At 39.1% G+C, this 56,206-nt stretch overlaps 3 protein-coding genes across 4 annotated transcripts; 2 read left to right on the top strand and 1 right to left on the bottom strand.

Annotated features, from left to right (window-relative positions):
- The first annotated feature begins 1,235 nt into the window (after window positions 1–1,235).
- Window positions 1,236–10,793, top strand: itih2 (inter-alpha-trypsin inhibitor heavy chain 2). The gene is made up of 21 exons (XM_062443305.1): window positions 1,236–1,472; window positions 1,998–2,030; window positions 2,442–2,480; window positions 3,595–3,767; window positions 3,846–3,950; window positions 4,032–4,194; window positions 4,277–4,384; window positions 5,127–5,255; window positions 5,347–5,463; window positions 5,615–5,783; window positions 5,881–6,006; window positions 6,263–6,444; window positions 6,731–6,916; window positions 7,163–7,302; window positions 7,505–7,677; window positions 8,017–8,178; window positions 8,363–8,476; window positions 9,126–9,324; window positions 9,408–9,580; window positions 10,125–10,236; window positions 10,317–10,793. Exons 1-21 carry the CDS (start codon window positions 1,377–1,379, stop codon window positions 10,462–10,464), a joined length of 2,847 nt encoding a protein of 948 aa, XP_062299289.1. The 5' UTR covers window positions 1,236–1,376; the 3' UTR covers window positions 10,465–10,793.
- kin (Kin17 DNA and RNA binding protein) lies at window positions 10,713–15,381 on the bottom strand. Its single transcript, XM_062443310.1, has 12 exons — window positions 15,188–15,381; window positions 15,001–15,095; window positions 14,659–14,702; window positions 14,433–14,555; window positions 13,299–13,483; window positions 13,161–13,209; window positions 12,928–12,979; window positions 12,703–12,829; window positions 12,489–12,614; window positions 12,294–12,393; window positions 12,100–12,200; window positions 10,713–10,996 (listed from the first exon to the last, which is right to left on the bottom strand). The coding sequence occupies exons 1-12, from the start codon at window positions 15,299–15,301 to the stop codon at window positions 10,937–10,939; spliced, it is 1,176 nt and encodes a 391-aa protein (XP_062299294.1). The 5' UTR covers window positions 15,302–15,381; the 3' UTR covers window positions 10,713–10,936.
- Window positions 15,382–16,309: 928 nt separating this feature from the next.
- atp5f1c (ATP synthase F1 subunit gamma) lies at window positions 16,310–21,795 on the top strand. Of its 2 annotated transcripts, XM_062444018.1 has the most exons (9): window positions 16,310–16,404; window positions 16,939–16,973; window positions 18,021–18,152; window positions 18,247–18,454; window positions 19,492–19,635; window positions 19,736–19,800; window positions 19,989–20,144; window positions 21,027–21,123; window positions 21,662–21,795. In XM_062444018.1, the coding sequence occupies exons 1-9, from the start codon at window positions 16,325–16,327 to the stop codon at window positions 21,663–21,665; spliced, it is 921 nt and encodes a 306-aa protein (XP_062300002.1). In that variant the 5' UTR covers window positions 16,310–16,324; the 3' UTR covers window positions 21,666–21,795. The 2 variants fall into 2 exon arrangements, with proteins under 2 accessions (XP_062300002.1, XP_062300003.1); XM_062444019.1 differs by lacking the exon at window positions 21,662–21,795 and having other exon boundaries at window positions 21,027–21,127.
- Window positions 21,796–56,206: the final 34,411 nt, after the last annotated feature.

The following is a 56,206-nucleotide window of genomic DNA, read 5'->3' as shown; positions in this document are numbered from 1 at the left end:
GTGTTGATGCACAGTTGTAGAAATGCTTTTGGTCTGTTTTCTCCTGCATGTGTCAAAGTCAATGGCCAGTATTTTTTGATAATCTTGACTTCCAAAAGTGCCATAACAGCTCAGGAAAATCAGTTTTTAATAGTCACATACTGTCATACACACAGTATAGCATAGTGAAATCTGATCTCTGCATTTATCCCATCCCTGAGGATGAGAATAGTGCAATTTGACATACAGAAAATGGTTATGGTTACCAAAAGAAAAAGACTAGACATTAAAAAACAGATTCGACTGATAAATAAAATAATGAAGATAGTTAGCCTGCATCTTTAAAACAACACGGAAGGTAGAGTTTACAAGGAGTACTTGAAGGCAGCATGTCACTGTCATTTAGCATTGTGTTTCCATCAGCTGCCTGAAGTCTTAACCTCTGTTTCCAATTCAGTATACTTGGCTAAGTTTAGCACAGCTGTTATCGTGGAGTACGTGTAACAAAACACAATAAACAAAGGGAATATCTTTCTTTTTTTTTACCAAGGGTTTTTTTAATTTATTTTTTATCAAATTAAAAGTACAAAAAAGACTCTTCTAAATAGCTTTTTGTATATTGCTTCTGACTTTTTTATAACCTTACTTAAAAAGGGTAAATGTTTCTACCTATGTGTATTCAGACAGTAATAACTATGATACTGCTTGACAACAGTTTTTGTTTCTTTTATTTCCCACCACTTTACATTTATATAATTATTTCAGTGTAAAAACTTATAATGTGACACCTATTTTTTGTCCTAAAACTCAAACATGTAATTGTAGTAAAACAGATCCCTTAACTGTTTGTTTGTTTAGTTTTTTTAAAACTATTTTATTAAGACAGAGGTAATATATATACTTCAACAGTTCAGGCCTACGTTGACACCATCTTGTGGACATAATGCAACATTACATCTTCCTCATGTAAACTGGGGATATGTGTCAGATAAGCTCTGTACCTTTCTGTTGTAACTGCCTTTTTTTTTTTTAAATCTGCAATTTCTGTTTCAGAAACACCTCAGAATCATATTTGGCTAAATATGCATCATGCAGGTCAGTTTTTTGACAAGTCAGTCTGTCTGAAACCTGTTTAATCTATGAATGACTCAAATCTGTCCTATTTACCCAGTCCACACTGCAGGCCAAGTTTCAAAGTTTCCTTCTCCTCACCAGGTTACATGAAACACAACAAATATTGACTGGGGCTGGGAGTCGATCAGTTCAGTGGATTTTAACCTTCAGTTTCAGTGTGCTGTGTTTTCGAGAGGCTCCCCCACAGAAGGACCGACTATCTCCTTCGTGCTGTGTTTTGTGTGTGTGAGGGTATGTGTGTTTGAGCCCACAGGCTTCCAAACATGAGGCGTCCGCTATTGCTGCTCCTGGGGCTCCTGCTCCTCCAACAGACCTGCTGCTTTGAGTTTGTGATAGATGGAGAATGGGAGGAAGGGACGGTGAGTTGGACTCTGAAAAAAATCTGTTTACACCAACTTATTATTTACAGAAAAGAGTCTGACCAGCTGTTGAAGTTGATATTGATCTTAAATCAAAGTAAGGGTCAAATTGGTTGCTCTTTAAGAATGGAAAAAAGGAGAATATATACATTTAAGGTATATTCTGATGTATACAAATATTTATTGATTTTTGCATCTATTGGTGGTTGTTGGCCTTATGGTGAACACTGCCAAGAAGTGATGTCTTCCCCTCTTTAACACCATTGGTTCCTAGTATGTGAATACTGAAATTGAGAATACTCGCTTTTTATGGGTTTTTCATCTAACCTGACCATTACTGCATGTACAACAGTGGATTATTTATCATTCAATAGTTTTATTGTCTGAATGTTTCTCCTTGAATTGTTAAAGAAAATATTAGAAATGTGCATATTGGTCAGCTTTTCTGTTTAAATTAAATTAATGGTTATATCTCTGGTGGTTTTTTATAATCAACACTTACAAAAACTCTCTTTCTTCTACCAGTCAGATCTCCAGGATCATCATGAAAGACACAAGGTGAGATCTTCCTGTTCTATTGAGTCCAAAACACTTTATATACATGTCTAATTGTAAGATAAAAAAGTTTGCTAGATTGTAGGTTTTCTTTTCTCACTGATGTTGCAACAGCTACAACCATCGACCTGTGGAATGCATTGTACCGATTAAATATACAAGACAATCCCCAAACAAACCCACTCTGTACCAGAGTATCTGAAATCCTGCATCATATCTGACTTAATAACAACACTTTGTGATTCATGATCTTCTCTCAGACACTAGATTAAGACCATGTGAGGCTCATGACTTGTGTGTGTGTGTCTGTGTCTGTGTGTGTGTGTGTGTGTGTTGTGTGTGTGTGTGTGTGTGTGTGTGTGTGTGTGTGTGTGTGTGTGTGTGTGTGTGTGTGTGTGTGTGTGTGTCTTTCAGAGAGCGATATTGACCAGCGAGGAGCAAGAAGACTTTGAGGTATGACTCTCCGCTTGTTGTTTGAGCCCTCTCCACTGTGACAGAGTTTAACCTTATCTAACAATCAATATGCTGCTGTTTGAAGAGATTCCCATGACTGACAGGTTATTGACTTTGCTCTACCCTAATCCTGCTCTGCTTTCCTTTACTCAACCTTTCTCTACATATGAAATTAAATCAGTGGGACAGATGTGTTAAGTAGGATACATCATGTTGTGGTTTCATTATTATTATTATTAATATTATTATTAATATTATTTTTGCTTTCCTATCATTTCAAACTTGGAAATATCATTTAAGTGACTTTACTTTGGCTTTTGGCTCATTGATTATGGAGACTTTGTGGAGCAATTTAAACCACAGCAACATACAAGTGAAGCTGGTCCAATAAGGGTCATAATCATCTCAAGACCAGAACAAACTGACTTATAATGTTGGGTTCATAATTTTACAAGTCTCTTCTAAAACAATAGTCAGGAGCCCAAATGAACATTGAAACCTGTTTTTCTGGCAATAATCATTTGTCCCGTTCATTCTGACCATTAGAAGCTCTGTTCAAAATGTGTTAAGAATGTAAGTGGAGGACAAAATCTACAGTGCTCCTTGTGTGCATAAATGTATTTAATTTTTTATTTGAGGCTAACATGATGCTTCAGCTGTCTAAAGTTATTATTATAGTTATTCAGCTGTACAAAGTTATTATGGACCAAGACAGTGAAGTTGTAAAACCAAAACAATGAGCTGAAAGACTCTAAAATGTCCAGAAGGAACTGCAGAGTTGGGTAAAAATATGCATATACCTTTCACAGTACACATAGTCATTTGGTCCTTTGATACTAAAAAAATATTGATTAGTGCATCTTTGTGTACTGAGTTTTAAGGGAAGCATCAGCAGTCTCTAAAGTTAAAGAGAGAGAGCTGATATTCCTGTGAAAAACTAGTGGGACGGGTGTGAAAAAAGTCAAGAAAAGATACAAAGGCTAAAACCAAGAAAAGTTATAGTTTCTAAAAGGGGAATAAAATTATCTGGAAAGTTCATCCTCTGAACTACTGAGCTCTTGACATCCAGATGCACTTTCTTTGTGCTTAAGCCTTGTTCACATTTTTTGCACAGGCCATCCGCGGAGATGACATCACTGTCAAGAGCTACAAGGTGGAGAGTCGCATCACATCGCGATTTGCCCACACCACCGTCAGGAGCTCAGTGGTCAACTCAGGCTCCAAAGCCCAGAGCATCGGCTTCAACGTCCAGATCCCCAAACGAGCTTTCATCACCAACTTCACTATGTGAGCCACATCACAGTTTCATGACTGAGCCATCCAAACATACTGCACAATTCTAAATGTTCACATTTTATGTTGCAGGAATGTGAATGGAATAACATTTGTGGGCTCAGTGAAAGAGAAGACGGTGGCCAGGAACCTGTACGCCCAGGCCAGAGCCAGGGGCAAAGCAGCAGGCATCGTCAGGTACCCGGACCAGCTTCTTGGATTTAAACCATGAGTAGAGTTCAACAACTTTATCAAGACTGCATTGATTCTTCTCCACAGGGCTAATTCTCAGGAGATGGAGACCTTTAAGACAGAAGTCCACGTCCCTTCTGGCAGTAACATTGAGTTTGAGCTCCACTACCAGGAGATGATGCACAGGAGGTTGGGTTTCTACGAGCACTCACTGTACCTGCAGCCTGGGAGGTTGGTGCCACAGTTCCAGGTAAGAATATTATAATATATATATTTGTCTATGTGTGTCTTTATGTCATCTAGCAACGACCACTGACCAAATCTCTCTCTAGGCGGATGTATACATCTATGAGCCAAAGGGAATGTCCACGGTAGAAACACCAAACACCCTTGGTGCGCACTTTACAGAGATGATCCGAGTTACTCACTCCGACAAGAAGGTAACACCTCCGCCAAAGCTGGTTTTGAATAGTTTTGAAATCAGAATTAAGAAATCTAAATTGCTGTTTGGCTGATGGTTAATATCTAAATCTTTCATGGGAATAATACAGTTTTGTACAAAGATTTTAAGTGAAGAATGTCCATGAATTGTAGACATTTGAAATGATCATGTTTCTGTATCATTATGTATAGATAAAGTAGTAATCTCAATGATTTTCATTTAAATAAATGTCTGTTGAGCCACTATCTATTGTGGTATTAGGTTAACACAATGGTGATTAAACCTATGACCCGCATTCGCAGTATTACAAAGGAGGTGTTGGTTGCGACATTCCCAGTAAAAATAGCTCTTGAACTGTTATGACAGTTCATGTCAATTTGGCCACTCATACCAGAATATTAGCAATATCAACAAGAATATAAACAATCAATAACAACCAAATTTCAAAATGTTATAAAATATTAGTAGGAAAAAATGGAAATGAGTGAAATCGTCAGTATTTACCCAAAACAAAATTCAGGGGTAATTGCTGCCAACGCTCAAGATTCATGAATTATAGCCAAAATTGAAAGTGCTTCATAAATGGCCACATAGATGCACTATTCACATCTAAATGAATCAGGTCTTCCTTGGTTCATGATGTAATTTCCCACCTAATTTCAGTGTCATATGTTTAAAGGGTTTTGAAAACAAATAATCAAAGAACAAACAAATAAAACCAACTGTGTCTGTGTCCTCAGGCTCATATCGTCTTCAAGCCCAATATACAGCAGCAGAGAAAGTGTGAGAACTGCACTGAGAGCGCTATAGATGGTGTCTTTACTGTCAGATATGATGTGAAAAGGGACAGCAATGCCGGAGAGCTACAGGTATCACACATTCAACTCAATAAATACTCAATAAAACTTATTGTTCAACTTGTTTCATACAGCTAAAAACATTTTCCACGGTTCCCTCCAGGTCTCTGATGGCCACTTTGTCCAATTCTTCGCTCCATCCAACCTCTCCCCTCTTCCTAAAAACATTGTGTTTGTCATTGATGTCAGCGGGTCCATGTGGGGCGTCAAGATGAAGCAAGTAAGTGATAGTTGCTCACACTTGGATGGGACTCTTGTGTACTTTGACCCCTCCAACAGTGCACATGCTCCCTATTCACGTATTATTTGTAAAACACTGCCACTGTGTGGCCATTCTCCAGAATGCATTCAATTCCAAATTTCTCTAACAGACAGTGGAGGCCATGCAGGCTATTTTGGATGACTTGACCATTGACGATCACTTCAGCATTATAGACTTCAATCACAATGTACGATGCTGGAGCGAAGAGCTGGTCCCCGGCTCCTCTATTCAGATTGCAGATGCCAAGAAATACATTCAGCGCATCAAACCCAACGGAGGTATGATAAATATTATTCTTTGGATGATTTGATAAATGCAAAAAACATAAAAATCTTTCTTTGTTCATGACTATATATTATTGACATTTGACCCCAGGCACCAATATCAATGAGGCACTGATGAGAGCGACGCAGATGCTGGTGAGGGCGTCCAATCAGGGGCTAATTGACCCTCGCTCCGTCTCCATGATCATTCTGGTGTCTGATGGAGACCCCACTGTAGGTAAGAAAAACTCAGCGGCTATTAAAAAGCTCCTACACTAGCATTGACAATTTTCTGTATTTTCTTATTGTCAAAAAATCTCATGTGCTGAGCCAAACCAACAATGAACTGAGTATTGTGTTTGTATGCAACGTCCGATAAGTCTTATTCCTTTGTGCTGTAGACCTCTCTTGTTGTCCAAAAGCTACTTTCTATGAGATTTATTAAGAAAAATAAGAAAATATCCTTTCAATCAGCTCACTTGCATGATTTGCAGGGGAGATCAAGCTCAGCACCATCCAGAAGAATGTGAAGAGGGTGATGAGGGAGGAGTTTTCTCTCTTCTCCCTGGGCATCGGTTTTGATGTGGACTACGACTTCCTGGAACGTATCGCCATGGAGAACAGGGGCATGGCCCAGCGGATATACGCTAACCATGATGCAGCAGAGCAGCTACGGGTATGACAGACATCAAGGAAAACCTCCTTTTCAGCAGAAAAACTCATCATTACTCAGCACTACTTAGCTGGCAAAAGCAATCATTCTTTGATGGTTTAAGAACTCAGACTCATTATTTGTGGTGCTCATCTAGTAATAATGTCTTTTCAATTGTTAGAATCTCTTTTAGTCCCATGAAACTTAGTTTTTTGTCAGATGTAGGCACTTTTGGTCCATAAATCAACACTTTCCTGATGCTCTTTAGTCCCTTGTAACTCACCTTAGTGTCCTTTATCTTCTACCACAGACCTTTTACAGCCAGGTCTCCTCTCCACTGCTGAGGAGGATCACCGTTCAGTTCCCAGAGGACTCAGTTTCCAACATCACCCAGAACCGCTTCGATAAATTCTTCAGTGGCTCAGAGCTGGTGGTGGCCGGGAAGGTGCTGCCGTCTGACACCGACACGCTGACCAGCTTCACCACCGCATCCGCTGTGAGTAAATACTGGACTTTAAAATTAAGCAATCAGAGAGATTCAGATTTAGAGGCAGACATCTCTCTTTAGTTGAACTGCTTCCCACCTTTATCTTTTCCTTCATTTTGGAGTTTGAATGGCCTTCAATTTAGCTATTTTCTTAAGTTATTTTAACTTATAAGTCATAATTGGTAACGTCTATTTGGTAAGGAGAGCTAAACAGTCACTTCACAGAGTTTTTAAATTGCGATTCTCATTCTCCAGGCCAGTCTGGACATCACCCTTGAGACAGAGGCCGATGGTTCAGAGCTGGACATGGAGCTCGCCAAGCAGCAGCATTCATTCACGGGCTTCGCAAAACAGATGTGGGCTTACATCACCATCAAACAGCTAATTGGTGAAAGGTGAGAGGCAGGAAAGAGTACAGAAAGATCAATGGTTGTCTATATATCTGGACACTGTACATCATGACAGGTTGAAAATTACACCCAGGGCCCTCTATGAAGTCAAACATCTACTTAGAAAACCCTGTGAAATGTAGATATACGAGAGTTGTTCACATAGATATATATAGAAAAGTGAATTAGAGGTGTGATTCTCCTGCAGGTCTATGGCTCCAACAGCTGCCAAGAAGAGGAAGATCACCCAGCGGATCCTGGCACTGGCCGTGGAGCATCAGTTCGTCACTCCGTTCACCGCCATGCTGGTGGAGAGCGAGGACGCCAGTGAAAGGCTGCTGGCCGACTCCCCGAAGGACCCCAAGCATGGCTGTTGCTCAGGTTAATGGTGGTTTATGTCACTGTCAAAAACTGATTTTATGGTATTTCTTTGAATTCAGAGTGGCGTTTAGATGGTCTCTCTTTTTTGAGAGTCCTGGAGCAAATGGACAGTACAATTACAGTATGTTACATTTACCATATAAATGAATTAAAAACATACAAAATAGAAAAAGTGAAAAAACATTAAAGGCAGAAATATCCAACTACTTTATTTATCAGAGACTTTCAGTTTTACAAAAAATAAATAATAAAGCATTCAACATGATATCACGATCCATTTAAATCAAACTGATGAAGCAACACCTGGTTTACTTTTATACTGTGTCACTTGTGTTAAAGGAGGAGGAGTAGGAGGAGGAAGCTCTGCGTACTCTGGTCCGAATCCGGTGCGTGTTGTCTACCAGCCTCCACCTTGGGTCCAGATGACAACTCCAGCCCCACCGAGCCATGCTGTGAAGGGACCACAGGATCAGTTAATCCTGCCGTCACAGGTCAATTTAGGTAATACACACACACACACACACACACACACACACACACACACACACACACACACACACACACACACACACACACACACACACACTTCTGGTGACTCTCACATCATCATCATGAAAACTCTCCTAGCTGCAGTGTTAAATGTGAACAGTTCTCGTGTGTAACGAGTTCAGTGTTTCTCATCCAGTGGATAACGACCCTCACTTCATCGTCCACCTGCCAAGAAGCAACATGGACGTCTGCTTCAACATCGACTCCAAACCCGGACACATTCTCAACCTGGTGTCTGACAGTGGAACAGGTACAAAACTGGGATTTAAATCAGCTCTATGTACTAGATTCAAGTTTATTTATATATACTTATTTGTTAATTTAGATTTTATATTGTACTGTACACAAGAAAGAAAATCATTAAGGTTAACGTTAAAGGAGCAGTTTGATTTGACTATTGAAAAGTGGGTGCGTTTTAATTAATTTTAGCTCTGTGACACTAAAAGTTGAAGATTGATTGATGGGTGTTTGCTATGATATTATTGGTTGAAATTGGTTGTTTCAAGCCTACGTAAACACACGTCATATTTTAGAGGCAAACATTATTGGATGTTGATATAAGAATACAAATAAATAGATTTATTTGGCATATATTAAGCATATTATGTTAAATAGGTGCACAATACCACTGGTGATATGATCTGTAAGAGTTTCATCTCTACTTTAAAATTAGTGTAGTTTTATTAGATCTGCAATATAGGCTTGGATAAATTACCAATCACTACCATTAAAAAACATCTTAAAATCGATTCTAAAAGTAATTGGCAACCAGTGTAGAGGAGCTAAAGTATACATTATTATCACTTGATACTCAGGACTGGACTGTCCAAATAAAGTATGAGCTTGTATTTCACCTGTGGGATGAGTCCTCCTCTCTAACCATCTCTCCTGTCCTGAAGGTCTGGTGGTGAATGGGCAGTTAATCGGCTCCAAGCAAGTGCACAAAAGCAAACTGAAGACCTACTTTGGTACCATCTCACTCTACTACCAGCCTGATGGAGTCAGTGTGACCATCAACACCGACAGCATCGTCATGACCGATGGCAGAAGCAACCACTCCTTCACCTGGGCGGCCACAGCTGAAATCACACAGGATGGGTAAGAGTTGCACCCTTACATATAGCTTCCACCTTCCTGCTGTGGCGTCAGGATAATTATAATCATGTTTTCATCTATTTCAGGGTGAGGATTTCCATCGTGAAGGACTCTCATGTTTCAGTCACAATCAATAACAACATCCAGGTGATGGTTTTGCTTCACCGCGTATGGAAGAAACACCCGATTAACGTTGACTTCCTCGGTATCTACCTTCCAAATCAAAACCAGTACTCCCCTCTGGTCCACGGGCTCATAGGTACGTCTCATTATCCTAACAGGGTCTGAAGAGTAAAACAGCTGTATGAGGTGCTAATCTGATGTTGGGTGTAAATCAGTGAGTCAAATCAAGGTCTCAGACCGTTAAAAAAAACACATGGATGTAGTTTCAGTGATGTTATTTTAGGTTTCCGAACAAACACCATCTTTTACTGGAACCAAAAAATCTTATTTTTATTTCAGTTAACTAAATTATCTTTTTACCGCTAGTTTTAGTTTAAGTTAACTATAATAACCCTGGTGTGTAGATGTTCATTTCACTCTGGATGTAACTTTTATTCCTGCTGAAGTAAGAAAAGCCTCTAAAAGAGCTTTTAAATGATCACAGGACAATTCACAAGAGGAGTGAATGGCTTCATGTGGCAGAATGATGCATGATCATTTAAGGAATTAGTGAAACCTTGGAAAACACTGACTCTGCAACACTTGATTTTTAAGAAAACACAAAATTTAACCCCAAATTCACCTGTTAACTGTTAGATTTGAAGCTGATAATGTATGTGTGTGTGTGTGTGATCTTCTAGGTCAGTTTTCCAGAGAGCCTGAGGTGAGTGTGTATGCCGTCCACCAAGGAGCCGACCCTCTGAAGAAGGAAGCCACGATGGAGGTGAAGGGCAACAAGCTGTCCGTCACCAGGTACGTCTCAACTCATTTAAACTCTGTTACTGACTGATACAACTGATTATTAAAACCAAAATCTTGTCTGTGTTAAACAGGGGCTGGCAGAAGGACTACAGAAGCGATACGAAGCATGGCTCAAACGTCTACTGCTGGTTTATACACAACAGCGGGAAGGGCTTCATCGACGGACAGTACACCGACTACATCGTCCCAAATCTTGACAGTTTTCTGCAGACGCTCTGAGCGGAGAAACTTTTTTTTACAAGTACCCTGTGCTGCTATTAGTCTCCTGAGTCAGTAAAGTTAGACAGGAAATTAAAACCACTGGAAGGAGTGGAAGATAAAACACACTGAGGAACATAATGTGTCTTTTTTCCCCCCATTGATGTCCCATTTGTAACATTTCATTATTTTAATCATTCTTCATTTCAATCTGTGAATGTCTCTTCCCTAATTGTTTTTTCTCCTCCTCCAAAGAACACCTCTCAGTCTCTTTTATTAACATTTATTAACATCTGCAATGTTCGGATCAACCTGAGAATCAATACAAAATAAAAACCAAATTGAACACATTGCTCTATGTTTGTCTTTTCGTGACACCTCGCTGGAAATGCATTGTGGGATGTGTGTATGTACAGGTGAAAGGCGGATCTCGAGGAATTAACTCTGACACAGTAGAGTCCTGAGGTTATAACAACAGAAGGAGAGTCATGGTTCAGGCCAGTTTGGAGAAGTCTTCGTAGGCGATTTTCACTGTCTTCCCTTTCTGATGACCCTGAAGACGAGAAAAGACAAACCTTTCATTAATGTCTATAACAAATTACTAATAAATAATAGATAAGAGATAAATGTAAATACAGAAAATAGGAAGAATTTAACCTAATGGAGGTTATTATGGCAGCTTTTAAAATCTCAAATTTTGCACATTTTTCCACATTGAATGTATATATTGTTGCTTATGTACAGAAACATGCTCCAAATCAAGACAAGTATTTGAAGCACATGTTCTTAATGTTTATGCTTTCACTATTGTGTATGTTTTGTCCTTATGAGCCACACTACTTACAAATATGGGCATGTAAATGTTGCAAAGGTGCTCTATGTAATCAAATATTTTAGTGTATTTTCTACTTCAGGACACTTTAAAGTGGATTATATAAGCCAGATCCCAAAACATTAGAAAGGTTTTTAAAAAATGAATTGAACAAATGTACATTACATTATGTAAACTGGCACTAGAACAGTGTTTAAAGGATTCGTTCACACTAATTAGATCTTTTAAAAAAAATAACCAGCAATATCTTGTTCCTGAAGTAGTGCCCTCTTCACACTGGATAATAATCAAACCTCAATGTAGAAAGTTGTAAGTTATTTCAGTGAAAACTGTTGACTATGCACTCTGTGTACCCAGACTAATAGAGCCAGTTTATTTAATGACAAGTATCATTTGAGTGTCTTTTTAGATGCAAGTTTTCACTGCTTTTAGCAAAACAAATGACTCTCCATTCACCTCCAGACAGATGTCTCCAAACCTAAACATGCAAAACTATCTGCCTGACTAGTGTTCAAAAGGTAAGAGAGAATATATACTTTTTGTAATTTGGGTGAATTGACCCTTTAACCTGTTGTAGCAGCATGTTGATTAGCAGTTTCAGAAAAAAAGGATTTCCTGCGGCCATGCAGGCTTTTAAATGATGATGTTATGATGGTAGAGGCTCAGTGATTTGTCATGTTTTTTATCATCACATGATATATTTCATCATATTACACTGCCCTAAGTCAGGGTATAAATTCAATAATATGTAGATAATCAGCAACTAATACAATGACACCTTTTTTTCCAATAGAGAAAACAACCTAAAGTGTAGAAATACGTACAGAACTGAGTGTGAGCATGCCGCAGAAATTCTTTTCATCAATCCCCTCCAACACGGCCTCTGTCTCTCTGTAGGGGCCGTTCAAGATCAAAACCGGTTTACCTGCAGAAAGTTGAGGTACATAAAGTCATAAATCACTTTGGAAGTATTTTAATAATGTGTGGAAAGTTTTTTATCAGGTTTTAAGTGGTCTACCTGGTGCAGGTATGACCGTTTCCACGTGATTCTGGTCCAGTTTCAGTTTGTCTCCGGAGTCGATCAACTTCACCACTGCTGCGTATTTGTCTCGCACCTCCTGCAGCATAACCAACCACAACTATTAGCATCAAAATATTCCTTCTTGTGTGCACTTAAACACGCATTCACACACACACAAATGTGCATCCTTACCATGATGACCGCCTTCTTCTTGTGATACTTCTCTCCGAGCCTCTTAGTGATGACTTTCACCACAATGTTCGGCTGCAGCCAGTTATCCACTCTGGCTGACTGTTGTTGCTTCTTCTTTTCTTCCATCTGAACAAACAAAAAAAATATATAAGATAAGATACTTTTACTTTATAAACTCAAACATAAACATCAGCTAGAAAATCCTCTCCTCTACCTCCATGATCTCCTCCAGAGCAGACTTCCTCTTCTTCTCCCTGGAGTCTGAACTGGACGATGTGTCTTTCCTCTTGGTTGAGGATGTTGATGCTGCTGTTTTGAGAGCGCTAGCACCCAGACCAGAACTACAGGGAGACAAAAACAGTTTCAGACCAAATAATTAAACTATAGCTGCTTGGTAAGTATGCAGTACAATTTACAAACTGCACAGAAGCTACTGTACCTTGATGTGGAAGGACGGGCTACCGATGAAGAAGCACCCAAGTTGAAAGCAACTGAAAGAGGAAAATATATATGAGAAGTTTGAATTAATTAACATTTAACTTTCAGTGATGGAAACATTGAAAAACATTTGAAATAACTGATCTTTTACATAGAAATTATAGTGTTTTTTTCTACAGTTAAACATCTGAGTTCAATGTGACAAACATTCACTGATCCTCAACAAAGACAAACCTTTTTCTTCTTCACTCTCTCGTTTCAGCTCTGTGAAAACTGGAGTTTCCTGCAGAATAACAAAGAAAAACACTTTTATTTTAATTGTGGAAGTCTTTTTCCATTTGGAAGCTGAAGTCGGTACCCGGCGGTTCTCACCTCCTCCTCTCTGCCGTCGCGGCCTCTGCGGACCTGATCCTCAATGAACTTGGCGCTCCTCTCCTCGTCGTCCAGGTCCTGCTTCTTCTTCTTGGCCTGCTCTTCTTGGCGGCGGATGGTCTCCGGGTCGCGGTCGATGTACTGGACGTACCAGCCTTTCGGAGTCTCATCCACCTTACAAAAACCTGGCAGTGACAGAGTTGATCAATTCATCAGATGTCATCTTTGCTGCTCAGTTTGGGCTGTAAATGCTGTTCCTGACTGTTCTGACTTTTCTTTTGGGTGAAGTCATGCCTAATCAAAAAAGGACAACTTTACACATACAGACAGGTATTAAGATCTTAAGTGGGCTGTTAATATTTGTTTTGTTTTTTTACACCTTTATGGGAACATGTATGTCATGGATATCTTGAGTTTCTAATAATTTCTACAACTCTTATTATTCTGTGATGAAATGACTGAAACATTTTAATTTTCATCGTTTGGTACTTTTGTGAATTTATTGTGCATCTTCTGAAAATGTGACCAAAAGCTGGGTGGGAAAAAATATACATTCAGCAATTCTAATACTTAGTTAAATATTCCTTGGCAATTTTGACCTCATTTTGGTGCTTTTGGTAGCCGTCCACAAGCTTTTTTAAAGCAAGCTTCTGGTTTTATCTTTGACAAAATTATTGCAGTTCAATTAAATTCATTGGCTTTCTGACAGAGACTTGTTTCTTTAGCACAGTCCACATGTTCTCGATGGGATTTAAGTAAGCAAGAAACATGTAACCCAGTGCAGTGGTGTGACTCACTAACGTGTTTTTAATAGTTGGACAACAACAGAGGTCTACGGCACAGAGGAATAAGATATATCATGTATTAGATACACACACAAATCAATCGCTGGCTCCTGAATCAAATCAAGTTGAAACAAAATCGTTTCATGAACAAACTTGTGATTTAGACCCCTAATAACAAGAAGGTTACAGTGGTCTCATTAAAAAGGTAAGTCTTTAAAGTCATAATGACTGTACGTGATCCTGAAAATATGCTTAACTGTCCCACGGATGGGTCAGTGTCAATTAACAGGTTAAAGGGTCATTTACTTGTTGTGAATGAGTCTAATTTACCAAAAAAACACCAACCCACCTTCTCTGCCGAGCCACTTGGTGAAGTCAGTGAGGGTCTCCCACTGTGTGGAGTTCATGTGGACGTGCTCCCGGTCACTGATGTACTCATTGTAGACGATGTTGTTGTGAACTCGCTTGGTCCCTGCAGATTTAAATTAAGAGATGACAGAGACAGTCATTACAGCTGCTGTGGTGACAACATCTGGATAATGTGTGAGTGTGAGTGGGAGGGGGTTCAGACTTACCAAAACGTCTACTGAGCAGCTCCAGGAACTCGTTTTTGAACTCACTAGGACAAAAAGAGACCACAGTAAACTCAAAAAGCTCATTTATAACAACATGTATGTTTCTGTGTTTTAAAACTAAAGACAGGGTTCCCATTTTTACCAATGAATTTTAAAAACTTTTCCCCATTTCCATGACTTAATTTTAGTAGTTTTAATTAACCCTAACCCATCCACCTAATTCCAAACCATTCACATAATTCTAAACCATTTCCCGGCCTGGAAAACAGTTTTTCTAATTTCATAACTTTTCCAGGAATTTCCTGCCTGTGGGAACTCTGCTACAGAAACATCAGGTCTTACTTAGAGAAGAAGTCCATGAACTTGTTGGGGTCCTCTGAGGCCAGCAGCAGCTGCCTCTGGTGGGACTCAGACATGCAATGACATTTGAAGCCATTCTGACAACAAACAGAGAAGAGACATAGATTTTAAAACACACTTATTAACTAAAATGTAACCATATTTAGTGATATTTAAGCTACATGCTCACCTCGTCTCTGCATTGTTTCTGACACATCTGACAATACCATCTCAGTTTCTGGAGACCTTTGGATTTAATCCGATTTGCTATCGCCTTAGGGGAGAGAAAGTCAGCTTTCCCCATCGCGACCAATACGTACAATCAACAAACAGACTCGATATAATGTCAGAAATTAGATTAAAGAGAGAGGGGATATGTAGCTTAGCCTGCTGCTAACGTGAATAGCTTCCGCTTCAAAAAATCGCGAGAAAGCTTAACATATGCTGCGTTCACGGACCGCCCTCAAACTGCGTATTTTATTCAACTCGTTACATTTATCAAGTAACTGTGGAAGCTCATTTCTGCCAATGTGATGGGAAAAAAGAAACATTATGGAAGTCACAATAATGAGTAACAAAAATAATAATATTGTATCTTAAAATAATGATTTATCTTATGGCTTATTAGATAATATTGACTTACAAGATCTTTTTTTTCTCATCACATTGGCAGAAAAGGGCTTTGATAAATTATAAATTGCTTGAAACAAAGTTACTTATGTGAGTTAAGTTAATACAAGCTCAAGTCAGGGGTAAAAAAAAACACACACACAAAAAATAGGAACTGAAAATTATTGTCTGTGCAAAACAGTTTTAATAGAAATGAACAAAAGAGCCTTTAAGGGTTCTCACAATGAGTGGGGGGAAAAGTAAGTGGTGGTTAATTAGAGTCTATCAAGCCTGTTCAAATATACAGAAATTAATTAAATGTAGATGTATTATTGCACATTTTATATTTTAAACAAAATTACATATTTATAATTTGTAGGTACAGTGGTTATAATGGTTGTGAGTCATCAACAACTGATTTAGAGGCAAACCAGGTCAATATGCAACTTAGTCTTGAAAGTAGACTTTATAACAAAGAAGAAGATGTAATTTTTTTTAACCATATTATTATATTAACATAATATTATTTAAAGCAGACTATTTTATATATATCTTACAACATATCTGGAGGGGGATCTTTAAGTATTGGAGGATTGGTTGCGTTTTCAGTCACGTGTCGCACCTTTCTTATATACAGTCTATGGTTTGCACCGCCTTTCATTGATTCTTCTGCCAGTCCCTGAACGCAGCTTTCGTCCATTTTGCCTGTCACTTGCGCATGCGCAGTCCTGCCACTCTGACCTTCATAGGACTAACCATGTTCTCCAGGAGCAGCGCGTTGATCTTCCACCCACAATGGTAAGGTTTAAAACACTAAAAACACCCTCACATTGACATTTAACCGTGTTATATATGTTGCATCATCATATAGCTTCGTGATTTAAATTAAACTTGTTGGTTTCAGTCAGTAATACAGCACAGTTATTGAATGCAAGGACGTGCTAACGTGGAGGCCGCAGCTAATGAATGACAGCACAGTGAAGTTCAACCTGCTAAACAAAGCTAACTTAGCCAAAAGTCATTCATTTATAACATGCTCTAAGGACATGCTTTTAAATACTTTCACTGCAATGACTAACAATAACACTAGCCAATGTTGAATATCAAAGCTTTTACTGTCTTCTATCTTACTAAGCTATGTGACTTTAGCTTATTTGCAGCTCTGGCACTAGCAGCAAGCAGCTACTGTATGTTAATGTCCTTTTTAAAGTTTTTAATAAATCCACTCACATTATGCTTATATCATGTTGGAAAAAGTGTTTAAATGTGCAGGATGCTGCTTCTTCATGTTTGCAGCTGAAGCTCAAATGCTCTGTGTTTTGTGTTTTACAGTGGGCAGGTCAGGAACATGGCTACCCTGAAGGACAGTAAGTACTTTTGCACAGTGCACACACTTTATAAATGCAAAGACAACAATGTAACATCACTTTAAATACAGGCAATGTTAAATTGATAGCACCTCTGAAGGGACATTTGGACAATTGGTGTCAATTTGTGGCACATCCTTGAAGGTTATGTGTGACCCAAAGTCAGAAGGAGTCATTAATTAGCAGCATGACAGCAGAAAATGTGCTTTAAAAGTAGATAAAATTAGTGATAAGTCATGACATGCAATTAATTCTCCCTGCATGATTATCTTAAAAGAATTACAACTAGCTCATATCCATTGTGATCTATTTTTGGGGGGATTATGTTATTATGCAAGTAGATGGAGATGGTTTTAAAAAAGACTATTGCATAAATTGTAACGAATAATGCTGAATTGGACAACCTACAACATTTTATTAATTCACAAAAGTATCGATAGGATGATTGTGCATGTTTGCTGGCACTGAATGGATCATCAGGTTGCTAGATTTGTGATTAAAGTTTGGTGTGATGTAGAGTTGAAATTGTTTATCATAAAATAAGATAAAATATTCCTTTATTAGTCTCACAGTGGGGAAATTTACATTTATTGCAGCAGCAAAGTGGATAGTAAAAATAGAACAGCATCAATAAAAAAATAATAAAGAACAATAAAAACAATAGAATAATGTTATATCAATATGTTGTCCTTTATATACTTGCAATACATCTTATTCAAATTCAATTGCCAAACTGTTTAATTATAAACTATAACTAAAAAGAAATGTCTGTTTTGGGCTAATCAATGTATTGCACACCTGGAATAATAATAATAATAATAATATTTCATCATCATGATTTAAAAGTTTAGTTATTTAATGAAGTCCTTCTAATCTAATTACCTACTATTAATGATGATAATAATAATAAGGGAAAGATACCTTGAGGGATTATATTTATTACATCTCATCGTTCTATCACCTGAATTTAAGAAGAGTATATATGGTTGCAGTAGCTTTTGCACCATCATGCTTGTAACTGAGTGATTTTTCCTCTTTTCTTTCTAGTCACCATTCGGTTGAAGTCCATCAAGAACATCCAGAAAATCACAAAGTCCATGAAGATGGTGGCCGCTGCTAAGTATGCTCGTGCTGAGAGGCAGCTGAAGCCGGCCCGCGTCTACGGCACCGGTGCTTTGGGTATGTTTGTGTTTAATCTCTCAACAGGAGTAAATCACTCATTAAAGTATATGAACTTCCATCTGATTCCATTTGTCGTCTTCTGTATCTTCAGCTCTGTACGAGAAGGCCGAGATCAAGGCGCCCGAGGACAAGACCGCCAAGCATTTGATCGTTGGTGTGACTTCCGACCGTGGTCTCTGCGGCGCCATCCACTCCGGTATTGCCAAGGCCATCAAGCTCGAGATCGGCAACCTGACCGCCGCCGGCAAGGAAGTGATGGTGGTCAATGTGGGAGACAAGCTGAGAGGCATTCTGCACAGGTACACGTGGAAATGATGCTTCTTAATCCTCCTCTTCATGACACTTATTCAATGTTGGGCTTTACTGAGGGGTTTGTTCAGTTCATGTCAGATATATTCGTGATGATATTTTCTTAAATTTCCTCCAGGAAATCGATGCATTTGGTCGTGTGTGTGTGTGTGTCCGCGTGCTACCATTAAATCTAAAAATAAAAATGGTGGACTGTTGTACCTTGATTCTCTGTATGGTGATACAACATTTAGGTAGATTTTATCGACACAATGTTGATCAATTAATTGAAACAATATTTGACAGTTTGATAGATAATGAAAGTAAATGTTATTTGAAGCTGTAGATATAAAACAGAGTAGTTGACACAGTCAAACAACTATATACAGATACTTTAACAAGGCTTTTACAGGCTCTTTGAAGTGGTCAAAAATGATTCCCTCCAGCAGTTAGCATTTATAAGACTGCATGTTTTTTTTCATCTGTGACAGAGATTTTTGGCAGCTTAGGCGTATTCTGTTTCTGCAGTAGAGGCGTTAGAAGACACTTTGAACTCATTCTTCACTCTTCATTCATGAATTTATTTCCTCTTTGGCAGAAAATCATGTACAGAACAAGTTAAACTAGACTAACAAAACACTTTTAGTGCTGACCGGCTCTACACAGTCACTATAAACAGACTTTTAAGACACTTGCTAGCCTACCAACACGTAATTGTCTAGAACCCGGGGAAATAAACCTCTTATATCTTATATTCGATATAATACGATAAACTGTTCGAAATACATTTATTCCTGTAGTAGTCTGTAAATGTCTCTTAATTTTAGTGTTGTCATTAAGAGGCTGATGTAATTCTTCATGTCAAGACTAAGAGAATAAATAATATCCTATCACTTGAGCCGCCTATGAGCTGATGTGATTGCGTTACTGTGGTAACCGAGGCAGCTCTACAACTCGCACTTGTATCAAAAATGCAGTAGAAGAAGAAGAAGAAGAATTATAGGTGTGTGGTGTTAATGATCTTTTTGTTTTAACTATTCCTCATCAGAACTCATGGCAAGCACATCATGCTGAACTGCAAGGAAATCGGCCGCAAGCCCCCCAGCTTTGGTGATGCCTCCATCATCGCCAGCGAGCTGCTCAACTCTGGATACGAGTTTGACCAGGGAGCTGTCTACTTCAACAGATTCAGGTAAGACACGTCTTTTCTTTTAGTTGCATTTGTGTAAAACTTGTTGCTTGTTTTTTAAAATATTGATCTCAAATTAAACATTTCTCTCCTCTTGATGCAGGTCTGTTATCTCATACAAGGCGGACCATAAGCCCCTGTTCTCCAATGAAACTGTTGCTAATGCAGGTACTGCTGTTATCTCTGAGGACAGTTTCTCTCATACACACACACACACACACACACACACACACACACACACACACACACACACACACACACACACACACACACACACACACACACACAGAGCATCAGGTGAGCCAGTCAGAGATACTGATCATCTTCTCCCTCTCTCCCTTCTTTCCCCACAACAGAGAGCATGGGTATCTATGATGACATTGATGCCGACGTGCTGAGGAACTACCAGGAGTTCGCCATGGTCAACATCATCTACTTGGCTATGAGGGAAGGCTCCACCGCTGAGCAGAGTGCCAGGATGACTGCCATGGACAGCGCCAGCAAGAACGCCTGTAAGGACGTCAAAGCTGCCCTCAATCCTGTCTTTAATGTTTCCACTTGTCTATTTGTAGAAACAGTCACTTAATTCATTAGTTAGACTAACAGCAGAGAAACAATCTGTCACAATAAGTTCAAAATAGTTCATTATTTAAGGTATGTTTTAAAGCAATAGGCAAAAAGTTCACTGATTCAAGTTTTCTAAAGATGCATATTTTAGTTTTTTATATTTTTAAGATGCTAAACTTTATCTTTTTTGAGGACAACAATTAATTGACTGGCATTTTAAAATATTTCCTGACATTTTATCAATCAATAATGACACTATTTGTCAGTTGCAGCCCTAACAAGATACTGGTAACAAGTTTCTTAAATAGTATAGATATATATTTTTTGTAATAGAAGATAGAATAGTGTCTTTTTTTCCCTTTTCCTTTTTATTATGTTATTATGTTAAGTTCATAAAGTCGTTTTTTTTTCTTCTTTAACTTAACTCTCTTGAATTCAGCTTTGTAGAAACAGTGATCAACATTTTTTCCCCACATTTTATAAACTAAACGACCAATTGCGAAGTTTTGTTAATTTAAACGTAGTTGCTATAGTAACTAATAAAGGAAAAGCAGTCAATCTCCTTAATTCAAATTAATGCATGGGAAAGCTTCTGATAGACATGCAGTTTCTTACTGATCAGTATTATTGAAACAAAATGTATTATAAAGTAAATCAATGACACAGTGGCGGATAATTGGAAACATTTTGTTCCTTTCACATAACTTTAACATGACTTTCCACATTTTAAGGTTTAGTTTGCAACAAGTGTTCATTATTAGACAATTTTCGGTAAAGATTTACATTTGGCATTGATTGATTGATTGACGTCTCTCCTTTCCCTTCAGCTGAGATGATTGACAAGCTGACCCTCACCTTCAACCGTACCAGACAGGCCGTCATCACCAAGGAGCTCATTGAGATCATCTCTGGAGCTGCTGCTCTGTAAGTCTTTTCACCTTTTCGTCTCCTAACATTTCCTTTTCCTCTGTCCCTCACCATCACCATCTTTCTTTTTGAATTGAGTCTCTCCATTTTTTTTTGCTGCTGTTCATTTAAGGATTTTCTTCCCTTTTCCATTATACTCCTCTTTCACTCTGCTGACTCTTCTGACCTCTTGTTTTTTTTCCTCTTCCTTCTCCTAAAAGATTCCCTCTCGTCTATGCATGTCTTTTTTAAATTTCCCAAAGCGTTCATTCTTTCATGACTAATTCTCCTCTGACATAATCTGCTCCTCCTCACCCTCTGCTGAACTCAGGCAGTGAAGCTTGTCTTTACAAAGAAGGTAACATTGTAGAGTGTAATGTTAGGATCCCACCTGGGCTAGTTTGACGAGTATCTTTAGGTAGAAGTGTGGAAGCGCTGTAGTTCTTTGATATAATAGACTAAACGTCCTTTAGGTTTAGAGTCTCCAGCTTGTTAGACTTAGTCAAGTCTTTTTTTATTGTGTTCTTATCCTTTTTTATTCTTCTCTCTTTTCCAGATAAACGGAGCGAGACCATAGTTTCCAACGACTATAACTCTTCAAAGTACTTCAGACAGTTGTTGTCAAGAGTCTATGAACATTTGTGCTTCTATTTGTAAAATATATGGAGAAAATAAACCTCTTACAGAGAATCCAGTCACCCTTTCATCTGTTCCTGTATCTTATCTTGACTCACAATAAATACTAATGAATGATTAAAGATGAATGTTGATGCTTCACTCTTAGAATACATCCTCTTAAGAAATAAGTCATTTTCAAGATCATTCATTTTTTGGCAAAGTTTAAATGTCTGTAGATAGAAATGTAGTTGCTAAACAACACTGACCAGCTAGTGAAGATGAAATAAGGAAAAACATGAAAGTATGTATGGATTGTATCTATTTGTTGTGTAAATGGAAACAGGATGGAGAAAATAGTTAAAAGAAAAACTAAAACAGCACTATTATAGCTTCAATAAATGCAACAATGTGAAGCAACTAACGTTTAGTTCATTTTCCAGAAGTCTTGATTCAGTTCTGGTAATTTTCAAGACTGCATGTTGTGTTTTACTGGGTTTCATGGTGTATATTTTTAGGGGTATTGCTGATTTTTATCCACTGGATCGATGTACAACAAATGTAGACCAGGTAAGAATATAAAAGAGGTAAAGGTTACCAAGCTCGCAATTTTTAATGTTTTGACAATTTTGACCTTTCAATAAAAAGTCACATTTTCCGTAAAGACCTATATGAAAGTATAAAAACCTCCAAACAGACTTCACTTGTACTGGATATAACCAGGATTTCCTAAAAATCAAAAGTTGGATGTTGCATAAAACAAAAATCAGCTTAAATTTAAAATAAGTTTGACAAATTTGCCCCATTAAGAGTTTATTCTTGCAATTTTTTTTTTTTTCCCCACATGCCACTAATCCTCTTTGATAATCCTCAACTCCAAATCGTCACTGTATCAGTACCATTTGTTACCCAACTAGACTGGTAATTTAGCAGATAATCAGTCATCTTGGGAAAAAAAGGAAATAGCAATAAGTGGTTGGTACAGCATCAGTTGAAACTTCTACTCCTAGTTTAGTTTGATCTATATGCCAAATAAAGTATCACACACTAACAAGTATTACATTTGAACAGTGATGGCTATAAAACCTTTTTCAACATTTTGACTTGTTAAACGTACTATTAAACGTAAATTATCTTCTGACCTTTGAGCCCTAATGTAAAAAGTGATTTTATTTCTAACTCCAGAGCAACTTTTCCTCCAGGATTGGAAGCCCAAACTAAGCAGCAATACATCAGTAACTGAGTGTATTTTCGGCCTATGAGCTGGTCGGTTCAATTCGCTGTTAGTGTACAAGAAGATACACCAGTCATGCATGTAGACGTTTGTGGTCTTGAAGCAGGATCCCAAAGGTAGTCGACTGAAGGATTGCAATGTATCATAACCTCTGACCTCTTTGTGGAAATGGGAAGACAGTGTTTAATGGCAGAGACCAATGAAGTACATCTTCATTTGCAACTCCATATGATAGGAAGATTGGTTTTGTGTTGTGTAGCAATGTTGCCAACAACAGGGCAAAGACCAGCTGAGCTTCTTCCTCACCATCCTTCCTTCCTTTTCCATCCTCTAGCTACTTCTCAGTGTGAGCCAGTAACTTGCAGTTAAAGGTTCGTCCACCAGGCTGCGCTGTCTGATAACAAATGTGAGGCATCTCAGTCTCGAACAACAACCTGCAAAAAGAAACTCAAAGGTTCCAGCAGTGTGTAACAGCAAAATAACACAATGTATTCTCTGTTTTCTGTATGACAAAAGGTGTAGTTCTCGTCAATTGAGATGCTACAGTATATTCAGATTTAATATCTTTCTTTAATTTTTTACATCAATCTCTTGAGAGTTGACATTTAAATTTCCTGGCAACAGCTATCGCCAAATGTAGGTGCTTATGGTTTACATTTGTTAGTATTTCTATGTACGTGTAGATGTATGCCTTTATGCATGCCTGCATCTGAGTGTGTGTGTGTGTGTGTGTGTGTGTGTGTGCATACATGTCCTGCAGGCCTTGTTTGTCTATTGTATTTGTGCTTGTTATTGTTTACTCCTGAGGGGAGTGGGGGAGCGATTGCATCTGAACACTGAAATTACAGCGATGCCAGACTCTGATAAACGCAGTCAGAGAGCAGCAGCCTTCTCATCTCCTGCTCGCTGGCGAGGCCCGGCGAAACCCACATCGCATGGACGGATGAGGAGAAGAGGGCTGGGTCGTTTGGGGAATTTTACAGAGCCTTGTTGGCAAATTTTGGAATTTTTCAGGGTTTTAGATGATGGATGGATGGATTGGGAAACTGCAGAGCTGATGGTTTTCCTTTGATAAAAGGATTGTGAGAACTCTGGAAAGTTCAATCATTTTCTCTTCTGTTGATGCTTGTAAGGAAAACAGCTAAATTAGTCCAATACCACAAGTTTCTCTGCTTCCTATGAGAGCTGATTTTGAAGTCTTTTGAGGTATGTCTAATTTAAGAGTCAAGTCTTTGAGGTCTGAGTGCAGGCCATTAAATTGACACGGCATTTGAACAGGTTTCCTTTTCTTTTTATATAAGTAGATGAAGTTTTTCAGTGCACAGGCCTAATCATTTCAACTTTGAACTGCAAGGCTATGCAATGCAAGGACTGCCTCGTCGCTTGTCTTATCATTTATTGATTAAAAATGACTTGGTCAAGATCTGAGGCTTGAATGTTGTAGTTTTCAGGTATCAAGTCATGCATCAAATTGCCACAGCAGTGTGCAGAAGCAGTACTAAAAGGCTTGTGCTGTATATTTTAATATACTGAGTCTTGGTCGTGATCCCCCTAGGCGTTGATGGATCCACAGCATTGGTGTCAATATAAAAAAGGGTCTATGTTACAAAAAAGGCTCCCTACAGTTGTCTGGAAACAGAGATATAGCTACAGGGAAGTCAGATGGAGAAAGAAACCTGACTAGCTAGGTGATCCAACAGGTTGTAAAGAAGTAAACAATCAATCAAAACCACTTTATTTGTAGGTGAGGACACCTGAAAGGTTGGTAATATTACCTCATTGCTCAGGAAAACTGTCCAAACTAAAGCAAGTACAGATAGGTCAAAGTTGTACCAGAGGTCTGTGTGTAATGTTTGAGTAGTAATTTTATTCCTATTCCTACTCTTATGTTTCTATTCCAAGTAATTGTGGCTTATTTCAAAAGATATTTCTGTGTCTCCAGACCTGAAAGCTACATGTTGCTATTACTGGACATGAATGATGGCCAAAACTGAAGCTACAACCCAAGTAATGGCAATCATTGAATGAATAGAGGAGAAGCAGACTAATTTGCGTCCACATTGTGCCTCCCAGCAGGGGAGAGTCAACTTAAATGTTTGTAACACATGTTTTCTCTTGCTACATAAATGCCATCATGACCTAATAATGTTGGCGTGCGGCCAGTGCAAAACTAATCCAGGCAGTCCATTGTACTCAGAACGACCTCCGACACGGAAAAGTGTGATGGTATGATCATTAAAGTCGGGAAACCGAGGGGGAAACTCAGGCAAGATCCGTCTAGACCAAGTTCACCAACAGAGACACAGCTGACGTCACAGCAACATTGTGGCAGTAAACAGAATGACGTTTTCATTACCTTTTATTGTATGAAGTGTTTGTAGTTTCCATTTCCATTCAGCTGATTTGTGCTTGATAGAAGTCTTTGCGAGCATGTGGTACTACCCTGATATCGGTCCTCAGTAGATTCTAGTGAAGTTCAGAGACTTGCCCTACAAAAATGAGTTTACTGCGGGTATCCCTGTTTTCCCGGAGAGATACACTAGCATACGTATTTATTGAAAGTTGGGATGAGTGACTCAGACTAGCATTAACATCCCTTAGAAATATCAACAGTAGAGCCCGACCAATACTGGATTTTTGGGGCTGATGCTGATACCAATATTACCGGGGTAAAAAAATTCCGATATCGATGATGGCTGATAATCTTACATGTACAGAATATATACATAAAATGCTTTTTTTTTTGCAATGTGGTTATCAAAAATTTGTGACAAAGGAGGCTGTGATATTTTACAGTTTAATTATAAACTCATTTTAATAAAAGTTAAATAACTGCACTGAAACTATGAAAGTAAATGTAATAGTTATAAATTCCTATAAATAATAAAACACAACAACAACCAAATACATGTACGTACATATTTAACTTGAATCAAGAAAAAAGAATAAAATATACATAAAATGTTGCCTATATAACTTAAGAAATATCGGACAACATATCTGTAATAGCCTAATATCGTCCTATAATATTGGCTGACTGATATATCGGTCAGGCTCTAATCAAACTGGTTTAGCACAGTTAGTAAAAATTAAGGGTTAAGGTTAGAGGAATTTTTCGAATATAAATGTGTATGTTTGTATGTCGTGGAGCTAAAATCCACACGGTTGTCTACATGTTTCTGGTCTTCATCAGTTAGGATAGTCTTCACATGTCATGTATGCTAGTTCTGGTCTGTAATGAACACCAAAGCATGTGCCCAACCAGCAGCTCATTTGTAACACGTGTTACATTTGTAACTGCCTAGATTTGTGAGCACAGCTTGATTAATTTTCCCCCTTGTTTGCTTGTTTGTTTGCTTTTCCAGAATGTCACCAAATAGGGAGCAGGAAGAGCGGGTTAGTGTCCAGCAATGTGCTAGAAAAGGCATCAAAAAGAAGTCATCGGGGTCTCTCTGTATGAAGTGTGGCATATGTGGTGTTGCATATGCCTTGTCTCTCTGTGCAGGTGTTGTAAAGCAAGGACAAGAATGGAGGAGAAGGAGAGCCAGAGCTTCCAAAGTCAAGGTATAAGCTTGATATATGCTTGACTGAGTGTTGATTTACCATGAAAACTATTTGTTTAATGCCGTGTTACAACAGTACAGATGAGACTCACATGTGCTTCAATTATAACATCGAACAGCTTCCGCTTTCAGTTGAATTCTTCATGACTTATTTCCTCTATTGAAAAACTTGAAGTGGTTTATGATAGCAGACGCATTTAAGTAATTTGCCTGAACATATCACACATGTAGGTAAAGAAATGTTTGAGTAAAAGAGTTAAAAGTGAAGAATGTTGCAGTTATGGCGACTCTCCTCTCCCCAGTGTTCAAACCAGTTACTTCCAGTTATTAAGCAACCAACTAGACTACTACAAAGAGAGCGGAGAAATAACACAATAAACTGCTTTATCTTCCGTTATTATGTTTTATGATGAAGCTGGAAAGGTGTGTAACTGTGTTAACGTGAGGGTGATTTGACAGCATAATGAAACGACTCGAACATCTGCGCGTGAACGACTGCGAAGAAAAAAAGAGAAAATGTGTGTGTGTGTCTGCAAGTGAGCGCGTGCATGTGTTTCTGAATTAAAAAATGTATAAAGGTGAGAGTGTGTGTGTGTGTGAGAGAGAGAGAGTGTGTGTGTGAGAACGAAAGAGTGAAGACATCTGAACATTGTGTTCGGGGGCCCCGCCGCCGCTCTGTATTAGCCTCACCTCGTTATCGTTATCGCCCTCCTCCATTGTGGCATGACGGGAGGAAAATGATTAGAGGAACAGGTGACAATGGAGGCAGAGATTTCTGCCTTTACCCGGGGCAGCGCCACTGTCAGGTACAGCAGCATTACACTCAAAAGAAAAGAGGCAAAAGAAGAAGAAAAAAAAAAGACGAGGGGCGCCACACAAAAGAGCTCCTTTCTTACTTTAAAACACTCACGTCTTCTTCAGGAGTGCAGAATGGGTTGGGAGCCAATTGACTTTCTCTCCTTACTTTCTCCATCCTTCCATCCTTCTCTCAGGTAATCGCAGAGAGAGAGAGAGAGAGAGGAGGAGCAGCTTTGAAAGGAGAGACTCACCTGCTTCTTCTTCTTCAGATAGAAAAAAGGAGAGATAGCGATGAAGGAAGGAAGACAGGAAGCGAGGCCGAAGCTGTTTCCCACGTCGACATGTGCTTGCACGTGTGAGTGACTCTGATGTAGTAACGCAGAGGCATTATCTCATACAAACCCCCCCCCCCCCCCCCCTCAACTCTTATCTCAATGCATTCACCTCCCTCTTTTCTCCACACCCCCTCCTCCTCCAGTCTTCCACAAAGCTATCTGCTCCGTGGACTTTTCTGACTATTTATGTCGGACAAGGTCAGGATCGTTTAAACCGCTCTGCCTCTCTCAGCCCCTGCAGATGAGATAGCGCGAGAAAGGAGGGAGAAACGATCGATTCCCGCCGCCACGCAGATTTATTCCCCTCCCCTCCTCCTTCGTTCCTCCTCTCTCATTCTCCCAATGGGGTTTTTTTTTTGCACCAAGGCAGGAGGGGGGGGGGGGGGGGGTCACCATCGCTACCGCCGCTGCCGTCGCCAGGCTCATCAGTCTCTTTAACACCCGTGGCGTTTAAAATACAGTAGCAGCTCTTAAACTGGCCACTTTTCTCTTCTGAGTCCAAATGAGAGCCGTCCTCTCATCAATCTGGCCCCGCTCGGGTTTCTGAGGGGCGTGAATGGTGAGGCCTGTTGAGGGAGAGAAAGAGGAAGAGATTTAGACGGGGGAAGTGGCGGTCTGTATCATTCACAGGGGTGTTTTACAAATGAAGTGGGGCACTTACTCAGGCTGAAGGCTTGATTGTGAAGTGGGCTGGCTGGGAAGTGGGACACTAAAGTAGTCTGAGTAGAGGAGTATAGGTGTTAAAGGCCAGAGAAGATGCTGATATTTTAGGGATAAAAGCTTCAGATAGTTTATATTTTGTGTCAATCTTAATCTATAAATCACATAGCTCTTAGTTATCCCAATTTTGGTGCTAAGTACCCTTTGCTGTGATGTCTGTGGAAGACTTTCTGTTGTGTTTTGTTTGTTTCAGTTTGGATCTTTAGAGGTCTGTTTGGTATCTTGTTACCAAGACCCAATTTGGGACTTGATTGGAGTTAAATGATCTCTTTGGTCACAGGTTTATGTGCCAATACTTATAGGATCAGACTGACTTCAGGGGGTTAGAGTTAGGGTTAGATATGCCCAACTTTTTGCAGGGTAAACGTCCACAATGGCCACCAAGGGAGTTTCTCAAGGTACCAGGTAAGATCAACATGATGAAAGTCACATGACTGAGTTAGCACTTATGCAAGCTATTATTATACAGTCTCTTCCATAAAACATTATTAAAATCTTAGTGTTTAGGAATGAAATGATTATTAAAAATAATTTGTGCCTTCATTCTTTTAATCAGTAAGTATTGCAAGTGTAAGGATAAACTGCTGAACTAATTTCAGGATCATGAATTTTCTTGCACTTATTTGAAAACCAAAACCTGAGACACAGATATGTGTGTGATTATGTGTGTGTTTGAATATAAAACGGTTCTTTCACATGAAGTCATAGGTTCCCTCAGATAAAGTTAATCAATTAGGTTTGAAGATGGAAATGTTGTTTTGATTAATCGAGGATCAACAGAGAATTTATCAACCACTGACTTATTTGATAGTTAATTAAGTAATTTATTAAAAGAAAAAATTTATAAAACTTTCCGATTCCACCTGTTCAAATGTGAATACTTTCCGATTATTTCATCTTCTATGAGGGGAAACTTATATATCTTATATCTTTGGATGTTTCACCGTTTTCTGACATTTTATAGACCAAACAACTAATTGATTCATCAAGAAAATAATCAAAAGATGATGAATCGATGATGAAAATGAATCGTTAGTTGCAGCCGTAGTGTGACTAAAGTAACTACAAGTGATTAAACAGTGTGCAGGACTTTTAGGTTTTTTCATAGCACAACTTTTACACTGAGCGAGCTACATTACCAAAAAGTCGACTTATACTTTTGACTCTTCATCTGTTGCTTCTCTGCACCTCAAATCTCCCTGGGTAGCAGTGCTAATGCCAACATACATCTTTATGTCTTTATTTCAGACAAGCTGCAAACACATAATCACATCTGTTGCTAAAATGTGGCGTTTAAGTTGCAGAGCTATTATGCAAAAAAGACAAAAAAACAACAACCCTCAAACAATTAAAAGGCTTATTTGCATCAAAGATTTTGTTTTATCTTGCCAGAGCAGGAATTGTGAAAATAGACTGTTGGACACTGTTGGACTGAAAGCCAGGATGAGACTAATATTAACAGTAAAACCTCTTCTTGCTCGCTTGTGTGGAGTCTGATCAAAAACGTATCATAATAATTTAGAATCTTGAGGATTTTTCTCATAGACATCGCTTGTTGCTGGCTTCATCTTAGCGAGCGTTTTGTTTGTGAGAATACTTACATATGTCTTCTTCACTGTGTGTGTGTATGTGTGTATATATTCATGTGCGTGTGTGTGTGTGTGTGTGATCTCCCTGCCACTCATGTCTTGGGTTACTGTGTTTCTGGCTGTATGATAGATGGCTCAGCCCAACCTCAGAGCCCCCAGCCTGAGCCACCGGACAGCATGTCACTGCCAGTTTCCGCCAACTGAGCGTGTGTGTGTTTGAATATGAGGATGTCTATGATTCCCTGTGTGTGTGTGTGTGTGTGTGTGTGTGTGTGTCTGGCCAGTTCCGACCCCCCACTGCAACAGGATAGGTGGGTAAGGATGGCCTGGCAGTGTAATGTATGTGTGTGTGTGTGTGTGTGTGTAGTGTGAACCGCCTTGGGTCTGTCTCCTGCTGAGTGTGGCGGCCCCAGCCCTTTCCTGCCCAGACCACACGTCTAACCAAAACCCAATGTGTGTGTGTGTGTGTGTGTGTGTGTGTTTCTTCAAGAGCCTGAGGACAGCCTGTCATTCGCCTTATGATTATTTTCCTCATCCGTTCATATTTTGATTAATTTTTATCATTATTTGATGAATCGTTTAATCTATTAAGTGTCAAAAAGTAGTGAAAAATGTCTCTCACAGTCCCAAAGTGACGTCTTCAAATTGCTCATTTTGTCCAAGTTAACAGAAAAGAAGAAGCTTTTAAAGAAAAAAAAAAAAGTCTTCAATTAGGTTTTGTGGTACGATTGGATCAAAGGATCATCTTTCAGTCTCAACATACAAGCCAACTTAGATGAGAAATCCATAAAGTTCTTAAAAAAATGGAAATGACAACTCCATCTGCTGAGTAAGATCATGTGATATAGTTAAAGCTACTAAATGCCTACTAAATGGACCTCATGGTGAGATTTTTTGCTAGATAAAGTTCTTAAATGATTAATTGATTATCAGAATTGGGGTTGATTTATCGATTTATCAATTGATCGTTTTGTCCCTGTTGCTTCTCTCTTTGCACCTTTTTCTCTCATCTGTCCATCAGCCGTCCTCATCTGATAATATTTGACATACTAAAGCCAGTATTTAATTATCAATCCTATTATTTAAATGCAATAATTACATTATGTGATGTGATTGAAAGCTCCAGAACAGCTACTAAACTTTAGAGGTGAGATTTATTTTTTAGTTAGCTGCTAGTTTCCAAGTTAAGACTAAACTTTCAATTCAGGCCAAGAAGAAAGAGAAAGTAATGACAATGAAGCTCATGTGATATGATCAAAAGCTCCAGAATAGCTAATAAATGGACCTTGTGGTGAGACTTTTGTGTTCAAAGTCAAGAATAAACTTTATGTCCCAACAATGACTAATAAACTCTCCAAAAGATTAAAAGGTTATTAACCCTCCTGCTGTCTTCTTGTTGACAGTGCAACTTTTATCCTATTGGGTCAAAACCCTTTTTAAGCAACTTCATTCCACCTTTTTACAACATATTAAATTTTTTTGTGTGGAAATTAGGGTCAATAGGCCTCATTTAAATGAAATTAACCCTCATTTTTTAGTTAAAATTAAGTAGAAATTAGTTTGAAGTTTACGATCAGAGGAAAAGATGTTGATGGATTATCACACACTGGTATAAATCAAAACGTAGTCTTTATATTATTTTAAATGGCAGCACATCATCACACCTGTTGTCTTGGAGTCAATTTTGACTCAAGAGGACAACATGAGGTTTAAAAGCTTGATAAATTCTTAATTGATTAATATATTATTATTGATCATCATCCCTTCATGTCTGATTCTTCAATTTTTTATTATTTATTTTAACACTTTGACTCCCTGATCTGTGATTTTTCTTAATATAGGCTTCGAGATTTCGCCGCCGATAGCCGAGAAATGAACGGCACCTAGAGGAGAAGGAAAAATAAGTAGGCTAGCCCCCCCCATCCCTCCCTCCCTTCCTCCTCCTCTTCCTCCTATTCTTCCTCCCTCTCCAGTGCTGCCAGCAGACAGTGTGTTTCTCAGCGTAGTGGAGATTATAGCCGGGAATGACAAGCACGCCGTCTGATACCATATCCGCTCTGAATTACAGATCAGCCCTTTTTAAATGATATTTTAAATACTTGCTGCAGGCTGCGAGTTTTCACAGGGTCTTATTTCATTGTTATTATACTAGTACCATATTTTTGTTAGAAAATCAGTGTTGGCGCTTATTTAAATGAGGGAGAGTGGAAGCCGATATACACTCCAGTGTGTTATTTTACTGTGCCACTTTGGAAAATCCCTCAGTACAACCGCCCCCCCCTCCCTCCCCACCTCACCCCTCTCCCCCTTCTCCCACCTCCCCAATTCTTCACATACATCCACAAGCAGCCTCTCTCTCTCTCTCGCTCTCTCTCTTTTTTCCTTGTATGTGTTCTTGGTGGGAATTAAAAAGGAGCCCTGTGAAAAGGACAAAAGAGAAAGGACAAATTGTAATTAGTTTGATTTTGTGTGTGTTAATGTGTGTGTGTGTGTGTGCTTGGCTGTGAGGTTGGTGTAGCCCATTAAGGGTTAGATTCCCACAAAAGACTGAGGCTTTGATTACCTCTCTCATGTGTCGGTGGGTGGTGGTGGTGGTGGTGGTGGGGGGGGCAAAGGGTTTTTTTCTTAAAACCGGGGTGCGGCTTTGACTTTAATTGTTTCACCGTTGCTCATTTTGATCATTGAATTAATACGGGATAGCAAAAAAATAAAAATAAATGTCCCTATGCTTTTTCCTTTGCTGTCCCTTTCTGGACAGACTGGCATGTCAGGCTGTAAAGAGGAAGAAGAGGAGGAGGAGGAGGAGGAGGAGGAGGTGCAGTACTCGCAGTAGCGTGCTGGGTGGTGCTGTTGCCCCAGCGATACGCCCGCTTTTGGATAAAAAAGGTCCCTCGGTTTCAGTCGAAAAGGCTCTGAGCTCTTTGTGCTTTGGCCTTTCATGATGGGGTTCTCTGGAGAGCAGAGGATGGAGAACGACACTCCTTCCCCCTCTAACCCTCTCCCTCTCTCTCTCTCTCTCTCTCTCTCTCTCTCTCTCTCTCTTCCTCTCTCCCTCCCTCCCTCGCTCCTCTGCTGGAATACACCCCAACCTTGACATATTGAGAATGAAAACGACGGTTCCACATCCCATGCTCGCTTGTTGACAGCGTTAACACTCTTTTCATGTGTGTTTTGATAGCTGAAAATGAACCATATTAGAGTGTTATGAGAAATTATGTTTAGTGTGTGTGTACGTGTGTACATGTGTTCGAGGACATGCATCACCTTACGTGTGAGTGTATGTCCACATAACTCCAAATGTATTTATTTTTTGAGACAAAATCATTTTCGTTTGCTCTCACGCATTAAATTCACATGCAAATATACACACAAAGGTTAACTTAAGTCACTTTTGGGGTATTTACATGGACTTGGCCTAACCCTGACCATAAACACCGATTAAAAAATCATCTTTGTACCAATTGGGTACATAGTTTTTGTCCCTAGTTGCATAAGCTGTCCCCAATTAGCTAGTCTTACGTCTGTTGTGTGTCCCTGAAAGTGACTTAAATCATACAAGCACACACACACACACACACACACACACACACACACACACACACACACACACACACACACACACACACACATACAGACACAGAACTAATTGTGCTCCTTGTTTGTTTATGGTGTCTGAGAGAAAAATATGTAAAATAGGCCCAGGGGAGGGAAAATATAGCCAGTGGGGCTAAACTAACAATTTTAACCCTGTCTCACCCTCCTGTATGCACTTCAAACTGCTGTCTCACCCCCTGTGTACCCTTTTAACTGCTGTCTCACCCCTGTTATAATCTCTTACTGTCTCACCCACTGTATAACCTCTTACTGCTTTTTCACCCCCTTTATACCCTCCAAACTACTGTATCACCCTCTGTATACCCCCCTAACTACTGTCTCACCCCCGTATAACCTCTTACTGCTGTCTCACCCCGTTTATACCCTCTTAACTACTGTCTCACCCCTGCATACCCTCCTATCTACTGTCTTACACCTTCTATACCCTCCTAACTACTGTCTCACCCCAACATACCCTCCTAACTACTGTCTCACCCCTGCATACCCCCTAACTACTGTCTCACCCCCTGTATACCCTCCTAACTACTGTCTCACCCTCTGTATACCCTCTTAACTACTGTCTCACCCCCTTTATACCCTCCTATCTACTGTCTCACCCCTTGTACATCCTCCAAACTGTTCAGTATTTTTAAATCTGACAAAATTTCACATCAAACAATCTCTGAAAACTTGCAACTCTGTTAAATTTCTATCGAACTCCTTTTAAAGTAATCACGGTTTTACAAACAGCATTTTGACCACAGAAGACACTCATAACTCCTGCTTCACCAATTCACATCACAGCCATCAAACTTTAATACCTAAACTACTCAATCCCTCATCTAATACCTAAAACTACCTTTTGTATTTCTGTAGCTTAGTGAGTTTTTAAAAAATCCCTGAATAACTTTCAACTGTTGTGGTTACCGAACAACTCTCACAGAAACAACACTCATTTAAATGTTTTCTATTAATGCTTCTAGATATTACTAAGCACGTTTTGTGATAACCAGTGGGACTTAACTCATGCAGCCTTTTCATGCATTGTGACTTACTATAACAGTAGCGCTGTTGTTCTTTGAACACGCAGCAGTAGTAATAATCGTATTACTGTAATAGACCTGAGTCGAGTTTCTTACAACAGAAATTTTGACTTAGTGTGCACAGGTGTAATTAATAACATTAATTAGTGATGCAATCAAATCAGTTGCATGCTAGATTAATGGAAAACTTACCTGGACCCATAATTAATATGCCACCTGCTTCATTCCTGCTGTACTTTTACAAGTCGAAACATCCGCTTACCTTTATTAATAACAATACTAATAGTCATAGTGACATTTCGATCTATATTAATACTGAAACTAACGTCTAGCTGCACATCCTGTTTCAGGATTTGATCGATTTGTGGTGAATTCCTCTCCATCAATAGCGTAATCTCCAACTGTTCGCCACCTGTTCTGACTGGATGTGTTTTCAAACTGCTGAGTCTGAGTCAGAGTAATACAGAGAATAACTGCACAGACAGTACAAACTAACCTCTGGCTCCAGTGGAGTCCTGCTCTAATGATGCTCACTTCCCGCTTATTTGCGGTGAGTGTGTTTGTTTATATGTGCCCCTGTGTGTACGTGAAGTGTATTTTCCCATCAGTGCTTATGCCATAAATGAAGAATTGGCTCCTCCGTGCCCTTATGAGAACCATTATATGTGCAAAGGTATTAGAAGAGAATTTATTGTGACACAGAGAATTCATGGCCACTTATGTAGCAATTAGTCAACGCCTCATTTGTTGACTGGTTTTAAAAAATGAGGCATTTCTCATAATGAAACAAGTTTGCGCAACTTCTTAGCATCTGAGAGAGAGAATGTGTGTGTGTTTTTTCCAGGATATTATGTGTGAGTGAGTGTGTGTTAAAGGTCAAATCCAGTCATTTTGAACTGAAGCTGCAGATTGTAAACATGTGCTGCTGATATTCATCATCTTATATATGTTTTGCGTTCCTTGCACGTCTCAAGCACGTGAATCAGCATATACGTTAAGTGACACCAACGCTCGCATTGATAATATTATTTCTATCAGATATTTAATGCCTTCACACAGCTGTGTGTATGGGTGTGATGCGGTGACTCATCCATTGATTCCATAATACGTGACTTGACTTGACGTGTGAATGCTGAACATCAGCATTATTGCATCAAATAAGGCAGACCCCCCCCCCCTTCTCTCCGTCTCCTCTCACTCTCATCACACCTTTTCAATTTTCCTTTTCCTCCTCCCGCTCCTCTTATGCTCCATCTATCGGCCGCCGTCCTCTCACCTCCTCCTCAACTCCTGCTCCGAGGTTTCATTTTCCTTCCACCAAGACTCCATTTTCTGTCCTGCTTCTGTCCTTTACTCCTCTCCTTTCCTTTCCTACATGCAGATTAGTGCATGTCCAATTAAGGCACGACCCCACTAGCATGAAACACACATATATACACAAAACATACACATGCATGAAAATGATTAAAAGCCAAGATGTATACTGTACATGAACTGATACTCGGATTGAACCAGCACACATACATCCTGTATTTTTGACTGAAGCTATGGATCGCCTGGAGGACTGAACAGAAAACCCTTTGAATCAGACGTTTTTTCATTTTCACTTGAATATTGTCACGGCTTGGTGAGAACCTTGCATTTAAAAATGTCAACTCTTCTTTTTTTTGACAGCTGTAAGAAATAAAACCTTGTTTTAAGATTTAATAAAATGTATTTTGGGGGGCTTATGATGTTTTAAAATCTTGGATTTGCAAAAAAACCTGTATTAACCAATAGAGGAACATGGACTATACAACACAGTTTTGCCCAAAACATTTTGGAGGAAACATATTTAGTGTGAATTATGTTTGCTGGCAGTGTTTTCTTATGTTTCGAGTTCTTGAACCATGCAGAAGTTGTAGGGGGGGGGTTCAGCGTTCATGTTCAATGTCCTACATGTTCATGATTTTGGTGAAAATAAGTACATGTGTATGGTCTCATGTTACTGTTGACTTTTTCAATATTTAATCCACGAGCCAATGTTGTAGGATGAAAAATGAAATACGTTTAATGCAATTTATGTTTTGCTGACAGGTTAAGTTTGACCATTTTGTGATGTTGCACTTATTTAAAAAGTTAAAATCAGATTTTGAGCATTAAGTTTCTCTCTAAACATACTTGCTGTTGCAGATTAGTAGTATATAAGAGATGAGATGAGATGTTATCCTTGAAAATCTGCATTTCCAATGCAAAAACATTGATATTAGAAGATTCTGAAGAAACCCAGATTACACTCAGTGCCTTTTGATTCACCTCCAATACCAGCATTTTTAAAATTCTCACTTGAACCACATGTTACTACTTATGAAGTGTTGTGTCTAAACTGTATTTAAAGTAAAGGATTAGCCAGCTAAGAAATGTAAGGTTAAGGTTTGGAAAGATAATTTAGTTCAGGGTTTAAAAAATGATCTAACTTTAATTGCAGGTTTATGATGGGACATGAACTCCAGTCTCCTGCCTTAAAGTCTGACGCACAGCCTCCATACCCTTACATAACCTTACATAAGAGGTGGGCTTTACTTCTTGTATTGGTACTGAATATTGGTCATCAATCATCCAATATGGACATAATTCTTCAGATGCTGGCTTGAAAAATGATCCAACTCACGAGGTTTTCATATGATGACGACAAAATGATGTTAGTTTTTCATGACTGATTCCAGTATTTTTTAGATTAAAGCTGCTAAAAGTTATATTTTGGGTAACTATATTAAATTTTTGGATATTTTTTTCTTCTTTTCTGTCTTTAGGAGGCTAATACAGTACACCAATAATTGTTATAATGATATAATCAGAGTAATAAAGGAAAAAACTTGATCAGAGTGCGTAGGTTGGAAGCTTTCAGACGACATATGTCCATCAAATTTGTAATCCAACAAACTGACTCCCCTCTGTCTCATTTTCTTGAGGACACACACTCAAAGCTTTTAGGGAGGTAAATATTCCAAGCCTGTAGCTCTTTGTTCCCACACTCGTGCACCTTTTCCCACCGCCTCAGTGTGTGAAGTCCAAATGAAACAGAGATATTCATGGCTCCTCTCTGCAGGCATAAAGACCTGGACCTCCTGCCCTGGCCATTCAATTAGCCACAGTGGCCAGTGTGTATGTGTATGTGTATGTGTGTGTGTGTGTGTGTGTGTGTGTGTGTGTGTGTGTGAGTGAGTGAGTGCAAACTATTGCCCTGTCTGAGCAGCCAACCTCAACTAAGGGCCAGGCTCAAACAGCGGCTTAAAGCTAACCAGGTCACAGCTGATGGTGTGAGAACCGAGGCTGTGCACAGTTTAGAGTGTAAGTGTGTGTGTGTGTGTGTGTGTGTGTGTGTGTGTGTGTGTGTGTGTGTGTGTGTGTGTGTGTTGTAAAGAAGAGAGAAACAGCACAAATCACCCTCTAGCCTAAAACCTTGTATATTTCAGTGTTTGTGCAGGTGTGTGGTTGCCAAAAACAAAACCTGCTACCTGACAGTTTTCCCATGATGTCACTGGCAGTTTGCAGAGGTGTCAAATGTGTCCTACAACTTGAGTTTAAATGTGTGTTTGTGTGGTTTATTTTCGTCCTTTTTTTTTGATGGAAGTGACGTGCGTACGTGCTCGCCCTGCCGATGCGGCCGTGTCTGTCAGCAGCGTGTGCGTCTGTTTTCAAAGGGAGTCAAGCTACACTGATTTTCTGCTGCAGTGGTTGACTAATCAGAGTCCAATTCTGTTGAATCAGTCCCTCCTAACACTGACACATTAAGGCAAGTTGTGACTTTTTCACCTTTTAGCAACATGTCATGGGTAATAAAGCGTACACGGGGGAATGGAAGTTCATTCATGTTTGGCACCCCCGTGGAAACTGTCCTTATTTTATTTGTTTAATGTATCATGGTTTCATTGGGGATTTACTGTCACTGCACCCTCTTCATCAAAGTTGAAACTAAATAAATAAATAAAAAATATGCAGGTAGGAAAAAATGTGAGGGGAAGTGTTATTATATGGGCCTTTAAATAGTTTGAAATAAGTAAAATTTGAGTGTGATTTATTATAAAAATTCCTTTATTGCCATTAATCAGGTATAATTTGAGTGTGATTTATTATAAAAATTCCTTTATTGCCATTAATCAGGTATAAATACCAAACATTTGCTGGTTAAAGCCTTTTAAAAGTGAGGATTTTCTTAATGGATGGTAATTATTGGTCTAACAAAACAGTTTGAGCTCTGGTACCTTAATGAGGCGTTCTCATTAATTTGGACTTTTAATTGACTAAATACATGGTTGAGTGAGCTATGAAAATAATCATTGGTTGTAAAGGTCTCAGCATGCTTCAAACAAAATACTATTTAGATCATTTGATAGTGTCTGAAACTGTCTGGCGGCAAAGAATTGGTGGGTGTACGTCCAATAATCTTTGTAATTTTCCAAAAAACAACAATAATCATGCAGTGATTGGCCAGATGTGCCAGAGGTGTCGCAGTAAGCTGGACTTTTCTCAATGAATGCGTTTAAGGAGAGACTGAAGAGCTCAATATCCCTAAAAAATACACCAATGTTGGATGATTTCAGTCTCATATATATAGTCAATGCAGGAAGTAGTGCACCCTTTAGTATGTAGGAAAGTAGCGTGTGAGGGTGTGGAGGCTCAGGGTGGAGACCATAATTTGTGTCCCATGACAGACCCTCAACGCTAACCCTAACCGTACCCTTACCCCTAATCCCGTTTACCATTTTTATCAACCATGACCACAATCTTTCCCTAAACTTAACCGAACGATTTTTAGTCCCTTCATTTTTAACCGTAATTCATCCACCATGACCGAGATCTTTCCCTAATGTTAATCACGTTGTAGTTGTCATGCACAGATATTATAGAAAGTAAGAATTTCAAACATGCTGGTATTGGACGATTAAAAGACATTGTCGTTTAACGTAATCAAGCATATGCAGAATTGCTCAATATTGGCGTTCTTCCATCTCTTGGTCCCCTGTTTGTACAATTTATGGCATCTTGCCCCTTCCTACGAAGCCTTTCTGCCCCACCCTGCCTTCTAGTGCGACTGTAAACCCATTTGCCTTTTGACTTGTTCAGACTTCACGTTGTATGATCCAGTTCGTTTGAAGCATGCTATGATCTTAACCCTACTGTGTGGATATTGAACCCGATTGAAAGGACATGGCTGGCTATTTTGTCTCATCGTGCAGAGCCAAAACAACAGTGAATTAAACGTATTGTGTGTGTGTGTATGAAAGCCTGATGCATCTTATTCTTCTGTGTCGTACACCTCTGTGGTACATCAGTGAGCCAAATCATTGCACTGACTCACACGTTCATTCACCATTTGTTTGGAAACGGCTTCAATCATGATTTCACCCTCTGGAGAGCAGCACTGAGCATGTGCAGGAACGCAGTTCAATTAACAGAGCTTCACTTGCTTGTCGCGCTACGCATCACAACCTCTCGACTTTGTATTACAATGTAAAATTTCTCAAAGAATTTCAGTTTTAAGGTCATGATTGTCTTTGTGGTTAGGGAACATGTTACTCTGTGCAACATTATAGCTCATTGATTTTAACAGTTTTTTGGAAACAACGGAGATCTGCAGCACAGAAGAATAAGATATATGAGCCTTTGGATACACACAAAATACTTTTAAGATCAGTTGATTTTTGGTTTGGCTCTGTACATGACATTTTTAGACAATAAGAAAATCGGCAGCCATATCCTTTAACACGCAAGCCCACAGACATTTATTTTTTTATGAAACTCTAGTTGAAATCGCCAATTTTCCAAGGATTCCATCATCACCACTATCAAGTGAAGCCCTATAAAGCATAAAATCAATGTAATCATTAGAGCACTGTGGAATCAGAAGGTTAAAAAAAGAAGCTCTATGTTGAGTTGTTAAAGTAGTTTAGAAATATGCATTCACTTCAAAATAACAGTAGGTATGCACTTGAGAGGTATTTAGAAGTTTCAAGTAGCTTCTTCCCGAAGGTACTTCTCCAAAAACGAGCGAGAATAAAAAAGGGTTTGTGGCAGGGAAAAAGTGAATGATCTCCATCTCTGCTGCAGTGTTTCTATATACGCTTAATTTCTCAGACATCACATGTTATCCAATGAAGTATATGGCGTCTTCTTCCTTGGAATTTCTGTTGAATTGTTCCTGTTGTTTTTTTAATCTGTTTTGTGATAGTGAGCCATTGTTTCTCATGCCAACTTCATGTGTTTATTTTCAAAAAAATGTACTATGTAAATTATAGTACTTCCTGGGAACTCCATCAACCTCCATCGTTGAGTATTATTCCCAGGACACACCTTATAGATATCAGGTGTTCCCAACGGCAAATGCAAAATCTTTCTGGTTGTAGTTTGAATCACAAATCAGCGATAAAAAGCATTAAAACGGACATTTATTCATAATGACAAAGTCTCACAGTTACTTTAAAGCTTGAACCCCTGACAAACCACCTTCCTCTTCCTCAGTGACAAGCATTTCCCACCATCGGAGACTGTATAGTGTGTATTTCTATAGTCTGCCATTCCCAAAGTTGACGGAGTGTGAAGACATATAATTGCTTCATGAAACCTAACTAGGTGATATGAATAATCTGTCAGTGGAGGAGGCAACCCAGCCTCCATGCCAATCACCGAGGTGTCCCAGGGTAGCGGAGCGTGGCCAAAACCATACCTGTCCATCCGGAAAAAAACATATCTGTCCCTCAACTTCCCTTTTCCCCCCAAATGGCTGTTATCAGACCACTGGGTTGAGTGTGTATGTGTGGTTGTGTGTATGTGTGTATATGTGTGTGTGTGTGCAGTCAGTGGAGACCCTCTATATGCCACAATGATCAACTCCATATCAGATAGAGAACTAGCCAATGATTGGTGTGTGTGTGTGTGTGTGTGTGTGTGTGTGTGTGTGTGTGTGTGTGCGTGTGTGTGTGTGTGTGTGTGTGTGTGTGTGTGTTTTTTCCTCAGACTGATACAGAATTCAGTCTTTTTCCACAAGACAGCAAAAAGGAAGACAAAAGACAAGCTGAAGGGAAACAGTTTTGATTAAAGCTTTGATAACACACACACACACTCGCACATACTGGTCAAGTTTAAGGTCAGTCTTTGGCAGAAAAGTACGACTGTGAACAGTGTCAAAAGCAACAAGACACAAGAGGAATTAAATTACTCCAAAAGCGAAAAGACAGACAGATGGAAATATGAAAAAGAAAGGCTTTTATTTAATTAAATCTCATAATGAGGTTTACTTGAAGTCTGAAGTTTGTAAAGAGGCCGTACAAGGACTTCAACTTTAATCATGTAAACTTATCTTTTCTCATACTCCCTGCCATATTATATTAATATCGTGATATGAGTGTTATCGTCTTAGATTTTGGATATCGTAACACCATGATATGGTATAAGTGTTGTCTTTTCCAGGTTTTAAAAGCTGTATTAGAGTAAAGGGATGCACAATTTTCTGAACTCACCAGACTGTTGTAGCTGTAAAATTATTTGCCTTTATCTGCTTAGTCATTATAGCCCCATTACTGGTGATTATTTATTAAAAATGTCATTGTGTAAATGTTTTGTGAAAGCATCATTAGTCACAAAAATATCATATTCTAATTTGTCCTTATCGCCCAGCCCTAGCAGTGCTCTTATTAGTTACTCTTATTAATAGCTAGTTGACATGAGCAAAGACTAAGTTTCTTTGGATGAAGTGGGTATATATAGTTTATATACATATACATATAATATCTAAATGTTTGAGCCCTGACTCTACATGTAACCGGCGCTGGTTGATTTGTCATGTGCAGACAAAAAAAAATCTAAAATCCTCCAGTGAGTCAGTTCAAATATACGAGCCCCTACACAAATCAAATGACACAAAAACACGTTAGCATACTATACAAAACTGAAGCTAACAGAACAGAAAAGAAGCGTACCTCTCCAATAGTTTGCCATGACAAAAAGGGGAGAGGCAGAGGCGGGAAACAAAACTTATAGTGGCAAAAACACTCACACGTTCCACTTGACTGGAGGATGCAACCATTTTATGTAATAATATAATAACTAATATATACAATAATACTTAAATCATGTATTCTATTATTACAGAATTTACTCTGTTGCATAAGGATAAAAGATTGGGTTCCCTTCTCTCAAATCTTGGTTGCAGTTACTCCTAACAACCAAAAAGTTAAATTCTTCTATGAGTGGGTTTCTAGGTGGTGGCCTTAAATGTTTAAAAGCTAGCTGCTGAGTGTGCAGCTAACACTAAGATAAAGTTAGATTGTTGATGATGTTGCCTGCAGGGTTTGTAGAGCCACCCGTTTAGGATGTTATCAGTCAGTGGTTATCAGCCTCATAGATATGGGTTAGAAGTCCTGCTACAGCCGCTAGTAGGTGCGTATAAGCCCACGGGAATAAGAGCGTGGCAGCTACCAGTAGGCTATGTGCTGCTACGTTATGTTACGCTATGAAGTAGAGCAGAACAGGCTTTGTCTCAAGACTCAGCATTTGGCGACATTTGAGAGGAGAAGACTCAACAAAGTATATATTTAACAAAGATGTTAAGAGTTTCTTAACTGTATAAGATCTAGGCTGTTTTTAGCTCTGTCTTTACTGAATTATGGCAAATATGAGTCACTATATGTTATGGATAGGCTAGCTGTTTGGTATTCTGGATGAGCGAGGCTGCTCACAAATGCTAATATTGGTATGCATGTTCTCAGATATTTTAAGTAAAAATTGCACACATTTTGAAACAATTTGGGTACTTTTTCCTGTGTGTATGTATATATGAATAGACAGAGGAGAGTGTCAGTATACTAACAATCATGTTGATGGGTCATCGTGATTCAAAAACTGTATTGACAGTGTAAAATCAAATAGCAGCCAATTTTTTAATATTTCCAGTTTGTATTAATATATTTTGGCACACGCGTTCCTATCATGCTCTCACTCATGTAAACAAACAGTGTGCATGACCGGCTCCAATCACACATCTGCCCCTCACATCCAGCAGGGGAATGCTGCAGCCTTTCATGAGCGCTCAATCCTGATTTTCACCTTTCCTGCTAATTTTTTTTAAGTTCATATTCTGATCTGTCACAGTATTTCCTCACATAATTAGTTTTTATACCAAACTACTGAACTACAAATCATTCATAAAGACCTTATCAGTCACAAATAAACATGATTAGTTCGTAATGAAGCTTTCAGAGAGCCGAGAGTTTATTTTTTATGTTTTAAGAGAAACAAATATATATAAAAAGACTATAATATGGTCCAATTTCAACAAATTATATTAAAATGTAAAGAATGAACACATTTTGATTGATGATATTTGCCATTTTTGATAAATATGAGTCAAACACAGTACAAAAACTATTTTAAAAAGTTGAAGTATTTCCTTTTTTGTATATTCTGGGTCACATTAGGGGAAGTCATCAAATTTAAGGTTAAAAGAAACAAGTATTTTTAATGCTGTCAGATGTAAAAATGGGCAAAATTTGACCCTGACTCATAAAACATAGATGTCCTGTGCATCATTTTATACGTATTTTATCCAGAATCTGTTCATTTTGTGATCTTCACTGATATTTAAAATCCAAATCTATCTGTACATAATTAATTTTTAATGACTGACCGATGGTGGCTCAAGCAAAGCTGAAAGCAAATCTCCATTTTCCTTCATATCATTATATTTATATATATTTGTTAGTATCTTAATACCACAGCTTTATGTCTAAATCTATCTTCTAGATAAAAGCTGATATTTCTGTGATGCTTTCTGTGAAACTGCCAATTTTTTCCCACGAACTGTGTTCTTGTCACGGCCTTCGAAGCAATATTTAGAAAATTCAGATGACACATAAAACTCTCAAATAAATAATTAAAGCACGATATCAGCTTCGTGCTGCAAATCAGCGCACACATCAGGCAAAATGAGCTTTACTGTTTCCTCTTCTCCCCCAGTTCTGGCCCTCTACGCAGATTTTTTAAAGCAGTTTGCAGCAGTGAAAATTAACGTACACCTTCATGCTTCTTCCCATGATCCCTTGCTTTAACAACCCCCCTCCCCCTCCACCTACCACATAAACCCAAGTCACTCGGCCGGTCTCACCGATCTTATCAAGTCTTTTTTCATTTACTATGCTGAACTGGCCTCCGTGTGTCATTATTGAACACACACACACACACACACACACACACACACACACACACACACACACACACACACACACACACACACACACACACACACAGAGATAGATAGATGCACACAGAATCACAAATACACAAATACAGGGGTACATTTGCTTTTTCTGCCCGACGTGAATGTGTGTAACATTTGGTTCATAGCCTGTGTGTATTTATCTGTAGCAATGCTCCTCTCGTATGTATGTGTGTGTGTGTGTGTGTGCATCCAGATGTGTGTACATTGCGTATTATTGCAGCCCTGTGTGTGTGTGTGTACAGTATATAGCGTGTTTGTTTTTATCAGAGATCTTTAAGCTGGGTCATGTGTTGTTGCTTCACATTTCATCATCCTGCTCTCTTATCTGCTGTTTTCATACACAACTGCTGTAATACTGTTATAACACACACATACACACAATATTCCAGACTCCCACCATATAACGGTAAGCCGGTAAAAGATAGTTTGTAGGAGGGAGAATGAAGAGAAAGGAGGCAACAGCAAAAAGGGAGGAAAAGCATTGACAGGAGGGATAAGAAGGAAAGGGAAGCGGCTTCTATCTAATGTTGTTGTTTTTGTCGTTGATGCTGGCGGCTGATGCGGATAGACAGAAGCTGGAACCTGTCAACGATGTGAGGAATGAAGTCTCTCGGATCTCTTCCACTGATTATTTTTGTCCTCGGACATACACACGTATCTCTCTCTCCCCCTGCACGCTTCACGTAGTGTTGTTTTGTCTGTAGTGTCTTTAAATGCGAAGGTTTGTGTGTTTGTGTGTCTCCATACTCTCTCTGCCTCCCAGGAGGGTTACTGCTGGGTCATAACGGCTGATATATGTCCTGATATATACGTGGGTTTGAAGATGACACAGGCACAGATTTTGGTCCGAAGCTCAATTTCTATCTTTTCTTTCTGTATTTTCTAACTTTGTCAGCTCCAGTGACAGGTAACAAAAAAAAAAAAGAGAGAGGGAAAAATGGCAGAACATCTAAATTTAAGATTAAAGCGTCATCTCACACAAAAACGAAATACTTACCTCATATCCCAGTTGATTGTGCAGCAATCGCCTTTCATTTCTGCCTTTAATTGAGTAAATATTTGCTTGGTAATAACCTGTAATTGTCAGGGCCCTATAGTGTGGTGGTTTGTGCACTTTTGCCACATTTAGAGGCCCTTGTCGATGTGCACTGTGTCAAAATTTAATTAATAATACTATTAATACTATTCTCCTGGAAATGTCTGAGTCATTTTTAAGTATTTAACTGTCAACTTTTAGGACATTTTACAGTAATGGTGGTAAGAAAAAAACAGTTAAGTTGGTTTAGTTGGTAAGTAACCAGTCTTAGACTCCAGACTCCAGTCAATTGTTTAACTGACAGAAAACACTTAGTTTTCAGTGTGCAGCTGCTTTTAGACAAAATAAAACAAAATTTAAAAAAAAGAAGATAATATAGTGGTTGACGCACAAAAGCACACACTGAAAACTAAGTATTATCTGTCAGTTTATGATTTAAGGGGAACTAACTATGTACTGTTTAAATGACTTAAACATTAACCTTAAATACCTGCAAATTACACCAAATTTTTCAGGAAATTGCTGGTAAAATAAAGTATTACCTAATGAAGTTATCACAAACTGACATACAGCTAACTTGAGGCAACGTATTATTACAGTGTAGAGATACTGGTTGGTTTATGGGGCTCCTTAGTTTAGTCTCAGTAGGGGCCCCCCACTTATATTCGCCACAGGAACCTCTGGTGGTTGTTATTATACATAAAAAGCTATCAGGCTTTGTTGATGTAACCTCATGACTACCACAACGTCACCCCTCTGCACAATATGCAAAATGCTATATTTCCTGGTACTGGCCTTTTAATGTCTGGTAACAAAGATTGTGTCAAATCCCGTCATTTGATTGAATTAGCTGTTGCAAAAGGCGATATGTGTTTTGTTTTTTTTACCTTGAAGAGAACCAGTTGATACTAGCTGCTGTTGTACGTTTTTGCACATAAACAAAGCAGCATGTATTGGATTTTTAGGGGTATTTATTCCCTCTGAACACATGAAAAATGCATCACCTCAATTTTGCTGTTGCTTTCATTGCCTGCCACAACAAAAATGGAGACAAACTCACCACTTCCTGTATTACAGCTCTGGTTCAAACTGCATTTTCAGATAAAAAAGTTATCGAGATGTTAGAGTGAATCGCCTGTGACAGCAACTAAAAACAGATTCACATTTGACAGTTTTAATGTTAACAAAGCAACAGATTTGACCAGTGTTCAGTATAAACACACAACTTTGTCTCATCTCTCAATGAACAGTGAAACAAACCGATATGTGTTCATCTTAAACAGGTCAGGACACAGTGACTTGAGCCAGAATTCAGTATTTAGACTCCTTGTGCTGTTAATAGGAATCCTGATATGTCTGAACTGAATATCCAGCTCTGTGACTGCGGTATGCGGAGGCTCCGGTGAGACTTTCTGCCCAGGAAAAAGCCTTCGCTTGCACTTCCTGTCTGAGCATCTTAGCTCTCATGAGCCCTTTCTCTGTCTGGTTCTGCTGCCCCAGCCTCTTGCCTCAGTCTGACTCATGGGAGCCTTTCCCTTCCCAACACGCAGCTCGGAAGCTGATTGGATGATGACTCTAATCGTCGTCGGAGGAGGAGGGGGAAGCCGAGTGCAGGGGCGCATAATGGCTTCCGATTTTGGGGAGGAAACGAGATGTAAATGAGGTAATTATGTGTCTTAACGAGGGCAAACAGCGTTGACATTCTAGCCCTGGTAACCAGCGTATTTATAGCCCATAATAACCTTAAGTGGGACTGGCTGGAACGCTGTCAAGGGAATTAGAGCAGACTGAACAGCGTTGCTTTTGTTTTTATTAGGGTTGTGCCTTTGAAATCAGCAAGATTTGACTTGGATTCCTCCATCAAAACTGGAGAGAATGATACTGGCAGGCATAGTTCTGAGCTTTGAGAGCCGAGCCGACTCGTCTAACCTCATAGTATTTGGGAGGAAAGAAAAAAAAACCTGAAATTGAGATTTTTGATACAGAAAAAAGCGGGATGAAACTTTAATCCCCCCTTGAGGAGACAGAAAGAGAGATTGTCCATCTTGGCGGCGTTTCATGTCAAATGTATACGATCGGGGGGAAAATATTTTCACTCCATGATTTTTATATTTGTCTAACTAGTTAGTGTATAAGAAGTGTTTAAGAATCAATCATAAGTCAATGAAAACAAAGAGCGCTCCATAACCAGATTGAGTTTCAGTGATTTTTGGCTCCTTCAACACCCCCCCCCCCTCTCACCCCTCTTTACCCCCACCTTTTCCTCAAGATTGAACTTGAGCAGTTATGGTTCTTTTGTTTTTAAAACATGACATAAAAAGGTTTGATTTTAAAATGAATGAACTGAACTTGAAGCCCAGTTGGGGGAGGCCAAGGCAAGACTGTGGGTTACTGTACTGGCGTTAGGATTGTGCCGAGTGCAGCAGAAACGCTTTTTTTTTCTCTCCTTCTTCTTCTTCTTCTTTTCTCAGGGAGTAAGCACAGGGGCTTTGGAGTTCACCCTATTTTCATATTCTCTCATACATCCATTTCCCTCCTCTACCGATTAAAATGAGAATTTCGACAGCGTTCCTGCGATGGCATTGCACAGTAGGATTATCATATGGTGCTGAGGGGTTTTCTGAAGTAGGAGTGTGGAGATGGAGTGAATTTATTTTTAAAGTGCTGGACATTCAGTTGTCGGAGATCAAAGATTCCTCAGCGACTTCTTTCTCTTTCTTTCTTTTTTGTTTTTTTTTTGAGGAGGGGAAATTGCAGGAAGTGTCTCTGTTGGGGGGAATTTTATTTTTGCGTGAATGAACTTTGCATGTCCCCGCTGAGTATCTGTTAAATTGATGTTTAACGTGTTAGTCAGGCTGAGTCACAGATGACAGCGTACATTATTTCAGCTGCTTCGTCATTCTTTTACAATGAGGATAAAACAACAACTGCACCAGCTTCACCTGAAAAACCTTTTTACCTGCAGCCTGACGTGGTGCAGATATTAAGCAACCCTCCACCACCAAGCCTTCTTCCTCCTCCTCCTCCTCCTCCCACCTCACCCCACCCCTCCTGCTGGTCTCTCTTTCCGATGGCACTCAGCCGTTACGTTCTCAAGGGAAGGGCAGACTGCTGGCGCCGCACTGTTTGGGCTCTCGCTCTATCTCAGCACACACACACACACACACACACACACACACACACACACACACACACACACACAATACAGGGACACACACCTCCGCAGGTACACAGGTACTCACACAGCAAATTAAGCATATTGTTGCGTTGCCTCCAGCGTCGAGGGGGTGAAAAGTCATTTGGAGGTTTTGTTCTCAAGCCATGTGAGAGTTCAGGAGTTGGTTTGTTTTTTTGTCTTCGTGCTGAGGTGGAGGACTGAGGAGTTTACTGGTTATACTGTAGCCCTCAGGCTGGTTAATAAAGCCAATTTGCATACATGGTGAATGAGAGCATGACATAATATCATTTAAAGGATTTCAACATATTCCTCAGAAGATGATCAGCTTCATAGTCATCATAGAGTCAATATTAAATAATTCTGTATATTTAACATTTAAAGTTAACTGGATATGAAGTTTTAGTATTAATACTTTAATTGAAGGTTAAAGCAATGTAGCACAGCACATATTATAATTAATGCATGGATAAGTTTATTAATTAATGCATTCATTCATTACTTGAGCTGACTTTGTTTAGTTTTGAAACTAATATAAGTAGGAATAAAGGGAGTTTAACCTGTTTTATAAAAGCTAACATACTTTCTATCCCTAAAATATAAAATAACTTATTTTAACTTTAACAAAAGTTTTTGCTTGTATGCATTTTATGACATAGTGTACAGTTTATTAATTGTAATTTGTCATTTTGCATGTTTATGTTCTGTATATGCTGAGCATCTTGGGTACAAAAATATCCTTTAGGATGAATAAAAAGTTAATCTTATCTTACTAAAGTTTTCAATCAGATAAATCATCGCTGCAGAGGCAATTCATCTAATTAAATATTTAATAAATTAGCAAAATCTGTAGCTGCAGAATACAGTAAATATCACCTAAATTCCCTTTTTGTTAACTGTATTTCATGCAGTTCATTTCATTTATGACAAGGTGGTTAATAGTTTATATACTCATATTTTGGGAGCGCTCCAATTTATTCTTTGCAAAGGTCAAATTTTTAAAATGTCAATACAATCAGACATTTTATGATGCTAAATTTTTGCCACAGGATAGACACGTGGCTTGTAAAAGGACTGGGATCCGTAGGCACTGCTGGCCAAGCTCGCACTTAAAATCATCAAACCTCTTATGAGTTATGAAGCCATGAAAAGAAAAGTTAAATATTCAGTGAAAACCTGTCCGACGTGTCTTTCTGTGTGCTTTTCATTTGGAGCGTAAGATCAGATCAGTGTTTATGAATCGGACACTTGTCTGGTCCTCGCTGTGTGTAAGTGGTTTAGCAGATTGAATGAGAGAGAAAATAAGAAAAAAAAGTGGTCTGAAAGGAGAAAAGTATTCATGACACTTGGAGTGACCCTCATGTGAATCGCAGTCTCCTCTCGCTGCACGGCCCCAGAGTGTTTTTGTGGTTTGTTAAAGCTTATTTGACTTTTGACAATAAGTTTAAAGTACGATGTTTAGTTGAGGTAAAGCAGGATTATTTTTCCAGCCTAATTTGAAGCAGTAGGCTCTTTCCCCTCTCTCTCCTCCTCTCTCTCAGTCTCACTCTCTCAGCCCCTCTTGTAGTAATCCGCAGTCATCTTGATCAGAGGCAGACACCGGGATTTGACGGAAAATTTAACAAATAAACTCTGATGCCTTGGATAACATTCCCCTCCGACTGACCCGACCCCGTGACCTGTGAGACACTCTGGTCGGGGTCGTGACCTCGTGGTGGCAGCGTCAGTGGGGCCTCAGTGTGTTGGTTTGGCTTCCATGTCCTGACCTGTAGGAAAACATACACACACACACACACACACACACACACACACACACACACACACACACACACACACACAAAAAAGCCTCGACCAGTCCACTTCAGGTCAAATTCCACCTCCGACTCTCTGAGACATTAGAGTGGCCTGTGTCAGCTGAAACCAGACTCCCATTTCTTACAGTATGTCACACTGAATGTATGTGTGTGATTTAAAATCCCAGCATATGAATAGCTTTGGGGGAAGATAATTATATTAGAAATAAGAGTTTTTGACAAAATTGGAGTCATAAGGTGTAAAATTGTAAAAGTTACATTTTGAAAAAGACACTAATATATATAATATATAAATGTGATATAACAGCAACAACAACAACTGCTGCTAATGATAATCGTCATGACTACTAAAAAAGTGCATATAATAATAATATAATAATAATAATTTCAAAGCACAACTCACAAGATGCACACAAAACAACAACAACAACAGTACATCAAACATATTAAATCAGCAAACATTCATATGGAAGTTAGTATACTTTTTCAGAGATAAATAAATAAATATGAATGTGATTACATAGTAAGTGTGAGACAGAGTATGCCACTCAGAATAAGTGCATTTTCAGGTGGGATTTAAAGGTGGAGACAGAGTCAGAAGTGTGAATGACCAAAGATGGGGGGCAGATCAGCTGACAGCTTTTGACCTCATGGTGGTTAAGTTTGCAGATGGAGCAGAGATCAGAAACTCATGTAATTGCTGCTGTAATGAATGAAATAAATCAATACACATATAACATATAAAAAAACTCTAGTTTGAGTTGTAATATAGAATACAGGTTTGGATTTTGCTCTAAATATTTGCATCATATTAATTATTTTAAAGGGTACATAAACAAATTGTCACACATGTTAAAAAGAAAGAAAGTTTATTGACCCTTTATAGGAACATTTAAGAGGAATTAGGGCTGGATCTAATAATGTTTTATTTTTATGTTCTGTATTTTCTTAAGTAATTGATTCAATTGTAAGAAAACTGTGAAAAGGTCTCATCATAATTTCCAAGGTGGCGTCTTCATTTCTGCATTATATCAAAGATATTCAGTTTACTATCATATATGAAAAGTATCAGATCCTCACATTTGAAAGGCACCAAAAGATATAAAATGACTAAAATGATAGTAAATAGTTGTCTAATGCTTAATAGTTACTGGTGGTGTGAAGATACAGATGTATATGATGTGAAACGTGCCTGTATGTGTTTGTGCGTGGGTGCAGCTGGTGTATAACTGCTTTTGTAATTGGGCGTACACCAACTCTAATGTTCATGTACCGTTTCTCTGCAATGCTGAATTCCAGGATTTAGGGCGTAAGTTGCGACACTGGACAGGTACAGTTCATGACCAGGGGTGGAAGACAAAGCACTAGATGAGCCCTGCTGATAAAAAAAATGCATAAAGAAGAACTTGACAGGAATGAAAACACAACCAGCCGTGGCGTCTGCACTGATAAAGAAAACCATTGTCTTTAAAAAAAACAAAAATCACCACATTTGTCGGCAATTACATGATAATATCTGTAGTTATGTATATGGTAGATAGGAGTTATGCAAGCTCCTTTCACAAATACTTATATTTTTTATTAACTGTATATTTAATGGCCAACTGTTACCTTCCCTATTATTGAATAGTAAGCATTTATTTGTGATTTGCAGGTCAAAAGCAGCTTGATATGTAGGTAGAAATTGGGATGATATTAAAGGTTTAAAAGTGAACTTATTCTCAGATGAATTGTGATAAATTGTTTCAAAAGCATTTAAATAATTTCCAACTTGGAGGTCGGATAGGTCTGGATAAATCTGAGGGGTGCGAGGTAATTAACAGGATAGGAAAGATGGTAAAACATAGTATTTGTGGCTTTCTTCTCTTATCAGTCTATTTTTTTTGTGTGTCAAATAGTCTTTTACCCTTTAGGTGTCTATAATTTTCAAAGACAATCAAAGACAGAAAAATCACTCTTTGAACTGTTCATCACTCATTGACACATCACCTTTGATGAGAGCTGGCGAGTACACACTGTATTTTAAGGGGTCAAAAGATTTTTAAAAAAAGTTTGTGAATCCCTAATTTAATTACACAAACTGAAATATAGTCATTTCACTGCCAAAAATGTTCAACCAAATTTAGACCAGTTTGATTTAATACGTCTTTTGACTTGTAAGTCACTTTGCTGTTCCCATCTGGTTGTTTTTTTTTCCCGTTTCCATGGCGGTAACCCAGCAGTGTATTGGTAATAGAGGAATTGAGGACATTAGCCGGTCCAGAAAACCTGCTTCAGAGTCACTTATCCATCCAAGAACAAAGCTGAGGTTGGATGCGATAGGCAACACGCATACGTGTTCCCCTCCTTATCTTGTTTATGTGATGGAGTTTTTCAAACGCAAACATTTTCTTTAGATGGCACAGTGGACCTCTGCTCTGAGATAAGTATCGAATGCAGACTTAATTGCCTGAGATAGAAGCTTATTATTCCCATTAAAACGGGCGTTCGGGGCCTCGATCCCCGGGTCTCTCCGCTGCCAGAGTCTCTCTCTCCCTCTTTCATCCCTCCTCCTCCTCTGCTTTCTGCTTGTCTCTATTGTCCGTTTGATGTGGAGATGAAGGGGAAAAAGGGCGAACAAGAACAGTTTGGTGCTGAAAAGTTGGAAAATCTGGTAACAATTGGAATGTAATGGAAGTGTTTGGAGGTCTTGTCCCCTGATGTGCTTAGCTAATGATTTTGCGGCCCCGAGTGCACCCTGTGTTAGGTGTGTACGTGTGCGTCCACATTTTCATTTCATTTTTAGATATTTCCAGGTGATTCTTCAGTTCTGTGAGTTTTATTTTGATATCTAAATCTTTCGTTTTCATCCCTTTGACAGCTTTTGTTGACTCGCTGCTTTCTTTCTGACTCCTAGATGCAGGAGAGACAGAAAAAGAAAGTTGTCTTTCTCTGTCTTTTTCTGTCTTTCCTGTTTCTCCACCCTTAGTTCTGTGCAGCGCTGCACGGCCGTTGCCTTTGTGGGATTTGTGCGTCTCCGGCGGCGTTTTCCCTCGCCGGTCGGCACCGAGCCGGCATTCCTTCACGGGTTCACTGGCAATGCTCAAGTGGCTCCCTCTTAACAGCCCCCCTAATCACTCAGGGACATAATCACAGGCCACTTTGAAGTAATAGTCAATTTGCTACGAGTCCACCGTTTAACAGAACTGCTTCGAAGCAAGCCGGGGCTGCAAGCCGGCCACAGCAGATGTAAAGATAGGAAGGCCGAGCCAGTGGAGAGGATGCTTTTTTAACACTCGTTTCAACAAAAGGTAGCACACACATGCTTACAAAAGTGTTTATTTTGGGAAAAGCCTTTATACAAAACCTCAGGTTGTGTAGACAAAGGACAGGTGAAGTAGATAAGAGATGGAAAAGTCAAACTTTGCAGGGACCGCCCATGTGTACGTGTGCTCGGTTGACGAGAAGTTCACAGGAAGTGTGCAGACTTATAGCTGTCACTCAACCCTGCACGCTCTGCCTCTGAATGCACCAGCAATTGCTCACAATGACACACTGTACCTGTGTTGATGTGTGTATGCCGCCCTGAAGTGAATCAGGTACAAAAAAAAAAAAAGAGCGCCGGACGGCCTGGAGTTGGCCTATGTTTATTGTTTACGGTACTCCGGGTGGCGCCAGGCCCTGAAAAAACAGGAGCAGAAAAACACTTTGTTTTGGTGGGGAGGCTGCTCCTGTGGTTTTGTAATCGCCATCACTATCAGGGCCCCTGATCGCTTTACAGAGAGGGAGGGGAGGAGGGAATAAAAGGTATGTTATTCCACACTGTGCACAAAGGGAGGGAACAGAAAGAGAAAGAGATGTGGGTGCTTGGCAGTGTGTCTGTCTGCCCCTTTTCCTCTTTTCTCGCTCCTTACCAACTTCTTTCTCGAACCTCTCCACCCCCTCCATCCAGTCTACAGCTGACTCAGGCCAGGAGTCACTGAGACTGTCTGAGATGGTCACGCAGGGGGCTCGACTTCCTGTAAGGGAACAAACCTTGTGGTATTCCCTGCCTTTGATATGATAGATTGTTTTTTAGGCGAGGCTGTTTTTTTAGCTTCTTTAGCATCTTGTTTTTGCTTATATGCCACTTTATTACTCATTTTCTGACTGACAAATGCCAATATGTTGCATAAGAACAGTACTAAATATACACAAGGCTATTTACAATGACAAGAGTACATTGCCACAATTTTCGCGTGAAGAGTTGACACGATCACAAGCTGTTAAATTTGAACTTTTAAGGAACACTTTGCATTGTATGTTGGCTTTCAAGCATTTGCAGGTTTGTCTTAACGTCTCTCTCGGTAACACAAGCGTGACAGAGTTGTTTTGCGCTTACAAAAGATGAGTGACGAGGGATTCATCATCCACTCGATCTCACACTGCGTTCAACTTATTTGTGTTTGATGCCTTTTCTCCTTCTAAATTGCACAAATCCTCTAGAGTGACCAACGAGGGAAAGTTTGGTTCCTTTGGTGAATTAATTAATTTTAATTTTTAAATTCTTAGGAGTTTACAGATTATTTAAAAGGAGGCATCTTTGGCCTCCTTTGACCCATGCCAGGACAGGGCAAAGCGAACAGGAAGCAGTGAGCTTTATGGGAAATGTATACTCAGAAATACCAGTTGGCTCCTAAATAGGTTTATGATTTCATGTGGTTTGGATAATCATTGTCATAGTTTTGTAAACAGTTTTGACAGTAATGTATTAATAGTGAATAGTAATGAAAGCTTTATCTCTTAACAGCGATGATGGAAAATGATTTTGGCAGCCTGCCCATTTCTTTTGGTATTTTTTAAATTTTTATTTCCTCCTTTGTAAAAGTCTGAAAAGTGAAAGTGCGGTGTTGAAATGTCTGAGATGTTGCATTCATGTGCAGTTGCATAACCTGGAAATGATCAATGTTGGTTTACGGTTGATCAGAACTGGTTCGGATGAAGGAAAGTAGAAGTGTTTAAAGTTGTTCTGAATGGCTTCACTCAAAGGCTGAGTGAAAAGACGGCCATCATGGGGGTGGTTAAGAAAGAGAGAGGGGGGGGAGGGGGGTGTTAACGTTTACACGTCGGACATTTTTGGGCAGTCTCTCCTGGAAGAAGGAAGTGTTGCAGTCGGTTACTCACATTAAAAATGACTGGAATGGTTATGTCAGGAATGTCAAAAGCGATCTAGAGAGGCAAGTTAAAACTGTGATGGCTTTCTCAACAATCATGATGTGTGGTGGGAAAAGTTTGGGATGAGGTGGTTTCTGAAGCTATCTGACTTTAGAAATCCCAAATGTGTTGAATCACCACTCGGTGCACAAACTCTC

The sequence above is a fragment of the Scomber scombrus genome, chromosome 22, assembly GCF_963691925.1.
Source record: "Scomber scombrus chromosome 22, fScoSco1.1, whole genome shotgun sequence".
In the NCBI taxonomy this organism is placed as follows: domain Eukaryota; kingdom Metazoa; phylum Chordata; class Actinopteri; order Scombriformes; family Scombridae; genus Scomber; species Scomber scombrus.
Note: the sequence above shows the minus strand (reverse complement) of the source record. Positions and strands in the feature narration are given on the sequence as shown.

Bases quoted from the DNA above. Each gene is read 5' to 3' on its own strand.
- itih2 (XM_062443305.1), top strand. From the start codon at position 1,377: ATGAGGCGTCCGCTATTGCTGCTCCTGGGGCTCCTGCTCCTCCAACAG. The intron at 2,481-3,594 runs GTATGACTCTCC...TTTTTTGCACAG, and splicing joins AGGAGCAAGAAGACTTTGAG to GCCATCCGCGGAGATGACAT. The intron at 10,237-10,316 runs GTACGTCTCAAC...TGTGTTAAACAG, and splicing joins AACAAGCTGTCCGTCACCAG to GGGCTGGCAGAAGGACTACA.
- kin (XM_062443310.1), bottom strand. From the start codon at position 15,301: ATGGGGAAAGCTGACTTTCTCTCCCCTAAGGCGATAGCAAATCGGATT. The intron at 13,484-14,432 runs GTGGGTTGGTGT...TGTCACTGCCAG, and splicing joins CAAGTGGCTCGGCAGAGAAG to GTTTTTGTAAGGTGGATGAG. The intron at 13,210-13,298 runs GTGAGAACCGCC...GTTATTCTGCAG, and splicing joins GCGACGGCAGAGAGGAGGAG to GAAACTCCAGTTTTCACAGA.
- atp5f1c (XM_062444018.1), top strand. From the start codon at position 16,325: ATGCGCAGTCCTGCCACTCTGACCTTCATAGGACTAACCATGTTCTCC. The intron at 18,153-18,246 runs GTATGTTTGTGT...CTGTATCTTCAG, and splicing joins CTACGGCACCGGTGCTTTGG to CTCTGTACGAGAAGGCCGAG. The intron at 19,801-19,988 runs GTACTGCTGTTA...TCCCCACAACAG, and splicing joins TGAAACTGTTGCTAATGCAG to AGAGCATGGGTATCTATGAT.